At 31.8% G+C, this 63,223-nt stretch overlaps 8 protein-coding genes across 12 annotated transcripts; 3 read left to right on the top strand and 5 right to left on the bottom strand.

Annotated features, from left to right (window-relative positions):
- Positions 1-2,651: 2,651 nt before the first annotated feature.
- Positions 2,652-6,287, bottom strand: LOC121206182 (uncharacterized). Its single transcript, XM_041076687.1, has 5 exons — positions 6,026-6,287; positions 4,754-5,916; positions 4,343-4,637; positions 3,934-4,237; positions 2,652-3,839 (listed from the first exon to the last, which is right to left on the bottom strand). The coding sequence occupies exons 1-4, from the start codon at positions 6,231-6,233 to the stop codon at positions 4,074-4,076; spliced, it is 1,830 nt and encodes a 609-aa protein (XP_040932621.1). The 5' UTR covers positions 6,234-6,287; the 3' UTR covers positions 2,652-3,839; positions 3,934-4,073.
- Positions 2,773-3,651, bottom strand: LOC107895650 (cleavage and polyadenylation specificity factor subunit 6-like). The gene has a single exon (XM_041076212.1). It carries the CDS (start codon positions 3,649-3,651, stop codon positions 2,773-2,775), a length of 879 nt encoding a protein of 292 aa, XP_040932146.1.
- A 9,231-nt stretch (positions 6,288-15,518) lies between the features above and the next one.
- On the bottom strand, positions 15,519-17,329 carry LOC107896348 (uncharacterized protein At3g28850). Its single transcript, XM_016821504.2, has one exon. It carries the CDS (start codon positions 17,077-17,079, stop codon positions 15,907-15,909), a length of 1,173 nt encoding a protein of 390 aa, XP_016676993.2. The 5' UTR covers positions 17,080-17,329; the 3' UTR covers positions 15,519-15,906.
- Positions 17,330-27,774: 10,445 nt separating this feature from the next.
- LOC107896347 (uncharacterized) lies at positions 27,775-30,229 on the top strand. The gene is made up of 2 exons (XM_016821503.2): positions 27,775-29,026; positions 29,641-30,229. The coding sequence occupies exon 1, from the start codon at positions 28,115-28,117 to the stop codon at positions 28,952-28,954; it is 840 nt and encodes a 279-aa protein (XP_016676992.1). The 5' UTR covers positions 27,775-28,114; the 3' UTR covers positions 28,955-29,026; positions 29,641-30,229.
- A 6,620-nt stretch (positions 30,230-36,849) lies between these two features.
- Positions 36,850-37,215, top strand: LOC107895418 (uncharacterized). Its single transcript, XM_016820702.2, has one exon. It carries the CDS (start codon positions 36,850-36,852, stop codon positions 37,213-37,215), a length of 366 nt encoding a protein of 121 aa, XP_016676191.2.
- Positions 37,216-41,540: 4,325 nt separating this feature from the next.
- On the bottom strand, positions 41,541-43,454 carry LOC107896351 (cytochrome b-c1 complex subunit 9, mitochondrial). Its single transcript, XM_016821507.2, has 3 exons — positions 43,170-43,454; positions 42,799-42,846; positions 41,541-41,912 (listed from the first exon to the last, which is right to left on the bottom strand). The coding sequence occupies exons 1-3, from the start codon at positions 43,290-43,292 to the stop codon at positions 41,862-41,864; spliced, it is 222 nt and encodes a 73-aa protein (XP_016676996.1). The 5' UTR covers positions 43,293-43,454; the 3' UTR covers positions 41,541-41,861.
- Positions 43,455-49,103: 5,649 nt separating this feature from the next.
- LOC107896354 (uncharacterized) lies at positions 49,104-51,945 on the top strand. 4 transcript variants are annotated; one of them, XR_005901203.1, is made up of 6 exons: positions 49,104-49,282; positions 49,416-49,480; positions 49,832-49,900; positions 50,471-50,533; positions 51,165-51,232; positions 51,474-51,945. XR_005901203.1 is itself a non-coding variant. In XM_041076689.1 (5 exons), exons 1-5 carry the CDS (start codon positions 49,220-49,222, stop codon positions 51,591-51,593), a joined length of 366 nt encoding a protein of 121 aa, XP_040932623.1. In that variant the 5' UTR covers positions 49,106-49,219; the 3' UTR covers positions 51,594-51,945. The 4 variants fall into 4 exon arrangements, 1 of the variants encoding a protein (XP_040932623.1); XR_001683707.2 differs by lacking the exon at positions 49,832-49,900; XM_041076689.1 differs by lacking the exon at positions 49,832-49,900 and having other exon boundaries at positions 49,106-49,282; positions 49,416-49,467.
- A 321-nt stretch (positions 51,946-52,266) lies between these two features.
- On the bottom strand, positions 52,267-59,448 carry LOC107896355 (cell division protein FtsZ homolog 2-1, chloroplastic). 2 transcript variants are annotated; one of them, XM_016821510.2, is made up of 8 exons: positions 59,251-59,448; positions 58,206-58,962; positions 57,140-57,439; positions 56,019-56,109; positions 55,454-55,578; positions 53,977-54,069; positions 52,673-52,738; positions 52,267-52,588 (listed from the first exon to the last, which is right to left on the bottom strand). In XM_016821510.2, exons 2-8 carry the CDS (start codon positions 58,851-58,853, stop codon positions 52,469-52,471), a joined length of 1,443 nt encoding a protein of 480 aa, XP_016676999.2. In that variant the 5' UTR covers positions 58,854-58,962; positions 59,251-59,448; the 3' UTR covers positions 52,267-52,468. The 2 variants fall into 2 exon arrangements, with proteins under 2 accessions (XP_016676999.2, XP_016676998.2); XM_016821509.2 differs by having other exon boundaries at positions 52,267-52,597; positions 59,251-59,427.
- Positions 59,449-63,223: the final 3,775 nt, after the last annotated feature.

Here is a 63,223-nt window from a genome sequence, read left to right as displayed (position 1 = left end):
TAGATGAAGAACTATGAGGGATTAAATTATAATTTTACCAAATTAAATGATGACTCAATGATGAAATTTTAAAAGATAATGAAGGGAAAAATGGTCAATTGGGAGAGAGAGAAATCTAGAAAGTAATAATGATGCTAGAGATATTTTGATATTTTATAATTATTTAATTAGATAAATATTATTTTATTAATACTTTAATAAGATATTTTATTATTATTTATTAGTATATAAAGAAAGAAAGATGAGAAATTCTCATCCATATTTTCCCATGCACTAACGTGAGAGAAAGAGAGGAAGAAAGAAAGTTTTACTTTTTTTACAATTTGGTCCTTTTACCAAAAATTCACCATTTTCACCCAAAAATCAAATGAATTTCCATAGCTACCAAGAGACAAAAATGTTAAGGAGAGCATGCGGAGTTAGAATATCAAGTTGGATTCAAGAAATAGAAGCTGGAGGAGAGAGAAAATCAAGTTAAAGATTAGTACCAATAGAACAAGGTAAGTATATCAAGATTTCAATATGTTTTTAAGTTTGTTATTATTGACAAAGCATGGAAATAATGTTATAGTAGAGTTTTCTTACATAAGGTCCTATGTTTTTGATATGTTAGTGAAGAGAAAATAAGAGAAAGTGATGAGAAATGGTGTAGAAAAAGAAAATAAGGGTGTTATAACATGGTAATTAATAGCTTGCACAAAAACAGTTTGGACAGCAGCAGTAGACTAACTTTTAAAAATCACCATAAATTGTAGAAATCGAATTAGAAGATGAAAAAAAATATATAATTAAAGCTTATTGAGTATAGTTTCTCATAGAAGAAATAGTAAGCAATGGATTTGTAAATTTTGAGATATAATGAATTTTGTGAGACAAGGTCAAAATGAATTCGGGTTCCCCTGTTCTGACTTTGAAAAATCATAAAAAATTGAATAAAAATAATTAGGGTCTTAAATTTATATTTCTAAAATCCTGAATGAGTATGTTTTTAAGAAAAACAAACAAGAACATCATTTGAATCCTATATGAGGAGATAATTAATTTTTTGTGAAGAGGGGTCAAAACTGTCAGACAGCAGAATAGGGGTAACTTTAAAGAATAAACTGTACTTATTGGCTAAACCAAAAATTCTGAAATTTTATGGTAAGAATATATATGAATCTAGATTCAAGGAAAATTATCAGATATTAATTTGGAGTTCTATAGATCCAGATATAAATAATTTAGTGACTATGATGCAGATAGACAGCTTGAATATTCATAAAAGTAAATAATAAAAATTATGGATAATGTTACTTACAAGTGTGTTATCTACATTAAGGATGTGGAATGGAGAGGAGGAGGAGGAAAAATATGTATGAATATTCATCTAGCATGGCTAATTTGCATATTTTAGGCTTAGGGACTAAATTGAATAAAAGTAAAACTTTATGGGCAATTTTGTGAACATGTCAGAAATGACCAAATTGCATGAAATGGATTATTTTATTATTTAAATTACAAAATTGAATGAAATTATTAATTTAGTTCAAGATAGGGGGAAAACATGTTTTAGGGATTAAATTGAAAAGTGTTGAAATTATGAAAAATTCTAATATTTTATAGAATTCATGGATTGTTATCAATATATATGAGAATAATAGCTGGAAATAAGGATTAAATTGCAAGAATTTTATTTTCCTGATCCTAAGGATGAAATCGTCATTAATTAAAAGTTTAGGGGCAAAATGGTAATTTTGCCTAGAGCATTAATTAAATGCATTAGAATATGAAATGAATGAAAATGATGATCAAATTTATTTATAAAGATCCGGACGACTCAAATATGAGACTTGATCGTGGAAAAGAAAAGATATCAGATTAATGAAATTATAAACACAAACAAGCAATGAGGTAAGTTCGTGTAACTTGAATTATATTCTTAAATGCTTGCAATGCATGTTTTTGATATGAATATGATTTGAATGTTCATTATATGGAAATTTATGAAACATTGATATATTTGATAAAATGGGAAGAAATCTCGTTTGAATGAAAGGAAAATTCGATGGATCTCTGAAAAGGAATTGACGGTAAAAAGGATCTAGCCCGGACGGGTGATCCTATCCAGGGATTTAAATTGCGGTCGCGGTCACTGCGGGTATCGCGGTCGTGAATTTTTTTCAAATTCGCATAACTTACTGTAAAACATAGTAATTATAATTATAATTATAAAAAGTCACTTTTAATGATTTTTAGAGTGTTTTCTAACACTTATGAACCTTTATTAATATGACATGAGAACACAACTTTTATAATCATTAATTGTTCTTATATTTATTTACGAATTTTCTAAGAATGTTATATTAACTAATAACAAAGTAAAAAAAAGAAATATTAAACATTTATCATATTTAATAAGTTTGAAAGTTTTTATAAATAAAAGAATTGAGAATTCATACATGAGAGATGTCTTCAATATTTCTTGACAGCTTTGAAGATAGTAAAGATATAAATACGCAGCAAAAGGAAAAAAGGAATAGATAAATTAATGAATAGATTCTCATTAATTATTCCTATTTCCTACCACTTATTCTCATCTCATTCTACTTTCATATATAATTTAACATGCTTCGATTCTTCATTATCTTTTCATAAAATATACTTCATTCATTTATCTAAAGATATATATTATTTTAAATGTTTTAATATCATCAAAATTAAGAACAATAACAAAGGATTTCTTTAAAAAAAACATACCTTACAAATAATGATAGTGGCACGATTTAGTTTTCACCAATTAGTGGAATGACGAGGAAGATCAAATCCTTCACCTTCACTTTGGGAGCGTTCTTGACTTGATTCTCTTGGCCTTTGTCCAAAAATATATCCAAAAAAAGCAACATTTTCACCTTGGTTTTCATTCAATTGATATGGAGGATATATTTGAGGAGGAGGATACATGAAAGGTGGAGGTGGGTGATACATTCGTGGAGGAGGATACATTTGAGGCTGGTATGGCACACCATAATTAGGAAATGGTGGATAATAACCATATGGTTGTGGATAACCATGTGAAGGTTGTTCTGGTGGATAAAAACCTTGAGTGCTAGTAGATGAATCACTATACCCAAGGTTACTAGAACTCGATCTCCTACCACTACCAGATGAAGAGCCTATAGAAGTATGCTTCTTGCCTTTTCCCTTTGATGGAGCTCTAGGTTCACTTCTATCTCTCCTAGGTTCAGGAAACATATTTCCATCAAACTCTGATCTGTCACGAAAATGTCCACCAGTGGTACCACCCCCATATTCTCCTCCATACTGACTAAAAGACCTAATTTCACCTCTATCACCACTATATTCGTCATCCTCATCAATTGGACTTAAACCACCACCATCGGGTCCATCGCCACTCTGACTTGGAGTTGAACTAGAACTTGAATGAGACAAAATTTGTTGTTGCGATTGATTAACATCCATTTCATCATCAGAGGTATCCACAGGCAACACACCGGCATTTTCACCATCTAACAATGGATTCTCTTTCTCATGAAGCCATTCTGATAGTGGATCAACATCTTCAAAGATATAATCAAGGCTGATAGGATTAAAACTAGCATTTATATCATCAGTGCTCATTCTTTGTTGATGCCTCATCTTAAGCCTCATATTATAATAGGTAAACACTAGTTTTTCAAGTTTTTTATACTTTAACCTATTTCTTGCCTTGGTGTGAATATAACTAAATGTGCTCCAATTTCGTTCGCAATTTGATGCTGAAGTTGTTTGACTAAGCACTTTAATTGCTAATTTTTGTAATTCGGGAACACATGTGCCATATATCATCCACCACTCAGCTGCATAATATTATTTAAATTTCAAAATAACTTTAAAATGTACAATATAATTAAATAATATAAATTAAATTAAATAATTTAATTAACTGTTTACCCGGATTCATTTGCTTCCAAGCTCTTTGTGCTTGTGGAGTACCGAATGTCTCATGTTTATCTCTAAATAATAACAACTGCATAAATAAAAGATAGAGTAAAAATAAAAATAAAAATTCTATTTCAAATTATTTAACTAAGTTACAAATAATAGTAGTTGAATCTAACCTGATTAACCATTCTGACTTGAGTATCCATGGAAGGTTCTAATCTTTCAATTACTGATCGTGTACCTTCTAATGTTTCTATTAATACATTCTCAGAATGCTCCACCCCAAATTGAAATTGAGGGTTGAGAAAATAACCTAAGTATAATTTATAAGAATATCATCAAATAATAATAATGATCTAAAGCTTAAAATAATAAAATATAAAAATAGTTCTTAATTATATGAAATATTTTATCTTACCAGCTGAATGCAAGTCGGAATGCATAAAATTCCATCTATTGTCAATAATCTTTTCATACTCTGTGAAATATCGACAATTTTGTTGAATTGCTCGTTTAGCCCTATCAATAGCCTCATAAATAAAGCCCATCGTTGGTTTTTCATCGCTATCCACAAGTCTCAATACTCTTACTAAGGGCTCATAAACTTTTATGAGGTCATTGGTTTTTTTCCAAAAATCTTTTCCCAAAACAATTTTTTTGGCTTCATAAGCAGGCCCTGACTTTTGCTTTCCCCATTTTGATTCTTTAAATTCCTATATATTCATAAGAAAAATTTTAAAATAATATAATTTAAATTATTTGGAACTAATAAAATCACTAAAGGTTACTATATTTAAGTAATTATATTAACTAATTATAAAATACTGACCTTTGAATTAAACATTTCTCTCAAACCTTGCTTTTGTCTTGTTATCTCTTCAAGTTGAATGAAATGAGTTGCAAATCGAGTAAGAGCGGGTCGAAGTATTTGTTTCCCTTGTGTATACTTCTTCATCAAATCAACAGTCCAAATGTGATTGTATATAAAGCAAGTCACTTTCTTTGCCTCATCTAACACTTTTGCTACACTGGGCTTTTTCCCAATATCTTCAAGGCATAAATCTAAACAGTGAGCTGCACATGAGGTCCAATATAGATGTTGTCTTTTCAACATTAACTTTTTTCCAGCAGCTTTCATTGCTGCCTCATTATCAGTCACTATTTGGACAATGTAATTTTCTCCAATTTCTTCTACAACTGAATCTAACAAACGGTAGTAGAATTCAGCATCTCTACTACGGACACTTGAGACATCTACCGATTTCCAAAAAATGGTTCCTTTACTGCAATAAACAAGGAAATTAATGATGTGCATTTGATTCAAACTGTTGGTCCAACCATCACACATTAGAGTTGCACCCAATTCTTTCCAATGAGTCTTTAGTACATTTACCCAATTATGAACTCGTTGATACTCTGACTCCAAATACACATCTGAAACCTCATAAGGTGTTGGGAGCTTTACACCTTGTCCAACTTCTGTTGCCACTTGAATTAAGTTATACAACCATGGAGAGCTTGCTAATTGAAAAGGAAGTCTTTCATATATTATAAATTTAGATACCGCTTCACCTATCTTCCTTCGAAAACTCTTTAAAAAAGAGTCATTGACCTTTGGTTGCTTTGAACTTTTGCTTCTAACCAATTCAGGTATAGCTCCCCTTAAGGTAAACTCAGACTCATCTGGAATAGATTTACTTGTTCTTTCTCGATTATGTTCTCTAGCTGATCCATGAGAAGATCGCCCTTCTTCATAAATGTTATCCCAACCACCAGTACTTCGTCTGAATTCTTCCCTTCTATGCCACTCGTGTTGTGATTGGATACTTTCTCGAGTTGCTTGCCTTATAGCAGAAACCTCATCAATGAATCCCTCATGCTCATCCTCCTCTTCTGTTAATTGAGATAAGAATTCATCTTTTCTCCTCTTTTTGTCTATTTTCTTTGTGTTGCTTTCTTTTAGTACATTCATCATACTTTCTCTAATGACACCTGTTAATAAAATAAAAATAATTCACACTTTATATTATTATCAATTATATATAATCTTTATTGATAAATTTACAATAACATTTAATAATAATAATAAAGTATCACATACCAGTAACATTAGGGCATGGTGCAACATTGCCGGTTTTATGAGCAATGTGCTCTTTAAATCGTGTTATTCCTCCTTTCACAACTTTACCACAAAGTTTACATACGATACTTCCTCTCGCATTTGGCACTAGAGTTCCAAAGCGCCAACCTATATCATTACTTGGTGCACCCTCCAATCCTTTAGTCGGGAACTCTTCACGTGGTGGCATGCTTTATTTTTATTTATATAAGAAACATAAAATTATATTTAGAAATATAAGCAACTCATTATTTATATTATCAACAATATAATACCAAAAAAAGTAAACAAAATTTAAAGCTAAAGTAAAGACCTAATATTATAGAAATAAATAAATAAATATTGTGTAAAACAATTTAATAATAATAATAATAATGATGATGATGATGATGATGATGGTATTAATAATAATAATAACAATAATAAAAATCTTTAAATTAAAAATTATATGAAAGGATATACTATATAGATAAATAAAATGATATAATAAAATAAATGTATTTAAAATATTTAGGTAAATAAATATGAAAAGAAATATAATTGAAATAATAATGCAAAACTAATTAAATTTTAATAATATGGTAATAATAACAAGTAAATAAATAATAAAATAAAAAAAGGAAAAATAATAATAGTAATAGTAATATTAAACTAATTAATTTAATAATAAAATAGCAAAAATAACAAAAAAGGGACTAAATCGAACTTAAAACATAAATTAGCGGCAAATCCGAAATAAATAAAACGAAAAAGGACCAAATTGAATGCACAAATAAAAAAAATGGATCAAATGGGAAATAATCCCCATCCTTCAAAACGCACAGCTTCAAGGTGGACCAAATTGAAATACGAAATAAATTATAGAACAAAATTAAAAAAGAAATAAGCTTGATTGTAAATAATAAAAAATAGGAAGGGCTAAAAGCAAAATTAACCCTTCCATTAAAAACACGTGGATCCTAGGAAACGGGTCGGGTAAGTGCACAGGTTAGGCCGAAACGGCGTCGCTTTGGTGCCAGAGTGGCCTGCCCAAAAAGGCGTCGTTTTGAAGGCCTATTTAAATAAATTTTTTTTCAGAATCTTCACTTTAGCCATTCTTCAAATAATTTTTTTTCCTTTTTCTCTCAATTATCTTTTTTCTCTGCCGTTACCCAGAATCTGGCCATCGACCACCGTGGCAGCCGCCAGTCACCGGCGACGGCGCCACCGTACACGTTGGTCGAAAATCACCGAAAACATTTTAAACCCCCTTTTTTTTTGTGTAGAATATAGATCTAGGGATAAAAATCTCAAAAAATCACTCTATGTTGCAGATTCAAGACATGCAGGTTAGTTTTCTACTTACTTGATCTTGATCTATTGCTTTGCTTGCTGTCCGTGCCTTGTGGTTGTGTTTTTTCACTTGCCGAATTATGGAGAATGAAGAAATATATTTTGCCTTTTCGTCTTTAATCTGACTTTCAGTCTTTTTTACTTTACTTTATTTTACTTTGGTTTGATTGAATGTTTGAAACTTGACCGATTTTGCAGGTTGGGAGGGAATATATTCCCTTGCCTTTTGTTTTATTATAAAGTACATACATTGATTCAGTCTTTTTTTCTCACTTTTCACTATTCACCTCCATCCACAGCACTTGATTTTTTGTTTTTAATTTACGGAAACGGAAAATAACGGGAATAGCGGCCCGTTATTGCCGCAATTGTCCGTTATCAGTTAAATTGCGGCCGCTATCCACCGTTATCGGTGTGAATCCGCTTCCCTCCGTTATTTTCAGCAATAGAGGTTTCGGTTGGCGGCGCTACCGCTATATAACGGCCGCTATTCTGAAAATGTTCCGTTATTTGAATCCCTGATCCTATCCTGATATAGCCCTCCCGAAGAATATGTGTAAAACGAATTTAGCCCAGACGGGTAATCCAAATTAGGGTCTGAATTTAGCCTGGACTGGTAATTCAGATCCAAGCTCATTAGAGTAATTGTCGTTGCAGGGGATTTGGCCTGGACTGGTAATCCCACTGTAAGGATGAGGTTCGCGGGAGTGTGCTCTCTGATATGAAATGTGTAAGACCATGGTTGAAAGATACCATGGCAACCTGATATGAAATGTGTAAGACCATAGTTGAAAGATACCATGGCAACCTGATATGAGATGTGTAAGACCATGGTTGAAAGATACCATGGCAACGTGACATGAAAAGAATAAGACCATGGTTGAAAGATACCATGGCAACATGACAGAAAATGAGTAAGACCATAGTTGAAAGACACTATGGCATCACGTCAAAGATAAATAAGACCGTGGATGGGAGACGCTATAACATCTGTTGAACAATTGATATTCAGGTAAAATGTATCAGATGACGAATGGTTATATGAAATGGTTGTGTGAAATGTTTACAAGAACTGGTCATATGGAAATATATGTACAAAAGCGTTGTATGAAATAATTATGAAAATGGATAAACGAAATAAGTATAAGTACATGGAATATAATTTATGTTAAGTTTGATATAAGCTATTAGCAGAATAAATATACATAAAATATATGGAAATGATGAGGCATAAAATATTGATATAATGAAATGAATGATATATGCTTGTGAAGAAACGGTAAGAGCATGATATGTTTCATGACATGTACATATATGATTATCTTTGATATGTTGATACAAGGAAATTATGTAATTGAGACTATTATTAAACTCAAGTGCGACATGTTGAGAAAATAGATATATCAATGTTGAATTTATATGAGATATGTGCAAGTATACTAACAATGTTGTTGTTTGATGCTTATACAAGTGCCAAACTGTTGATTGAATGGTAATATATTTATTTTATATGATGCATTGAATCGGTAAGTATTTTAATTTTTTTAAGTGATCTGCAAATGGTAGTAATGCTCCGAAACCCTGTTCTGGCAGCGGATACGGGTTAGGGGTGTTACAGAGCCAATTAATCAGGAAGCTCACAAAGAGCCTTTAATCGGGAAGCTCCTTAGAGCCATATATCGGGACGCTCATAAGAGTTGTGGTGTGTCCACAACACATGCAGGATCACAACCAATCAGGATGCTCCGAAGAGCTATTAACGGGAAGCTCGTAAGAACCATATAACGGGAAGCTTATGAGAGCTAATAACGGGACGCTCTTTCAAGCTGTGGTGTGTCCACAGCACATGCAAGACCACAACCAATACGTGAACCCTGTATCCATCGAATTTTATTTATTCAAACGGGTCTTAACACTTGTTAGACATTGTCGGATATGTGATTAATTTCATACATGGTTATTACAAAATTCACATTTCAATCCAAATATATAAATATACAATTTAGTTACATGAACTTACCTCGACAATGTTCGAGAGCTTATAAGCTACTAATTTGTTACTTTTTCTTTACCTCGATCTAGCTCCGTATTTGGTCTATCTGGATCTAATTAGGCCAATTAAGCTTGCTCAAAAACTCAACACCATAGTTAGGGTTTCCATATTTTTTTAATTAGGAAAGATGATGATAAATGATGATATTAGATATTTATTTATTTATCATCTTTTATTTTATTCACTTTCCAATTTCATCATTTTCTTTATTTAATTTTCCATGGATGACTAAGCATACTTATCTACTAACTCCTCTAAATAATCTAGTTGCCATATAAGGACCTCCAATTTTGAATTCCATGGCTATTTGATCCTCTTAGCAATTAGAATCCAACTTTTTCACTTTATGCATTTTGGTCATTTTCATCAAATTAGACATGTAATCGATAAAATTTCTCAACAAAATTTTCATACGATATTTCAATCATAATGCAAACCATAAAATAATATTAAAATAATTTTCCTTCCACACTCGGATTTGTGGTCCCTAAACCACTATTCCAATTTCACTGAAAACGGACTGTTACAAATAACTTGTTCACTATTTTATAGTGATTGACTTTTCATGAAGGAAGAAGTATTGGTTATCATGAGATAAAATATGATCATATTGGGAGAACATATATTATCCCAAATAGATCGAGGATATCCTATGAGGGTATCACACTTATGACAAGGTTATTTGACAAGCACTGAGTAGTTACTTTCATAATGGTATGTCGTTGGGGAAAGCTCAATCACGATACTATGGTGGAATGACTTTATGACTAAATGAATTTTTAATTAATAGGTGAAAAATCAAAACTTAATTATAAATCATTTAAGTCTCAACTACATATGTCTAATCGGTCCCTCCACTAGCTCGTTAAAACTAGAAATGAATTTTATGTTTGAATAGAAATGAACGGAATGAATAGAAAAATAGAAATGAGAAACATTCATGAATGATTATAGTTTTCTCCAAAATGAAGAAATGGAATCATTTGAAAATGAATGTAGGTTTCCAAAAATGGAAATGAAAATGAAAATGAAAATGAAAACTTGCAATCCTATAGAGGATTACTTAAAAAATGATGGAAGAATGAGTTTATGTTTTTAGACTATTTTGAAGGCTAAAAAAGAAAATATATCATTCAGTCATGGTGAACATGTTGAGTTGTGACATATTGAATGAATTTTCTCAAAATTTTATCGAGGGTAAAATCGTTAAAAATTTATCGAGGTAAAATTGAGGTGAGAAAATTATATAATATGTAGATATTAAAGTTTATTTTGAGAAATAGAAATATTGAATTGGGTTGAATTATATTATATAGTATCAAATCAAAAAGGCCTAGGAAGTACTTGTAATTTGACCCGATGTGAGAGAAGCCTAAAACCTCTCATATAACATGAAGGGGGCGGTAACCCTAGTAGAAATATAAGGGTGAGTCGTTCACTCCTCTGCTGCTCTAAGGAGGATGTTGTTTTTCTATTTAAAATAAATATCTACAACTCTACAAGGGTTCTACATTCTCTCCTTATAAATAGATGGCATCGGTAGAACCATAAACACAACTTTTGGGAGATTGTTATTCTACCGAAAAATAAAGAGAATATATTCTCAACTTATAAATATAATTTTCAGAATAACAATTTTATCGGTTTCTATTAAAGAAGAGAGAATTTTTGTTTCCACTCCAAAAGGAAAACTTTTTCTAATTATGTGTTTTGATTCAATTGGTTCGAACCCACACTCGAAGCAATTCAAGGATTCGCTTATCAAAAAACACATGTACGAATTTGGTTAAGGTTTATTACTATAAATATCACAAACCGGGTTGATTTTCAAAATTTTAATTTTTCGCTATGCAAGAAAACCATTTTCAAACTGTGTTTTTTTTAACACTTACTTGCCAGCGTGACTGCTTTGATTTATTTGATGATGCATTATATGTTCCAGTATAATTACTTCAGTTCATCCAATGATGCACCTCATATGTCAGTATGATTGCTTCGGCTTGCCGATGATGCACTATGTGTACCAGTAACTTTTCTTTGGTATATTTGATTATGCACTATGGTGTCAGATTGAAATGCAAGTTGTCTATTCTGTGTATCAGTCTTAAAATTCGAGTTAGGTTAATATGACTCATTAATAATAAGTTTGGAAAATCATATCGAAATGAACTAATATGATGCTTGACATTTTGAATATGTTCATATATGAACTCAAAATGAGAAGTATGTATCTTATTATGTAAAGCAAATGAAATTGAGCCGTAGGGGCTAAAACGAATTTGAATGAGTCAGTAGACTCCAGAAACGAATTGACCAGTAAGTATAAGGTAAGTAATGGAATATGTCATGACAAATTGACTAAAGTAATGCCTATGTTATGTATGAAATTGAAAGGTGAGTAACAAAAATATAGTTTTGATGATAATGTTGAAATGTTAGGCAAATTGGCTTACCTGATGGGATATGGACATTTATATATATATATATGAACTTATAAAAGTTACAATTTGAGTTCACATACTTATTGTCTTGTTTTTATTTTTATACTAATTTATAATAACTTGAACAATAAATGTATCAATGACCTATATTGCTAAGTATACTATTTGTTTTCTCCATGCGTAGGTTCAGTTGATTCTCGAAGCCCTAGAACTTGAAGCCAACATCCAAATTATCATTTTCGACTCAACAATATTTGTATAAAGTGGTTCATTTTGGTTCTTTGGCATATACCTAAGGGTATTTTGGTTTAATGTCTCAAATAGTTAGGTTGACAAGTTGTGATCTTATGTTTGATTATGTCTTCTAAAGTTGATTTGAAGCCTTAGAGTTAAAGGCTATGAAATTTTATGTGTTTGGTTGGTTTTGAGAAATATGAATGGTATAAATTAGATTAATTAATTGATGTTAGAAATTAGTAGTTTGATGGTACTTGGGAAGTACCAATTTTGCACAAATTGTCTTAAATGCTTTGGTAAGTTATTGATATGGTAGTATGTAATGTGTTTAAATATGATTTCAGGTCTTTCAAACTTGTACCAAGTTGGTTCTTATGAAAACAATGAGTCAAACTGTGATGAAAAACTTCTAACGTCGAATGAAAAACAGAGCAAAATTTATGTGGCGATGTCATTGCTTCAAGGTCACGACGAGCAACAAACAAAAAGATGTGTAGTGACAAGGAACCCCCGGCGTCGCGACGTCAACCCAAAATTTTAGAATCCTTACGATTTGGTCTTATTTCGACATTGGCTTAACAAAAGAGCTTTCATAAGCTCGTGTAAGACCCGGAAATGATTATGTATCTTTTTATACACTTACTTTAGTTACATTTGAATGTTTAACGGTTTGTAATTGAATGTCATTTGACCGTAGTTACTTCGATAATGAATGTGACACCTTGTAACTTGGACTCAGTGATTGGGTCAGGTAACAGGGTGTTACAAATGTAATAAAATAATTGTTAATATATGTTCCCATAATGAAGCATTATTATTATTTGATAATTGGGGAGGGGAATAGGGTTGCTTAAGATGAAATCTAAGTTTTCATGCCTAAAGCATTATAATTTTGCCACTAATAAGCATTATTTTAATCCAATATAACTAAACAAAATAGATAGACATTCATTTTCATCTCAGGCCTATGTATATTCTCAATTGGAGGATCCTTAGATGGATAATAAGTCCCTATTTACTTTGTTTGATTCTAAAGGCCAACAACCCACCCTCACCCCCACCTCGACTAGTCGTATTGGCCGGGGATTATGACAAGCTACCTTGGATATGAAAAATTCCTAAAATTTCTATATTTGAAGGTCTTCTTCAAACTCTGATTACTGTATCTTTGAAGATAGGGAACTTGAACAACAGTTTTACCTTCTAACTCGTATGCTTCGATCCATGCAAGCCGTAAGTTATGATCAACCAAAGATTTCTCATAATGCAGGCTTTGTCCCGCGTGAGCAGATCTTTTAAGCCAAACCAAACCTTCCTTCATCTTTTGGGTGGCAAATAGCTTATCAACTAACGTTAGCCGCTCGCACTACCTTCCCTGTCCTTCCAAAGCAACGCATATCATAGCCGAGTATCCCTCTTCGCTACTCTCTGAGGCAGTACTAGGTTCCTACACCAGAAATTTTGAAAGCTAAACAGTAGCACTTGAATAAGTTTAAGTCTCCCTGCAAAGGATAAATTACACCTTTTATCTTTTAGGTTATTTTTCAACCGAAGGATTGCAATCCCTTCCACGGAACCTTGATTTTTTTTTTGTAGGTATCTTACAGGAAGTGATCCTTATCTTAAAACCAGTTTTATCAACTATTTCCTGTAGCAGTTTTTGATTGATCCCAAAACAGAACAACTTACTCTTTGAGGGATTTAATTTCAAGCCAAAGATCCTGAAAAATGTGTCCATGATGCTGGTTCCAATTTTTCTTTGGTAAAAATCAATCAATCATTTGGAAGCATAAATGTGTAAGGTTAAGATTCCTGCACAACGGTATTTGAAAGGCTTGACAGCAAGACCAACATCTAAAACTAAAGAACTTTGGCGGGGTAGCACAACTCTTCATACAATTGACAAAGAGCTTGAGAAATTTCATGACCTGAGGTTCCAATCTAAGAAGTCAAATGCCTTCTTAATCTATCATGATTCATCACCCGGCGCCTTATTGCTATTGACCTTAACTTAGATGATGCAACCAACACATTCTGCAAGTCAGTAGGGAGAACCATTTGCTGCAACTCCTTAATTTGGCAGTCCAGCTTATAATTCTTCCTTTTTTTCCATGGCTCCATCATTCATTAAAGTGGGAAATAACTGTCAAGGATAATCTTATCATTACAGACATCCGGTATCAGTTAATGACTACAAAATGCCAGGGACAGTAGAGAACAAAAATAGAAAGTAGTTTTGACACCCTAAAAAGAACTCATTTTAAGGATCTTGGATATTGTCACTTGTCTTTGATATATTTTTCTATAGATGCTATGAAATTTCATGATCTTGGATATTGTCACTTGTCTTTGATATATCAATCAATTATCAAAAGCATCCAGTTTTCTTTTATTAAAGAAGCAAGAAACCATACATTTGGGGTGAGTAAAACATTATAAATCTAACAAAGGAAGTTAAACAGTATTTTGGAGAATGGCTTTCCAACCATAATAAAAAACATGCCTTTATTTATCTCTTTGAGTTATTACCTTTAGTCAAATTAGTTAGAAATGGACGAAAAAGTTTGTGGTGCGGTTTACTTGTTGACATGCTAAAAAAAAATCAGGTGATAATGTTTTCTTAACTTCAAATATAAAAACATCTTCATATTAATACTTAAAAATAATAAGCTTACGGTAATTTCTTAATTAAGTTAGTATTTAATTAACTTGTGATTAGATCTATTTAAGGATTGAGTTACTTACTCAAACTCGAAAATCACTTTGAAATTTGGGAGAGTTTGGACAAAAATATTAGACTCAAAAGGTGAACTTGCACTATACTCGGATTCAAATATTTAAGGTTTGGACTCAGCCTAACCCGTTTTTTAAACTTATATTATATTATATTATGTATTATGCAATTTATAATACATAAAAAAATAAATTTGCATAATATATAATACTATAATGTAAAAATTAAAAAATTATTAAGTTACTTAAATATATAAAATTTTAATAAATGAAACTATATATAAAGTTATTAAATATTATATTCACAAATACCAAATAATATATATTTAAATATTCAACACCAATTTATAGTAATGGTATAACTTTAATATAATTTTGATTTTACAAATTCAAAAAATTGATTTCCAATTCTAATTTTGAACTATTTAAAATTAAAACTAAAATATTTTTTATTGAAAAAACTAAATGCAGATTTTTAACTCAAATTCAAATTTGTAAATATTATTTTACTGATATTTGTTTCCCCACCATCACAACATTTCCATTTCTAAATTGCTTTCAAGGGGTTTTTAGAGTTGGGCGCGTGTTGTCTTGTGTTATAGCATATCTTTGTGAACAACTTTCTAAAGGAGTTCCATCTCACTTTTCTCGCACTTACATGATGTATATGGGGCTATCCAACTTGTACACACGGTTACTTCAAGCCATTATTCTTTAGTTCACATGATTACAGGACACCTCTTCTGTATCTTTGGAAGTGATAAAGAACCATGCAGATAAAGCATACAATGAGTTGACACAAGAATTGAAAAAGCCATGAATCTGAAGGTCAGGCAAAGCTCACTCATGCCGTGTCAAACGATACAACCAACGTTATACAAAGAAACAATCAAACAAGGCCTAAAACCCACTTTAGAGCCCCACTTCCTAAATGCGATTTAGAAAGAAAAAAGAACCAAGTTCTTCAAGATACCATTGTTACAGCTTGAGAACAGATAAAATACCATTACTTAGTGGAAATCCCAAATCCAAAATGAATAAAAAGAGGGGCAGTTAATTCAACTGTATCAACAACAAATAGGACACTGTATCAATCCATTTTCATTGCACTCACCACACCTTATCTTGTTCAGCTGCTTGTCTAAAATTTTGCAGCTCCCATTACATTGATTGCACATCACAAATCTCACCCCACCACAGCCTTTACACCCGGGAACCGCCATGGGAATCCCTTCAAACAACATTTCAAGCTTCCCTTCCTCTTCTAACTTCACAATCTCTTCAACTCCCCCAATCAACCTTCCTTTAACAAACACTAGTGGAACTTTCACTTCTTTTGAGCCTGTTACCTTCCTTAACTCTTCCTTAAACCCTGAATCCATTGATATGTCGCGCTCAAACATTTGTACACGGTAGGATTCCACGATGGATCTCACTCTGTTGCATTCTTCAAAGGTCTTTCGAATCCCTCTCAATGTTGTTGTGTAAATCACAACTGAATTTTCAGCACCTGCACGGCATTTTGGCTCGAAATCTTGAAGAGTAACCTTTGAGTCCTGAGATTTCTTGGGCTTTCGGGTTTCGAGTTGGGGCGAAATTATCCTCTTGATTTGTTCCTCTTCTTCAGACAACTCTTTCTCGTACAAAGCGACAAGTTCTGGATCAAACAGCGGACTGAAAATCCTTCTCCGCGAAGAAAACCCCAAATCACCACCACCACCTTCAAGCCCCTCGCTTCTCGTGCTTTTCACCGGATAACTCAACTTCAACACTACTTTACAGGACGAGCCATCCATAGAATTGTTCACTCTCAATATCGATTTGGGGCTAAAATCAGACTTCCCATTCCCCAAACCATCTCCATTAACAACGCTTCCCTTGTTCTCTTTCCCACCGCTCTTCTTCACTTTCAATGGGGAACCGATCTGATTCAACAACTTCAGTGGAGTTTTGACACGAGATTTTGGAGTCCTTTTGACAAGAGGATCTTCATCAAGATCTTCCATGAGTTCCCAGGCATTGATTACCTCAGGTTCTTCACGCGGAGGCGACCTCTTAGCTCTTTTAGTCTTTGAAACACCAACTTCTTCTATTTGTTGCTGTTCATCGTTGTCAAGTTTCAGGACCCCGTAAGTGCTTGACTTGAGAGAAACCACGTGATGGGCGAAGTCGCCGCCATTGTTGAGAACCATTTCTCGTTTCATCTCTTTCTTAACCAGTTTTGAAGAAACACAACCCATTTTTTTTTCAGGGAGGAATTTTTCTTTGTTCTGGTTTTTTTTTTCTTAAATGAAAGAGAAAGACAGAGAGAGAGGGAGGAGTTACTAGTTTAAGGTTTTGAATGGTAACGGTTGGTTGTCTGAGAACGGGCCCCAACGGTCGATTTTTTCGAATGTGGATTAGTGGGGCTAGATCATGGGGGATTTTTTGTCGGAAGCCCCTTGTAATTATGTTCTTTATTTTTTGTTTTCCCTTTTAGCCTCTTACTTTTCCCTTAACTCTTTAATGACCTATTGATTTTCGGATTGTTTGCTTCTTCGTCCTTTTTCTTATTCTCTCCCTTCCCATCAATTTCCCACCGTTTTATCATGTTTTCTTAATTTTAAAAGATTTAGTTTATCATAGCTTTACAAATTAGCATGATGTTTTTTCATAAGAATATATTATCATAGAACTTGTATATAAAACATTCTAAAAGAAAGGTTTTTCATTAATAATTTAAATTAAATTTATAATTTTCAGAAATATAATACTGTCAATTTTAATTTTTAATGCAAAGGGATTATAGTTTTGGAAGCATTAAGAAATGTTAAATTTTGAATCTTAAATTTATAAGAATATATTATTTTAGAATTATTATTTTTAAATAAAAATAAGATTATGTAACATCTGTGAAAGAAAAAGAACAGAAAAAACCATATATTTACTTTTAAAATTAAAGATAGTATTTTTTTTAATGCTTAAACATAGCAATTGTTTTTTATAGTTGGAAAGAGGAATGGAGTTATTTGGAACATGCCTACGATATAATATTTTTGTCATTGGGTCAAGATAGCTTTTTGAATGTGATTCTTGTATTATTTTTTGGTCCAATGTGGTTCTTGTATTTGACAAAAGTTGTACATTTTGGTATCAGACGTTAATAATGTTAATTTTTTTAGTATTTAATTCGGCTTTTAAAGTTGACTTGATGACAATTTATAATTAGCTAATATTATTAGCTATTAACTTTCATTAAATCAACTCTAAATCCGAATTAAATCACATCTATTAGACTATATTTGACAAATCAAATGCAAATTAAACAAATTCACATTAGCACTAAATTTATTCTATTAACAAAATTATGAAAATTTCAAACCTAATATTAACAATTAACTTTCATTAAATCAACTTTAAAACTCGAATGAAAATTAAAAAGTTAATATCATTACTTTTGGAGTGCCAAAACATATAACTTTTATCAAATACAAATACTATATTAGACAAAAAATAACATAAATACTACATTAAAAAAATACTAAACTCGAATACAAAATAATATATTGTGATTTTTGTAATACTTAAAAAGATAGTTTTTTAAATGGATATAATAGGGTATTTTAAGGAGTAGTTTTTAATCTAGAAGTATTTTCTTAAACATTTTTTTTATAAAATCTTGTAACTATATTCATTGTTTTTAAATGAAATTTTAGATTTTTTTTCAATTGACTCAATATTAATGAAATAGTTGCATCAAATCAAATTACAAATTTTATTATTATTATAGATAGATATACATGTTTTAATTAATGATATTTGAATTGGATTGAATCGAGAATCATTTGAAGTATCAATCCGAAGAATGATTTTGAATCGGTTAGAGTAGAAATTGATATGAACTAATAAAATCGGTTAAAAAATGGATTGAACCGGATTTTTAAAATTTTTTTGAGTTTTTAATGATTTTTTAATCAAACCAATAGGATATACAAACCGATGACTTTATTAGTTCAACCACCAGTCCGATTTTAAAAATATTAATTATTATCAAATTATTTATCATAATTTAAAACTAAAAGAAAGGTTTTTCATTAAAAACTCAAATAAATTCATATTTAAATATATATATATATATATAATATGGTAACACAAACAAACGTGTTATAATTTGTTAATATTTGAATCTCGTAATATCATACCAGATTACCTTTCCTACACTATGTGGGTGATAATTTTGTTTATGTCAGTGTTTTATCGGAGAATATTGTAAAGAACATGAGCCCAATATATTTGCATTTGTTGAAACAAGATTCAGTGGAGGTAAAGCGGATACTGTTGTTGCGAGATTGGATTTTTTTTTTTTTGGGGGGGGGTTTCAGTCGGCATCTGGGTATGTTAGACTAGTTCAGGTTCTTTACTTTCAGTTCTTTCATTTCATGTTACGGATACTACTACTTCACAACAAATCTGCTTATCTATTGTGTATGGTAGTCCTAATAGGTTGCACAAGAAAACTGTTATGGGACACCCTTGATCTGATTGCTCAGAAATTAGAAGACCGGTGCTAATCGGCAGGCGATTTTAAGTGAAGATGATAAGAAGAGAAGGGTGGTGGCGTGCCAATGAGTCGTGTAGACTGTAGAGGTTGCAATCACTTCCTGTCTTTGTTATTTAACCATTGCCGGTGAGATATGGGTCTTAAAGGGGCTATTGTTGAACCATTTGTAATGGTTGATTGATATTGGGAATGTTAGCAGAGGTCCTTTAATTTTTTTTTTTGCGGGGTGGTTGAGACACGATAATTTCACACACTTTTTAAAGGAAAATTGGAAAGGTCTTGGGGTTTATTTGTGTTCATATCTCAAATTGCAGGGGTTCAAAAGGCACTAGAAGTTACATAAATCCTAAAAGTTAATGACACTTAACAAAGAGTTACATGCTGAGCTTCAAGAAGCTTTGATCCAGGAGGATTTGTTGTGGAATTTGAAGCCTCTCGCGGATTCGTTGGCTAATGGTAACCAGAATACTAAGCAAACCAATTCCCAAATAAATTCGAATTAAAAACAAACACACAAAATGAAACTAAATGGAACAGATGAGTAACCTTTTGTTGGGTCAGTTTCCTATGTCAAGTAAAGAGTAATATAGGCCCAGACTTTGATCTATCACGTATTTGGTTTTCCTCAAATTGAGACTGCTAAAGAATATAAAAACACAATCAACGCATTTAAATCGTAGCTCGATTAATATTAACATTATTATCAGTGCAGAAAGATGTTAGTTTGAACACATTAAAATGTGCTTATCCTCCTATTTAAAAGTTAGAGAAGAGTTATTGGTAGATATAATTTAAACTAAAATAATTTGCATCCACCTATGATTTACATAGGGTGAAACTTGAACATAAATACTCAAAATGCCAGAAATTGAACCTTATGAATTCAACCGAAGTCTCACCAGCAAACTCGAATAATATAAATATTTAATTTGTACAATTAACAAAGTTACATATCTAAATATGTAAATTTATTATTATATTTCAGTTTAAATTAATTAATATTTAAAAAAAAGTTGTCAAAATATTTAAAATTTTTATCACATGCATATAGATATTGAAATCATGCATTTGGAAAATATATAGATATTGAAATCATGCATTTGGAAAATATGTTTGTTAAGGCACTTTATGAGGAGCACCTTTGATGTTTAACACTTCTCAACTCATAAACTTGCCTTTCTAACATTATGGTTGTGTGCAAGCCCATCTATGATACTCCAATTGTTTATAGCAACATTTCTAAAAATTACTTTAGATCGGATTAAGGAAATTGACTTTTTTATTTTGAAGAAATTGGATCGAGTAAACTTGGAAGTAGATCCTAAAGATTCAAGAATTATCCTAAATTCATTGAAGATATATAATATGTTAGCAAGTCTAAATTCCTTATAAATTGAGAAGACTTGTATAGGTGATGTACTAAACTGGGAGCAATTATTTCTGCTCGTTAACAAACATTTCTTTAAAGTGTATTTAGTATAAAATCAAATGTGTTAGTTTTTGTTCCAAGTTTCTAGGAAGAAAACTTAGAAAAGAATTGTTTAGATCTTGGGTGCAAAAGTGAGCTCCTAATCTGGTGAGTATTAGTATATGTAACCACTTGTTGTACACGGTGCTAAGATAGTATATTATCTTTTTGGGTAAGGCCCCGTAAACATAGAGAAATCAAACTATATAAATTATCATATTGTGTTTATTGTTTTTCTGTTTTGTTCATCTCTAGTGCTTGAAGTAGTTGACACTGCTTTTAGCACTACTTAATTTTACTTGCAAACATCGTTTTAAAATCTTTCACATGTAGACATTTAACAAAAACATAAAATAAATAATAAAATGTATAATTTAAAATTAATAATAACACATATACAATATGTATAAATTTATCTGGTGCCTCTAGTTAAACTAATAATAATATATACTTACTTTGAAAAGTTATAAAAAAATTTAATCTTGACGCATTTTATTTGTTGATTTGGGATTATTCTCAAATATTAAATTAATTTTATCTCCGGTTAAAAGAAAAATTAAGTCAATCAATTTAATCTATGATGTAATAATGAAGGAGTTGCATTTTCTACCCTTTATTTTGGTTCTCTAGTTAAAGTCCAAAAAAGTTGAAATTTGTTGTTAGTCCCTACAGTTTTACAAATTTTAAATTTTAATTCTTATACTTTAAAAGTTAAAAATTTAATTTTCTTATATTTTCAATTTAAAGATTCTAGTTCAATCACTATTTTCATCGATAATTTCTATTATTATTTTTTTAATTTAACATGGTTAATGTTGCACCATATGAGAATAGCTGAAGGAAGATGTTAATTTAACAAAGTTTGAAAGAAAACGCTAATAATATTAAGGAAATAAAAGAAATTAGATTTCAACTTTTCTAAATATAGGGAGCAGTAGAGGGCAAATGACATTACGGGTCACTACTATTTCAGTTATTCTCCCATGTCAGTTTTATTAATATTTGTGGGTAAAAGGTTTCCAAATTTAAGCTTCTAGAAAAGTTGGAACAATGGTTTTATTTATTGATTTATTCTCTATCACATCATTCCACGATAATCTTGGGAACTTGTATATTTTATATAACACAGTAACCTATTCGATTTATTTCAAAATTTGAAAACATTGATTCAAATCACATTTTGTTACCCACTTCTTGCAATCTCCTTTTTTTTTTTAAGGATTTAAATATAAAAATCATAATTATAATGGAGTGATGAAAATATAATTTTTTAAAATACAGTAAAAGCATGGAATGGAAGAATAAATTTGGTAGAAGGGTTTGGTAATCTAGAAGCTCAAGTGCGGCTGCTGGGTGGCGGCTTTGCTTCCTTTCTTTCGCCTTTTGGGATGGCGGAGCCCATTCTACATAAACAAAATGAAGGAAGCCTTGTTCTTTTCATTCTTCATATCTTGCCTGCTAAACCCTTCAGATTCATACGAGTTTCTCTTCTTCTTCTTCTTTTTTTTTTTTTGCCAAATAATACAGCTTTTTACCTTATTAATTAATATCCTTTTATGGTTTAAAGAAAAAAACAACCAACATTTCAAACTATATAAAAGATCAAGTATTTATATTAATGAAATTGTTATGTTAGTACTTAGAGGTAAATTTGGTTAAAATGATAAAAATTTCATTTACTTGTTGTTAGTGTAAAAACAACGATAACAATAAAATTAAATATTATAACATAAGATAAAAAAAAATTAAACACATCACATTAAAAATAAATATCCATCTAAAAAGACCCAAAATCTCAACACATTAATATTACATGATTGGATCAAAGAAATTGTATTGAACCAAATATTAGTATGTGATGATGAGAAGTAAGATCCTATAACAGTGAACTCTAAATCACACTATTCTTTGTTTCGTTTAGACATTTTTCTAATAAAAGATCTAATACATTACTTTACACTCTATTAATGTTTAATATATATAGATATAAAGTTTCCAAAAAGGCATAAAAATAAATTTATAAATATATTAGATAATATGCGAAAATTAATGGAAAGAACTAAAGTCGAACTACGCGTAATTGCCAGAGGAACATGATTATATATAAAAGCGCAGTAGCTCATACAGAAAAAATAAAACAAAAATAAAAAGATAACCCTTGGAATCTGCTCATGTCTGACGTTTTCCGTGAGTTTGCATATGATATCATAGGAAATGCCCAAACCATATCATCTCATATATATTTTATATATCATGCCTTCATTATGATACATATATGATAGAGATGAAAAAATAAAAAAGTTTATATAAAAACACATATGATACTTTACTTATGAGAGTAAAAATAATGTACTAATTAATTCTTAATTCGATTGGTATCAGATATTACTATTAGTGTATAAGAATATGAATTCAAGCGCGTTAAAACACTTGTATCTTCATATTTAAGAGATGGAAGATGTTAAAAATTTGAAATAAATATGATAAATTATGATATCTTAAGTTTAAGTTAGAGCTAATTATGAGCTGGGCCATCTGCCCAGATCTGAAAAATCGTTCAAAAATTTAAGGGTTTGGGCAAAAATATAGATCTAAAAAATAGACTTGAATAAAAAATAACATTCGTTTTCTAAACGGGTCAGGCCTCGAGTAAAATTTTATTGGCCCGAATCTAGTTATTGTTTTGCTACCATTTTGCTATTCTATTGTTACGATTGTAGAGACATTTGCTTGCTAAATTATAAATATTTTAGTGTATTTTTAATTTGTTAACAAACATTTATTTTAATATTTTTAGTATATTTGATGTATTATATATATTTTTAAAAGAATCATATAAAAAATTTAATACGAGCGGGTTGGATCGAGCTCAATTTAGCATTTTTATCTGGGTCGAGCTTAAGTAAAAATTTAAGCACATTTTTTAGATCATGCCAAACTCGTTATATGAATAGTAAAAATTTAAGCACATTTTTTAGATCATGCCAAGCTCAATTTAGATCATGCAAATTTAAGTAAAAACTTAAGTTTTATGAATAGTTTTATTTATTTTTTTGAAATTTTATAAAAGAGTAGAAATCTAATTGATTGATAATAACAACACAACAAAAACTTGAATAATAATATAATTAGAAATGATATAAGTAAGAAATGAAAGGATTATTGCATATAGCTAAGATCCAAATAAGAACTACATTATTACTAATTGGTTGTCATTTATATATAAGGCGTTATAACTTAAAAAATAAATTGAGATTGTTGAATATTATATGAATAGAGCATTATTATAGTTTTCTTTTATTATTATCAATCTATCTGTCCTCCAAATAGGAAAGGGTGTGATTATAGACAAAGGGGGCAATGAGCAGAGTTTTGTTAAGAGGGTGTTGTCTCTACTTAGTCGTACCTAATGACCTCCAACTTTCCTCCCACCCCCCAACTATTTCTTTACCTAATCAATCATTTTATCTTTTACTTTTTAAAACCCAAAAGGAAAAAGAATCAAAGTCGGCCATGGAAATCCACAACAAAACTAGATATAACATCTTGGACTTCTAAAAAGGGGGAAAGAATAACTTCTAAATAGCTTAATTTAGGTTTTTTTTAAGTTGATAATATTTAAATATCAAAATGATATTTCGATCACTTTTTATTAAAATGGAGTGAAATAAATAGTGCCGAGGGCCGGAGAGACAAGGGGATGAAGGCGCCACCATTTTTTTATCCACCAACGGTTGCCTATCATTAGGCCATCATTGGATTGAAAAATATATATATTTAAGTGACGAAGGATAGCCATATGGTGGCACTGGTATTTTCTGCTAATATACAGGTAAAAATTGGGTTAAAATACGAGTTGGAGGTTATGTGTCCATAAATGATCTTCGGTACACCTTCACTTAAATTGTTTATGTAGTCTCCAAAATCTGATATTCAGGTTGAGTATATAAACATAAAAAATTAATAATCTAAATAGCATATTAATTAACTATTTAAATTTACATAATTTAATAAATTTTCTTACCAATTGTAATTGAATGTTGAAGATATCATTATCATCCAAACAAATAAGTTGACTTGCCATTTAAATTTATAAGAAAAGAATAAAATCGAAGAGAATAAAATTAAAAAAAAAATTAAGGATTGAGGATTTAAAATTCGAAATTGGAAATTGGGGATTGAAGATTGAGGATTGAGAATTTAGGAAGGAAGAACGAGTATGGAGTATTTGGTTGAAAATAATGGAGTTTGGAGGGGTTTATATAGGAATTTTTATGGCTGTTGGAATAGTTACCGTTGAAAGGAAAATGAGCCTTGTAAGATGAGTTTCTGTTTTCTTTCTTGAAAATATGTCTTATGTGACATGTTTTCACTTATATGGAAGTGAAAACTCGTCCTGTAAGACACATTTTCCTTTCTCTCTCTAAAAAAAATATATAAATCAATAAATTTAATAAAATTTCAACCTAATTTCTCAAATAATTTATTTCCACCGTATTAATATATAAACTAACCCTTAAAACTATGAAGTAATAAGGGCAAAATATTAGAATCCCAGGTTTTAAAATTATAGTTTCAATCATGTTATGTTATAAAAACGAAGTTGGGAGAATCTAATAAAGTTCATAAACCATATGAATTAATAAAATACACGTAACATCTAATTAAGATTACTGTTTTGACAGATGCAATTAGACATTTCCAAAAGTTGGTTGTATCGGATTCACCTATTTCTAAAAAGGAGATGCAACAATCTCTTACTTCATCTAATGAAGTAATAAAACATTCCATTGCATACATCAAAGATTAACTATATTGAATTTGTTTTCCTACATTTTGGACAATTTTACTAATAACAGTTATACAAATATAAACGTAGATAAAAGTTTGATTAATTAGTTACAACATTTTCCTAAAATTACATAATTTTATTAGGAAAGTAATCCACAATAAATTAATAAATATAATTCCTTCAGTAAATTATAATTACACTTTTATACTTTAATCTAGATTATTCTTTCATTAAGGGTGTACTTGATAAAACATTGAAAATTTTCATTTCATTAAAAATATTTAATGATTTTTTTAACATTTAATAATTTAAATGTGTTTAATAATCATTTTAATATTCTACTTAAATAGAGTTTTCAATGAAAATGCGTTGAATAAAATAAGTAGATACTATCACTTAATGTAAAAAAATATTAAATTTATTTTATTTTATTAAAAATTTAAAATATATTAAAAAAGAGATATACAAATTAACATATTTAAATTTTAATTAAAACAATTTAAAATAATATTATAAATGATTATATTACTATAAATTACAAAACATCCTATTCATTTTTTTGGGATAAGTGTTGAAAATTCATTAGGCATAAATCTGGTGCAAAGAAGGTTGTAGAAGAATCAAACAAAAGCAAATCAGCTTATATTTTATACAATGTAATTACTCTTAGATATTTACGACATCAATTTTAACAGACTCGTAAATATATGATCAATGATATTATAATTATTTGATGTTGATCAGACTAGAATAATTAAAATTTCATATAGATCGATGCTTGTTAATCAAGATGCTCGCGTATTTTTTTTTATTTAATTATAGAATTTAATTATTGGAAAAAACCAAGTTAAATGGAATTTGTTGGAAACACCGATAAATCAGAAATTTTCAGATCTGATGTCGGTGCTATTAATTATGCAGTCTTTATAAAAAGGAAAAAAAAACATTAAATTCTATTCAAAATAATCATAATTCTTTTAAGTGTGAAAATTAAATATGCAATATGTATAAAATTATAATAAAATAAATTAATTTAAATTGGGAGTTAAAAGTAATTTAAATAAGTAAATATTAAATGCATTTTAATTACATTTTAGGTCAATTTTTTTTATAAAATATTAAAATATTTTAAAAATACTCTATCATATTGAATTAATAAAGAATAAATATATTAAATACAACAAGGAGATGTTGTATATATACCATATAAAAATTTTAATACAAATTCTTCAAAATCCTTTCAAGATAACTTAATTATTTTTAGTATATTTTATAAATTAAATTTTAATTCACATCCTTAAAATTCACTTGAAACCAGTAACTTGTAAAAATTCTTATTAGATCAGTCAGAACTCTAATTATAGTATTTTAAAAAAATCAACCTCCTTAATCTTATTAAGTATTTACATTTTTTTTAGGTATATTTGAATATTATAGATTAATTGTTAAAAAGGTGTAATTAAAATTTATAATTATAAAAAGTTATTTTCTAGTCGTGCTTGTTTAACAAAATATAATTACACATTAAAAAATAAAAAAAAAGCGAATTTTAAAGTTATACAGGGGCGAAAGGTTCCTCTGCCTCTTAAAAGGAGAAAAATGTGATTTAAGTTTTTTAAAATTTATAAAATTATAAATTAATATATGATAAAATTATAGTTTAATTTTTAAAAATAATAAAATTTTAAAATATATAAAAATATATGTCAATATAATAGTAAAATCATATTTTAACTCTTATAAAAATATATAACTTAAATTTACACTAAAAAATTATCCTACAAAAATTTTCAATCATATATAACCTCGTCAGAATTAAAATAAATAATTAGGTGATCCAATAATAATGATTATTCATACATACAAGCAATTATATGTTAAAAAGGAACGAACCTACCCTTAATTACGCTAAAATAAAAAACACAGTAGGTGAAGACCAAAACTTGCATGTATCGTAAGTTGATATAGTCAATATAACCGGAGAATTTGTAGCAATCAGACCTAATTAAACCTAATCAAACCGCACCAATATAATTGAATAATTAAGGTAACTAATCTTGTAGTAGAGATATGTCGAAATATTCCATCGATCCAAAGCAAATCATCATTACATCGACGTAATTATTCTTTTTCCCTACATACAACAATACAAGGGAAACTCCATTTTCTTGTTGCTAAAAGTTGTACTTTTTGCTTCGGTATTCCTTTTTTTTTAAAACTCAAAAAAGAAAAATACAAATGATAAAATAATAACGTAAAACTGAAAATCCACGAAAGAGAGGAAGCAAGGCACGCAGCAGTCAACAACGTAGAAATTCTCCCTCCAAAACTCATTTTCTGTCTGTTCATCAAATTTCCACAATAAAAAACTTTCTTTTTTTATTTAAAGGCAGCTTCCTTTCTTCAACCTTCCTCTCTCCAACTTTCTCTCTCCTTCTTCGTTTAACTCTTCTTCTTCTTTCGTTTGTTGGTACAATGCCACAGGGCAATTTAGAAACCCTTGTTTCGGCCTGCGCCGGTGCTTCTTGCGATAACAAAATCGTCTGCGAGACTTTAGCTACCACCCAAAACGATCCAGACGACCACCTCCACACGGCCGACACATCTCTCGACGATGAAATCCCGGCCGATTTCCCGCCTGAATCCTTTTGGTTATCCAAAGACTCCGAGTTCGACTGGTTCGATCGCAATGCTTTTTACCAACGGAAAGAGTCGCATAAAGGAAGCTCAGCTCCCAACTCTACTAATCTTAATCCTAATTTGAACCCCGACTCCAATTCTCAACGCTTTTCTGTGAGAAAGCCTAGAGCTTCCATCATCGGATTGCCCAAACCGCAGAAATCTTGCTTTGCTGAGACCAACAACAGGAAGAATACTAAGCCTGCAACTACAAGATTGTTTCCTAAACGATCCGGTTCCGTTAAAACCGATCCTCCAGTTGTTGAACCGTCTTCGCCTAAGGTCTCTTGTATGGGAAGAGTGAAATCGAGGCGAGACCGGAATCGCTCGCTGAGAAAGAACCGCCAAAAATCCGCCGAAGCCGAAACAGTTAAAGAGAAAACGGCAAGAAGAAGCAGAAGCGGTTGCTTTCCAAATTTTTGTGCTATTTTTGGGTCCACTGAAAAAGCACGTGAACCACGCAGTCTGCCTCCAGAAGAGCCTTCGCCGCCGAGGAACAGCGACATTAGGTGTCGCTTGCCGCCAGATGATCGTGAAGCAATATCGATGGAGCCTGAAATTACGGAGACTGAGCCGGTCAGTCTAGGAGGAATGAAGCGGTTCGCATCTGGTAGAAGATCGGAGCCGTTAATCTAAGCAGTGTTGGAAAAGGTTCTGTTAGTGGTGGGGCCATAGCTAAGGCGTGGTCTACGGTGGCAGTTTGGGGAGGTAAAAACAAGCACAATTTTCCAATGTCTACTCTTGTCTTTTTCTTTTTAATTTTAGATGTGGCAACAGTTTGTAAATAACAAGTGATTTAAAATTTTGGAATACACAGTTTGTAAAAGTTTTCGTTTAATAAGAAATTAAAAAATGTAATTTTTTTAAACATAATTATCGTCACAAGTCACATTCAAAATTTACAAAATGGGTACAGTTTTTTTATTATTAAATTACCTATAAATTTAGAACCAAATCATTCAATGCTAAATTTGAGGAGAAAAATGAAGAAAGCAATTTTCTTTCTTTCCAATAAGAAGAAATTTTTTTTGAATAAAACCAGTAAAATCTAGGTGTTGTTAAAGTAGAGAAATATTTTGTATTCCAAAGCTTTCAACCAAAAAGCTCAGCTTTTGTACCATTCAATGGCTGACATGGCCTTGCAGCTATCTGCTCTTTTGAAATCGTTCCAAATGTTCTTATCTGATGTGACTTATATTATTTTAAAGTTAAGAATTTTAATTTACAAAAGATCTTATTCTCTAATCTGATTAAACAAAATGAAAGATTGAATTTGAAGCACTTATATTGAGGGTGAGTTTAAAGTTGAATGAATGAAGCAGGATACATAACATGAAGACAGAGAACGGAAGTGCATTACTGCTGTGAATGAACAAGGTAGGTGCATTTGGTCTAAGTGCGTAGTCATTGCCACAAATGCATGCATGTCAAAGCGCGACTGTAATCAAGCGTGTCGTGAAAGCACTAAAAATTTATTAGCATTCAAATTTCAGTGGGGCCTCATCATTTTAAAGTCGAAACTGCAGAGTAAATATATTGGCATGAGGGTACAACATTCTAGGCATAATTTACGATTCCTGCGTGAGTTGTGGTGCAGCGGAGCGGAGTGGAGGGTGAAGTTGTTTTGAATGTTAATAGGTGAAGTAAACAAGGATCAAGAACCTGAGTAACTGAGCGGCAGACCCAAGGGCCACTAGTGTCACTATGCTCTTAACCTTACTAAATTAATTTCATTAATAGTAATAGTCACTGCGAGTCCAAATTGAAGGACATTCCTTAATGGTTTTCAAAGTGCAACATTAAAACATTATCTGATATTTCGACTTGATTGGGCAGCAACTTATGAAACCTCAGATAATTTGATTTTGATTTTATTATTAACTGCTATGATCCCATTATGTATTACGAATACTTTATTTTCTGATGCAAGCTACTTTCGTACTCTATATTTTCTAGTTTGTTCCTTCTGTTAATAAAAAAAAATGACCCATCATCATTCTTACCGTCACCAGCTGATGCAATGCCAAGGAGCAAAGTCCAAAATGCCAAATTCCAGTACCATCACTATACTAAAATCTTATATATTCAAATTAAATTTTACAATTAATTTATATTATTTGCTTAAAAAATATTTTATATTTCTAAATATTTATAATGAATTACAATATTTTTATTGAAATGTCATAATACTAATAAATTTAAATGCATATTATCACTTTAAAATGTCTAAAAAAAATTAGAATAATCTAAATAATTCTTAAACCAAACTTTTTTATCAGAAATTTTATCAAGTAATGGTCAAATTAACCCAAGTCATACAATTGAAGAGCTAGTGATTAGAGGCAAGAGAGATCTTAAATCAAAGCAAAATTTAGTAGTATTTTTGGGCTTTACAATTGATTTAAAAACACTCTTTAAAAGAGAAAGGATGAAATCCTTTTTAACTTACACAAAAGAAATAATACTCTGTATTATTAGTCTTATGACACATTCGTTTTACGAGTGAAAGAAACAAAAATACTTGGGCTAGGATTTTCTTTTGAAAATATAATAATTATTGTTAAAATAATAATAATAAAAACAATAAAAAGAAATTGTAAATGAGCAAATTGAGACATTTGGTTTTTGAAGGGCAAAAGTTCAAGTGTGATTTTTATTTGTTTAAAAAACCTGCATATTTGTTATATAAATTTGATTTATATTTATATTTTTCTAATTGAGTTGGTATTCGAATTAACCCATGACTCCAATTTATTTTATTTATAGTATAATAGATAATATATATTATTTTTTAACAACAATATATTTAGGGGCATCAAAATTTTTTACCATGATTCCTAAATTCTTCATCGAGGAAAGTATTTGAAAAAGTACTACAGGGAGAGTGACGCATTCATCAAAATCTTTAAGTGAGATTTGAACAAATATTTCCAAAGCATATAAAAAGAAATCTTAAACCTTAGACCATGGATTGCAGAAGACTAAATGCTAAATTTAGAATAAAACTCGTGTGTTGAGCAGTTGGTTTCAGATGATCTAGAGTTCCTATATTACTTGTGCATTCTTCTTAATTTATTGTCTCCGACTGCAGCTTTACTTGTTCTTGCAGGAGTCTGAGTTGAGCTCGTAATTCGAAGTATCACTGGGTTCTACACGATGGGATTTTGTGTTGTTGGTTGGGGTAGGTTGGGATAGCGCTGCTAGTGTTGGGGGTGTTGGTGGATAACCAACAAGGTATGTGCTATTTTGGTTCGTATGGTATGAGTAGATTTGGGTGGCATAGTGATTGGGGTGCGATGTGCACATTAAGTGCCACTTGATGGACAGTTGTGTGAGCCCCTTTTGTGGGCGAGAGGATCGCTCATGTGAAGGTGTTACACATAGCAAGAATGTTTGGGATAGAGAGGAGACACAAATAAAGGTGAAGTATTTCCCATAAATGGAAGATGTGCATCATTGTAATATTGGAAATTAAGCCGAACCAGAACCACAACAAGTTTTAGTAACATATTTGAGCTCTACATGTGCATTAAAAATACAACGTAAATAAATTATTTGAAGTAGAATTAAATTATATTTAATTAATCACAAAATAGAAATAAATTATTACAATATAAACAAATTAAGGGTTAGTTTTTCATTACTTTTGAAAATTGTTTTGAAAAAGTGTTTCTTAAAACTTTTGTTTAATATTTAAATGCATCTTTTGAGAAATAAAATGTCCATTGTAGACATGATGTTTTTAAGTAAAAAATATGCATTCAAATGATGTTAAAGTTCATTTATACTATTATTTAACCTCTTAACTGAGTTGGTGTTACTTTCAACCAAGTCACCCATTTATTTAAGAAATTACGAAAATATCATTCAATAATTAAAATAAGTAATATTATTCGAGAGTATTTTAGTCTTTTCACTTACATAATCAATAAAAATATACATATTGTGAGTGAGATATGAAATCATATCAATTGCATTAGAAAAACCTTTAATTTACTACTCAATTAAAACTTTATTTTGTATTTTTATATATTTTAATTTTATTATGCACATTCTATTACTTCCATCAGTTATATGTGTGTGTGTATATATATATATTAATAATGCATTTGATTGAGTTAGTGTCATAAGTTAACTTGACACCAACTTAAGATTAATGACAACACCATGATAATCAATTTAATCTAATTTTTTCATTTTAATAACATACATATTTTATGTGTTATTATTAATCAGTTTTAAACAATATGTTTCATTATTTATTATTATTTTTTAAGTTGGCATTTGTGGTTTTCACACGTATATGCTGTGATAAGATTTCTAGTTAATATTATGATATTTCAACAAAAATATAAGAAAACAATATTATTAATATTTTGATATATCCAATATAAATTTTAAATACTTTTTAAGCAAACAAAATGAATTGTTATATAAAATTTTATTTGAATATGTAAACTATGTTTTAAATATTAAAAAAATTATTATTATTTTGAAGACAATTTTACATTTTCATATAAAATTTAGGAAATCACTTGCACATTTGAATCCAAACTTTATCCTTTCAATCTATATCATATTTGATTAATTATATCAATCTTTTAAAATCTTGCTACATAATTTTTTATCCAATAATGTAAATATTATTATTATTATTACTACTACAATGATGACATGTTTTTTTTTAAATATTTTTTAACAAATATATATAAATATAATAAATAATTTATGATAAGTCATTGCTAATATTATAATTTATGAAATATAAATTTTAAATATTTTTAATTAATTAATATAAATTATGTGTAAATTTTAATTTGAATATATAAATCATATTTACCTTTTATAGTTATTATAAATGAATGAGAAATTTATAATTTGACACCTGATTTTGAGAACAAAAAATTAATATGTTTTTTTCAACTTTTTTGTTTGGTTTGAAAAATTATCTATTCACCATTACTTTTGACTTTACAAATATTGGTTAAACTTGAAAACTATTTTTGAAATTAAATAGTAAATTGGCACTTAATCTTATTTATGCTCAACGATAGTGTCAACGGTAAATTGATCCTTAATTTTATTTACGTTCAATTATTTTTTTATGTAGATATTTCATGATGACTTGACTACTTGATTAGTTCACGTGTCGGTTAATTTTTTAGTACACGTGGCAATAAAAAAAATGTGCTATCTATACTTTATATCTCTATTGTTAATAAAATAATTGATTGAGTTGATATCACGAGTCAACCGGACATCAATTTGGTTAGAAAATTATGAGAATGTCTTTTCAAAATTAATATAAGTAATATTATTCGAGGGTATTTTTATCTTTTCACTTCAAAAAACAACAAAAATATGCATATGTTGATATTCAAACTCACGCCAATTATAATAGTAAAAATTTTAATTTACCACTCAACTAAACTTTATTTTAATATTTTTATACATTTTAATTTTATTATTCACACTCCATTACCTTCACCAGTTATATATTTATACTATTAATAAAATCCATGATTGGATTGGTGTCACGAGCCAACTGTGTACCAAGTCTATTAAGAAAATTACAAAAATGGCCTTTCGTATTTAAAACAAGTTATTTTATTTAAGGGTACTTTAGTCTTTTTAATTAAAAACAATAAAAATTATGCAAATTATAAACACACATTTAAGTTTTAAATACGTGGTTTCCACACGTATACGCATGTGATAGGATTTCTAAAATTAATAATATTGTTAATTAAGTTTGTGCCATAAATTAACTCAACTCCAACTCAAGATTAATGGCAAGACCATGATAAACAATTATACTCATTAGTATTTATAATACGATGTATTTATGTGTTTAAATTTCATTTTACTTACAATTTAATCTATTTTTTTATTTTAATATCTTACATATTTTATTTATTATTAATTATTTTCAAACCATATATTTTATTATTTATTGTATATTATTTTAAAACACATATCTATATTTTAAATACATGGTTTACACACACCTACATGTGATAAAATTTCTAGTTATATATTAAATTCTTAATTGAGTTAGTTTTAGAGGTCAGCTGGTAACTAAGCTGAATAATTATTGAAATAAAATTGATTTTTAAAATAAATTATATTATTTTCATAATATATTTTTTATAAAAAATAGAAAATATGCTCATAAAGTAGTTAAACTTAAAACACTACGAATTTAAACTTAAAACACTACGAATTTCGATATATTTACCTAATCATTTCAACTTAAAAAAATTTTTATATCAACGTTTTAAGTAATTGTATTTCTCAAAATTTTCACCTACAATGTTGTGGAGGATATATTAAAGTAAATCAATAGTTGAGTCAAGGAAGAGAATTTGAGATGGCGGTGCCGTAGAACCATTGAGAGATAAGCGTCCTAATTCCATGAGCCATGTCAAAACAAAAGTTGCAGACGCGAAGGGAATGTTGTGGGAAAAATCAAAAGTTTCATTTGTATATAAGTTATTTATCAGACAAGGGGAACGAGAAAGGAATATTTTTATTGATATGAAACCATTATAAATTCCATGTAAATAGAACTCATCAACAAAGGAGTATGGATTTTGATTGGGATGATAATGGCATTCATAAGAAAAGTGATTCTGAAATTACAAGTTACGCTTAAATCCTGCCTGCTTTTTCCATGATGGTGAGATCATTTGTATGAAATTTCGGAGCAATGCCTTTACATAGTGGATTCTTTCCCCTTAACCATTCATCAGGCTGACATAATTTTATCTTGTAATGAAATACATCAAGACACAAACCTAAAATTCCATGCCTGGGGCTACTTTACCATCATTATGGGGACTCTTGGAATATAGGGTATCTTCCTGTTTTCATATACCCATAATGTAAAAGTCAACTTCAGAATTCATCAGCCTGACATAATTAATGACACCATTTTAATCCTTAAGATCTTAAATATCCTTAAAGCAACAGGAAAGGGGACAAGATATTTTTATGCTATACTTGAATTGATAGATCTTTTGGTCGCCAAACTGGAACAAGCAACCCAACTTCATAACCACCCAGCAAATGGGGTTCTGGCATTTGTACATATCTTGAGTTTTTCAATTGAAAAAATAATTAAAATCTTGAGTTTTTATGTATTGCCAAAATCACAGCAGTAGTAAAGCCATACTAGTGCTTTCTTTATTGGCTATTTAACTGCAACTGAATAGATAAAGTATCCCACTTTCTAAAAGGGCATCAATATATTTGTACAGCTTTTGGTTTAAATTTAGAGCAACAAAAGAATGTAGGTACCCAATAATTGTTTTCAATTACTCCTTTTTATTATTTTTGGTACAAAAAGAGATGGGTTTTTTAATTTGTTTCTACCATGAACTACTATCTATCCTATCCTGCCCATGATCCATTGGCGAAGCATGCGTGTTGACACCATCACTCACCACTAAATCCAATATTTTTCTTCTATCTTATCACAAGTGGGTCTCCGTCATTTTCATTCATATTCTCTCCAACTAAAGCACCACATGTATTTTCCTTTATACTTCCAATTCTGCCTTTGAAATCCTCTCACCTGTCCTTATTTACTTGGTTTACTGGACCACCTCTTGCCTCGGACAGCCAACTTGGGGGGACTCATTACCTTCAATCAATCATTTGAATCAGTTTGGCCGGCACTTGAATCTTAGCAGATAAGTACAAGTAGTAATGAAAATTGCAGTTTGCATGCTGAATATAAAAAGATGGAATGAATCAGTACAGTGTATAAACAACATTAGTATTCTATATTCTAGACCCAAATTAAGATAAATCCACAACTTAAATTCGAATAAAATATGAATGAGAATCACACTGATGATACTTTAACCTTGGCTTTGCGAAGAGTGTAAGATACGGCAAGCAGGTATTCTGATGAAGAAAGTGGAGCAAGGAAATAGTCAATGTTGCAAACATGGGGTCAACGACAGAGCCGCATCCACGGAGCATAATGGTCAAACACTTTTTTAGTTTTAGCGGTCCAACGGGATCCAAGCTCATCTTACGCTATAAAATTGTGGTCTGCAGATGACACAATTCTATAATGGTCATTTTAACCTCAAAATGATAAAAGAAATGACATGAAAAGACAGGCAAATTAACTGTCATGTTGCAGTACCTAAAAAGGAGAAGATCAAGTTGTATGGCATTGCACAACCAAGTTGATCATGCTTTTCTCCTACTTTACCTTGCCGGGTTTTCTCCATTTAGCTGAAAAGAACTCTCCCTAAGTCAATAAAGTGTTCCTTTTGTTTTTCTTTGAAGCTGTGAAATAGGAATGATTGATTGAGAAATGACGACTTTCAAGTCCAGCTTATATACCTGCAAAAATCAAACAAATGGGGTCCAGTCCAGGATAAGGCAATTTGTGTAATATTTGTAAGTTGTAAGGGCATTGCCATAAACCTTCTCTTTAAATACCAAAATCTATGCACTTCTTCACTCAATTTCAACAATCTTTTCTTTTTCGTCTTATTGTGAGCAACAAAGCCATGGGGAATTGCTTAGTTGTTGAAGAGAAAGTTATAAGAATTATGGAGCCTGATGGCAAAATCCTTGAATATCAAGCCCCCGTCAAAGTTGAACAAGTTTTATCAAACTTCTCCGGTCATGCACTGTCGGATTCATTTTCAGGCTTCCACCATCTTCAACCTGATGCAAAGCTGATTTCAGGACAGTTGTATTACCTTATACCTCTTCCATCACCATCCAAAAAGGGTAAGAAAAAGAAAGTGAGGTTTTCAAATCCAGAAGTGAATGATGACCAAGTAAGGAGTCCCAATGTTGTCAGAATTAAGTTGATAATTAGTAAGCAAGAACTGCAAGAGCTGCTTCAAAATGGAGGAGTTTCAGCTTAGGACATTGCATCTCACAACATACAAAGTAAACAAACCACAAATGGAATCATCACACCTGATGTTGATGATGATAGCTGCAGAGGGTCGAAGCCTGTATTACAAACCATAGCTGAAGTTAACTAGTAACGCAGCATATCATGTAGTAGAAAATATTGTTAGCTAGGATTATCTTACACAAAGAGTAGATATAATTAAGTATACCAAAACAAAATTGCTTGTCACCACAAGATACGATGATGTCTCCTTGATGAAAATGAATTAGTAGATAAACTGGTGTTGAATTCATGTCCTTGTGAACATCCATTAATTTTGCTATCATTTAAAAGGAATCTAATGAACCTTAGCTGCCTAGCTCATACAATCACCTTTGAGAGATCAATGAAGCAAAACAGAGTATCAGTCACTCTAGCACATGCTAAGGTCAATGAAGTAATTAACTTCGGCTTGTAACTGGGTGTAATACAACAGTAACGAGAACAAAAGCCTTTTGTATTTTTTTCTGAATAATGGAAATGCCAATGTATTTTAAAAATTACCAACAAAAGCACAGATCTCTATTTCCTGGTCTGAAACTCAACAGGCAGTGCTTTCGATGCCTCAAAGGCATGGTACAAGCGGCTTTTAGCCAATGACTCATCCAATTAACATTCACCTAACAACATGTAACTTTCAAATCTCAGCACCCTTTTATGCGAGAATAAGAGTAAATTTTGATGGGATATTTTACCGCATTGTAAAGAGCCTAAATGCATCTATATAAGCCAACTTGAGGGTTATGCCTGTCTCTGTCTCACCTGCCAAGTCACTAAAAGGGAGCTTTTCTAATAGCCATCTCAACATAAGGAAGGTTTTGAAAAGGAAAAAGGAATGAAAGCAACTTATGCGCCCCTTAGAGCCTGGCTGATTTTAAACCAAACCACAATCATACCAGAAGCACCTCTAAGCTATATATTCGAATATGAGTTATGATCTTTTAAATATACGAAAGAAATGAGCATATACATGTATCCAACACTCCTACTATTCTGAGTAGCAGTAAGAATATATGATGATGCAGGTGATTATTAGAGTTATGTTGGTGCGTCTACTGCTCCACCCATGATAGTAATGGTGCTATTGCTCATAATTAATAGGCAATTCTTGTATAAACTGATAGGAAAAGTCAACTTTGAACCAGTAAAATTTCCATTATTATATGGTGTGGGAAAAGTTCAAGCGAGTTTTGCTTTGGTGTGTCTCATGGAATGAATCATGATAGTCCCTTTCTTTTTTCTAATACAGAATCATGATACTCTTGAAATGCCAGCACCAATAAAAAAATCTCAATTTACTTTGAACGAAAACAACAAAACCTCAATTTGTTTCTTAGGAAGAAGGTTCATTTTTAAAGATTTACATTAGAATGTAAGCTAGTAGAAAGGGTTTTAAACAATGTACAAAATGTAGTAACGTGGGAAATATTGGAAAACAAGGTATGTGTATTCCATGTAATTGCCTGAAACTTCCTTGAATGAGTGTAGCAGCTCAGGAGGGTGTTCAGATTCTGATGGAACATCCTCCACTATGAGGCCTGGTGGTTGACTGGAATGCTTCCTGCACTTAAGCTACACATTACTACACACTTGGTCTTCCATTACCTAAAAGATTTGATGCTGTGATTTATATGGATATAATATATTATTGAAATTTCTTTTGATGTGCAAGTTCTTTCATTTTTCACTAAAAAGATGAAGAAGCAGAAAATGCAGTTCCTGGATATTCCTTGACAATATTAAAGAAAAGGGTAGTGGGAAAACTGTTTAAAAGCATATTAAGCTTTTAAATGTAGTGGCCAATAATGCACGTAAACGTAAGTTACCTACATCCCAATTTATTGCTTTGCTTTTTTATTTACCAATTCTATAAATGGTTTGAAACATTTCATATTAAATTATTTGGCTGCATTCCAACTTATTGTGCAGTTAACCACGAATCCAAGTGCAGTAGTGGATATTTCAAGTACAACACTTGTTTTTTATTTTAATTTTTTTTTTAAATTCAGAGTAATACATTTTTTTTATTTTATCATTTCACAATTTTTTTGAGTTGAGATAAAAATTGATTGATGTATGTGATGTAATAAATAAACTAAAAATCAATTTGTGAGAAACAAATTTCACTTTTTTTTCTTATAGCATAAGTTAACTTGTAAAATAAATTCAACCATTCGTAGAAATCACCATTTTTACAAAACCCACCACTAATTGTATAATTATTATAGGTACAGTACATCATGGGTTAGGGAAAGATAATTCTTTTGCTACATATTACAAGTTTTTTCTTTTTCTTTTTTTATTACAAATACTCATAAGACAATTTCTTGTATATACTACTTACAACCTTAGATGAACCATGTTTGTGCATAGCAAAGTGGCCGCAGTCCGTGTGGAGCTCCATAAACCTAATTTCGAACGGAATCCAATCCCTTCAAGGGGAGAGTGGCCAAACCGACGCAGCATTTTCCAACTCAAAACCTCATTTCCGCATCTTCCATACTTTGGTCGTCTTCCCAATCCATATCTGATATCACATCATCGTAATCAATACCGACACGCCGGCAACAAAGTCCAAGCTCCCAGTCCAAGTAACCTGTGTGGTAAGAATTATTAAGTTCAAACTTTAAACCAACTACTTATTAAGAGTTCTCACTTTCCCGATTAATGCAATTTGGGAAGCAGGCATACATGAATGTCTATGTCCCACCATCATTTTCTCCTTAAAAACGTTTCAAAAGGACGCTATATCACTCTACTTGACTTTTCCTTGGACAAATGTTGCAATTTCTTGAACTTCTAAGTAACCTAAAAAATAAGATTGTTTGAAACGAATCGGACTGAACAGTAAATTGGACTAAGAATCAATTAAAATATCGATCTAGAGAAGAGATTGAACCAATTAACCTGAGGATTAATATAGATTGAAAACCGATTAAATCAGGCTGAACCAGATTTTTAATAATTTTTTAGTAATTTTTTAATAATTTATTCAATCGAATTGGTTGAGCTAAAGAACTAGTGGCACGACCGATACAACCCCAATCCAGTTTTGAAAATCTTGTTCATAAGCTTAGTAGCCAACTAGCACCGCCTTACACAAAAATATTCTATCAAATATAAAGCATTGTTTAAATGGAGTTATTTAGGGGGAAAAAAATTACAAATCATATGCACACTAACAATACGAGTGAAAAAAATTCTTTGTAAAATATATATGTGCAACCTACGCAAATGATCACGCAACTTTTATAAATTTTTATTTAGGGCACCTAATTTTTTTTCATTTTAAACAGTTTCGTTATCTCATAATAATTTATAATTTATATAATTTACGCATAATATTTTAATTTTCATGTCACGAAGAATTTTCAAAAAGAAAATCTCGGAAAAAGAAATTCTTCACACCTACCATCTTAGCCACCACACTCAGCCAACACTTTGTCCACCATCACTAGCTGAACCACCATTAGACTCCACCATTGCGACCATGCCTCACTATACCATCATCACTTCACGTGTAATAATATTTTTAATATGCATTAAATTCTTTACTGAATTTGATATCACCAATCAACCGAGCATCAACCTAGCTTTGTAACGACAAAAATGCTATTATTTTTAAAAAAAATTATAATTTTAAATTTACTTATAATAGGACACACAACACAGAATAACAATGAAAGGATAAGAGCTCCTAATAAAAGAGCAGAATAACAATGAAAGGATAAGAGCTCCTAATAAAAGAGTAAACACAATTGTAAAGAAAGAACCATTTTTAAAGAAAGAACCATTTTACCGCTTCATCTAACATGATTTACTAAGTAGATCCAAATCCAACTACTGACAAGTTAACATTCTAAATCTGATTCCAAGGTTTCTCTCTGTATTGAAGATTTGATTGGTTCCTTCCCCAACAGTGAATGTTAACAACATTATATGCAAGCAAAATTAATTTCAAATAAATTTATGATCTTTACCCTCTAATATCGGCTGCAACACCCACTTCACCAATAGCACATACGGTTTTCACTGGTATAAATATTTAAATAGATAATGAAAGTAAAATGGCTTAACAATAACATTGCCTTGTAAAGTTGTGCTTTCAAATTGAAAGACGGTTCAAAGTGCATGCTACGCTCTTTTCCCCAGTGCCTGTCAGTGGTACTGATTCACGTTTTTCATGGCATATGAAAGGAGTAGTTTCTGACGTTTCATAGAAACCGAGCACTCAAAAAACAAAGGGCAAAACATCATGTTTCTCTTTCCCTTCCAAAAATGACCAGAGACGAGTTTTTACCCCTCTTATTGTAAACATTGATCTAAATGCAATCAAAGCACAAACTTACAGAACCTAATCCTTTGAAGCAAATGCAACTATGGCGACAAAGTAGGTTCAGTCATTTTGATGCGCTGCAGACCAGCTTACATTATATCCATCCACAAATCAGAATAATCAAAAATCTTAAATGACAAATTCAACCAACTTATGGTCAAGAACCAAAAACAATTAACAGTTTATTGCAACAATGAGCATAGCTACCTAATTAGATATATGCTCTGGCCCAAGCCTCAATGACTTCTTCAAAACATCCAGAAAAGGGCATAATGATTTCATTCCTCTGATTGCCGCTGTCCTAGCACTGGAATGTCTTCATATCGTTTCTGCAGTACAGAAACAAACAAACAAGTTAATACGTGAACCACATAAGCTCTGGATGCAGCTGATCATTGCAGAAAAAGATCAGCAAATATGCAGTTGACAAGGGACTTTGCAAAAAATGATGAGCCAAAATGGATAAGCTGTGTTGTATGATAATTATCAAATTGCAATATTTTACAAGGTTTAGGAAATGAGAGAGACGAGGAAGCAAAGAAGCAAAAACAACTCACTTTCAGCAACACATGTGACATAACCATGCACACAATTGACATCAGATGAAAAAATTTAGAAATGTGACCTAAGAGGTTTAATATGAATAAGGAGCCAGTGGCCTCCACACAGCATATCAATGTAAAGTGCTAGAATTGTTGAACAGGACCTATAGCCTTCTACAAAGATAGTAGCATTTACTCATTAAACAGCCAAATTTCAAAATTCATGATATTTAATTTTGCAAGGAAACAACAATCATTCCAAGATCCTTTCTCCATAAAGCCTACCAATAACAGCCATATTCCCACGGTTTAAAATTCTTCTAAAGACCAGTTTCCCAAGCCAAGCATCTAATAGCACTAACTCAACTATGGAAGAATAAATAGGATAGTTCTTGAATGAAAATTGATAGCCTAAAGACACAGCAACCTCACATAATCACTAAGAAATATACACGATCACGGAAAACCATAAAAAAAGACTGGTACTAGGGTGTTTTGACTAAATTTTATCCTCTCCACGATGCAATCAAATATCAATCCGAGTGTGATTGTGCAACTTAACGTTGAATAGACAACCAAAATTGCGACTGGTACTGCAAACAATCCACACCTGATAAGCTGCCTATGCCTTGAAATACACCACAAATATGATATTAAAATTAGAAAAACTTACCCCAACATTGTTGTATTCCCAGAGCCTATGAACTCCATAATCCACAGCCTGCGAAAGTCGAATGAATTATAATAAGAATATTCGCCCTTCTTTCTCATCAAACTAAAATTCATAAACAAAAATTAACATTTAAAGATTTCTTAGAAACTCATCATTTACAATAAAAACCAAAACCAATAGCAATTATAATCCTCGGACCAAAAAAATCCCAATCAGAAGTCGAAATAAGAGAGATCCAAAGCGAACAAGGGATAAAGTTTAATCCACAATTAAATTGAACCTTCTTTCAAAATCAACAATAAAATTTGATTGAAACAATGGAGCGAAAGTCAAAATAAGTGAGATCAATGCGAAAAAGGGATAAAACTTACGCGTTCTCCGAGAAAAGCGCCGGCGATGACAAAGGTGACGTATACAGAGTTACGTCGCATGATGACTCTGTAGAGACCTTCGAAGAGGCCTCCTTGACTTCTTCTTCGAGTTGCAGAATCCATGGCGATTGGATAAAGGTAAATGGAGTCTCACTTACTGGGGATCTGAGATTAGGGTTTGCAGAAATAGGGATTTCTGTTTAACGGTGAACTTCTTTTGAGGAGGGTTACCTTACCCGGTGGAACCGAATAATATGGATTTACACTAACTGGGCCAACGGCCCAATTGGGTTGGATTTTGATTTTGTTGATTTTCTGTTCCTTTTTTTTTTAATTTAATTAATATACCTCTTTCTTTCTATTTCATTGGCTTTTTTTTTTTTACAAAATAAATATGAAAATAACTCAGTTATGATCAATTAAACCTAATTTAACCATATACTTCTCTTATTGCAAGAATATTCTTGTCCAAAGATTTAACCATCTTAAAATTTTGCAACAAAGCTATGATGTCATACAAGCTTAAGCCTCGAGTTTGCCTCTGATCGACCTGTGATGATGTTGCTTCATTTTTTATCCTTGCTCAAAAGCCTACATTTGTTAATTCTCTATTCATGTATATAAGAGATAATTAGACGTATAATGTATATATTTACTTGTAGTTATGACATTACATAAATTCTTCTACAAATAAGATGCCAACTTATATTTGTTGTTATTAATAGGGTATAGTTGCGCCATTGAAGATGCCAACTCCTCTTCCTTTTCTAATTGCTAGTGATAAGCTCTAATGCATTCTTTAATCTTAGTCCACTCTAAATTCTATCACCCTTGTATTCACCATTCTATATATTATTATTTACAGCCATGATTATACCTTCTCCCACAAAAAATTCAATAATGGAAGAGCTTAAATATATTATAAATCTTGAAATCTTTATTGAGTTGAGGTTTCACCTTCCATATACCCCACAAAATACAAATGAACGAAGTCTAAAACTCTTTAGCGTCTTTAGAGCTAAGATCCTCCATCATAAGCCATTTAGAAATTCATTGAGAAACTGTATTAAGGTTGAAAGCCTGGATTTTGAGAGAAATTGAACTACCAAACCAAATAGCTCTAGTAAACTCATAGTTAACAAAAAGATGTCTTATTGGTTTAAAGAACTTGTGACATGAAAGGCAATTAATTGTGACATTGATTGAACTTTAAGCTAACTCAACTCTAACTGGGATTCTTCTATAACATATTTTCCATAGGAATATAATACGCATAAGAGGGAGTTTGAGTTTCCAAAATTTGGGGCACTTTATACCAATAAGGCCTCCTCTTATATCTTTTTCGTTGTTATAGTTCTAATATGTTGATCTCATAGAAAACTCTCCATTAATGTTGAATTTCCATATGAGTATGTTTTCCCTTCTTAAGATGGAAAAGTGTTAGTTTTGGTTGATCAAATTTTACTAAGATAGTGGTGAATCTAAAAAGTATTTCTTTTTTGCTAAAGCTAGAAAAGATGAAAAAATATTGGCACTTTCTAAATTATAAGTCTCTCTCTCTCCATTCTTTTCCTTCATATCTTTTTCATTTAAATAATATTAGATTACAGATTATTCACTCATTACTTTAGTTTTTTTCTTCTTTAAATCATTTCTTTTTGTTTTTAAGCATTCACAATTTTCTCTCTCTCTAATAATAATAATAATAATAATCAAAATAAAAGGCAATGTCTCGATACCTGATCTATAGGTATCGATTCATACCTTTCATGTATCAATACTTGGCCTTTAACAGCTATAAATGACTACTTTTATGAGGGGTATAGATACCCTTTTGGTAAGTATTGATGCCTAGGTTAAGGCAAGTTTAATGCTTGCAATGACTCTATGTCACCCTCAATAGCTTCAAACATCTACAAACTCATTTATTGATATAAATACAAGCCAAAGACACTACAAGATATAGGAGATGTACATCTAAGCAACAAAGCAAGCTAATGTACTTTTATTTTGTCATTCTTTCTTTATTCTTTTTATACATATCTCTAGAGAACTTATTGTTAAATCTTTTACAAGTCTCTTTCATTCTTCAAATAACTTAATTTCTATAAACACTTGTCTTGTAGAGGCTTATTTGTATGCTTTTTATTTTCACCAATTGTAATTGGTAGAGTTACTAGTTCAGCCACAAAAACTAAAAAGGTTTTTAATTGAACATTTGTAAAAGTTAGAGAATTCTAGTTATACCATAAAAGTTAGAGGAAAGTTCTATCTAAGCCTTTGAAAAGATAGAGATTGTAAATGTTATACATTTTCATTTAAAGATAACAATTCTTATATGAAGTGGTGAAATTTTTTGTAACGACCCATATTTAACGGGCACCGGAAAAGTGAGTTTAGGGCTTTCGTCTTAAGAAAATGAGTTCGTAAATATTTATAAAAAATATTTACGAAGTTAGTTGTGAGTTGAATTAGATTTTAATTACGTGAATTTATTTTTTTAATTACGTGAATTTATTTTTAATTAGAAGTAATTAGTAGAAAGGATTAAATTGAATAGAGCATAAAAGCTTAATCATAGAATAGAGAAAGGATAAAGGATTAAATTAGTAATTAAACTAAATTAGTGACATGTGTAAGTTAGAAAATAAATACATGTGTATTTAAATTATTAGAACAAGTGTATATAATATATAAATATACTTATAAATTAAGTAAAAGATATTTACTCATTATTATTATTATTATTATTATTATTATTATCAATTAATTGAGATAATGACAAATGTATGGTGATGAAATATTACATGTGTACATGTGTGTATGAATACCCATGTAGTATTTTTATTTGTATTAATTAGATATTTTATAATTAATTATTAATTAAGTAAATGAAAGAAATAAAATGAAATAAAGAATAAATAAAAGAAAGAAAAACAAGAAAAAGAAACAGAGAAGAAACGAAATAGAAAGAAAGAAGAAAAGAAAAGAAAAAGGAGAAATTAGGGTTTGAAAGCTTGGAAGTTAAATTGGTAAATCAATTAAGTCCCTTTCGTAGTGATTTTGATGTTTTTGAAGTTCTAAAGTTGAATACTTTTGATTTTGTGTGAAAATATTGAAAGATGATATACTTTTAAGTAGGATTTATGTTGAACTAATGATGAAATTAGGAGTTTAATTGATAGAAATTTTGATTTAAATTGATTAAAGGATTGAATTGTAAACAAGGTCATAAGTTTTGTATTGTAGGGACTAAATTGATAGAAATTCAAAATTATGGAAAAATGATAAAAGTTTGACGGTTATATTAAAGTTTTGATGGAAATTGAATAAGGAAATAATATGAATTATAAAAAGGAAGAAGATGAAAAATAGTTAGGACAAATTTGGAATTTAGGTTAAAGTTGCATGGAAAGTTATTATTTTCTATAAAATAAGGAAACCGAGACGTTGAATGCGAAGGGAAAGGAAAAAGTGATCAAGGATTAGCTTGGGAAAATATCGTTTTGTATTACCTTAATTCAAGTTATTTATTATTAAATGTTTAATTTCAATATATGTGCATGAAAAATGAAATTGAGGTAAGTAGTGATATTTGAATTGAATGAGAATTGGATTTGATTGATGAACGTATACATGTGTGAAATTGAACTGTATAATGATTTGTGGTGAATTTGAAATTGTGATTGAATTATTATTGCGATGGATTTGAATTCGAATGATTATGATCAACTGAAAGTGAAAGTGATATGAATATGTGATTTCAATACCCTATTAACTAGTCGGGCTAGGGTGGATATAGTTGGCATGCCATAGGATAGGAAGAGTTTAGAGATTCTTCGACCTCGAGTCGATGAGACACTTGGTGTGTCATATTTGCTTCAGATAGATTCGATGAGGCGTTAGTCGCCACTTTGCTTTGGCTTAACCGATGAGACGTTGGTCGTCATTTATTGCTTCGAACTATCCGATGAGGCGTTGGCCGCCACTTTGGTTTGTTTGGTTGGATTCGTGTATCCTCCAAAGTCTGAGTTATGTTAATAGGAGAAATATATGTGAAGAGAAAAATCAAATGAATTTGATAAATTGAATTATTGAATGAAATGAGAAAGTGATATTGTAAGATGAATTGAGAAATGCAATTTTTGCTATGAGATTGAAGGCATAAAACCAAGGTTCATGAATTATTCATATTTGAATGTGAATTGGATATTTATATGTGATTGAGAGATGAACCAAAGGTTCATGAATAGTTGGTAATCTTATTGATGAAATATTGAATCAAATAATGAAAATGATACAATGGAAATTTGATAACTTGGTATGAATTATATGTATGATTTGTTAATTATCTATGCATGTTTATGATATTTTATATTTGCTTTAATTTGAATTATGGTAATACCACTAAGTATTTCCAATACTCAACGTACGGTTTGTTTCCGTGCGCAGGCTAGGTAAAGTTGAAGTTTGGTGCAGCATCCGAGTCAATCCCGACCTCAACTTAGTTTCTGGTGATGAATCTATTTTTTGGAAATGTGGCATGTATTAGGTTTTATTTTAGTCACTTTAATATATTTATGTTTTGAGTGTAAGTAATTTGTAACATTTAAGAAGTATTTGAAATGAATAGATGAATGTTATTTGATCAAGATTTATAAGTCAATGTATTGGGCATGAATTAGGTGTGTTTGATATGTGAAAATAGCTTTAAAATGGCGAAAAATCATGTTTTCACACGGCCAAGTCACATGGGCATGTGCCCAGACCGTGTGGTAAAGTCAGAATTGCCCACAAGTTAGTTCTACGGCTATGTGAGCAAGTCAGATCTACCCACAGACTGGCCCCACGACTATGGGAGCCCCATGGGCAGGCCACACGGGCGTGTGTCCTTATTCTCAAGGAAAAGTTTCCAAAGTTTCTGGTCTAGTTCCAAATCACTTACTAAGCATATTTTGGGCATCGTAGGTCCATATAAGGGACTTAAAGGTGGGATTTGAGAAATTTTAAATTGAAATACAGAATTATGACTACGGTATTGTTCGTTTATTAATGTTTAATTTCGGTAATGCCTCTCTATTTTGGCGACGGGTTGGGGTTAAAGGGTGTTACATTTTTAGTTGAGCTATACTAAAATAATGGAGATAGGCAAATTGAATTTAAACTTTATTAAATCGTAGTATCCAAAGTTCCAAACTTTTTCCTCTTTTAATTTTTATTTAGAAAAAAAGTTGGTAGAAATTTTCAAAAACTCAATTCATCTCTCTTGGTATTTTCCAATCTAACCATTATCATAGATTTGCCCCAAGTTTATTGAGATTGGTAAGATATTTTGAGTTAAAAATTTGGTATGAGAAAAAAATTGAGGTATATTGTTATTATTTTGATAAAATCAAGATAGTATTTATGTTTGTTTTACCATAAATAAATTAAAGTTTATTTGATAGAATCAATATTTTTGAGTTATGTTAGGGTGGTATGTCTTGTGTTTGATAATTACTCTTTTAAGGTAGACATCTATACTATTTATAAAGCCCTTCACTAAGTTGGTATCATGATCATCAACTAAGTCTCAATTCAGAATAATATTTTAATGTCTCTTCACATTTAAAATAAATTATATTATTTGAAGATACTTTAATATTTTAATATATACATATGATGAGATTTAAACCCACACTAATTAAGTTAGTAAAATATTAAATTTATTATTTAACTAAAGTTTTATTTTAGTATTTTTATACATTCTAATTTGACTATACTTACTTTATTAATTTAAATTTCATTTCACTTATAATAGAATCTAATTTTTTATTTTAATATAGTCCATATTTAATGTGATATTATTAATTAGTTTAAACGCAAAAATATATTTTAAATAAGGTGCAATAATATGCAATTTAAAATGAAGTGAAAAGTGTATCTTGGAATGCATCAGGTTCTCTTCTTGCGACATGTGGGCGAAATAAAACTGTTTGGATTTGGGAAATCCTACCAGGGAATGAATTTGAGTGTATTCAGGTTTTCAAGGTCATACTCAGGATGTGAAAATGGTTCGGTGGCATCCCACAATGGATATTTTGTTTTCCTGTAGCTACGATAACACTGCAAAGGTACTGTATAAGCTAGATGGATCTCCCTCTTTAACAACACCATATAAATCTTGGTTGTTTTTGCAAATTTCATTATATGCCAACAAGATTGAGAAATGAGATCAAATTGTGATACATTCACTTTTCCTTGTAGGTTTGGTGGTCAGAGGATGCTGATGGTGGTTGGGACTGTGTGCAAACTTTAGGTGAATCTAGCAAGTACTAAGCCTAGAACTCTTTCTATCTGTTCTGTTTCAGTTCATTTTCTTGTTCATTGTATTGCCTGACATGTACTTTTATATGTACCTATTAAGTATTGTGGTGATGTCTTTGAACTTTTATTATACCTTAAAGATTTTTGTCTACTAGTTTATGGTCAGTGGTCACTCTTCCACCGTTTGGTCGCTTGCTTTTAATGCTAAGGGAGACAAATTGGTAACTTGTGGGTATTTATAACAACTTTTTCTATCTGCAGTAATTAGAACTTCTGTATCTGCTGATCGCATCAGAAAAAGTTAAATAAATAATCAGTTGTAAGAAGTGCTAAAATGAATTGAACTGATTTTGCAGTGATGACCTTACCCTGAAATTATGGGAAGCAGACATCATAAGGATGCAATCTGGAGAGGGTTATGCCTGGTTAGAAACATGCCATTTAAAAAAAAGATGGAAAATTTCACCTTTGTTAATTCTTGGTTGTTTATTGAATCATAACCTAGGCCGTTAGCAGCTATTAGGACTTAGATGTTTGTTGATTTCCTCGAGTCTTGTTTCCATTTGTGTAGAACTTTCTCTGGCTACCTGCAATAAGTTTGCTTGCACCACGAAAACTCAGGATCAATGATAAACTAATGGCTCTGGTCTTCATTTGAAAGCTATTAATGCTCACATTTTAATGTCAAGGAGTTCATTTTTGCTGTTTGAAACTTTGAAACATCAGGTCTTAGCCTGGGAGTTGTAGCATTCCTAGCAAACAGTAAACATAATTATTCTGATAAACATGTTTGTTCAATACGTGTATATATACTGAGCAATGAATATATAAGATCTAGTCTAATCATTAATTTTTTTAAGCATTGCATTGCATGTATCTTGAAGGGATCAAAACTAATTTAGCCGGCATTGATATATTGTATTTCCTTTCTTTTATTCTCATTTAAGACCTTGTAATACATAAAGATTATATTTTTCACTTTAATGGTTGTCCAGGAATCATCTGTGCATTCTCTCAGGTTTTCATGATCGAACAATCTTTTCAGTTCACTGGTCAAGGTATTGACACCATTTCATTGTTTGGACTGCATTTATGTTTATTTTGAGAACAAAAAAGGATAATAACCCATTTTTTCTACATTCTTCGAGATTGAAGATGAAGGGCTCAATTCAATGTTAAAAGTAAATTTTTTTGAGGAAGCATTTGATTTTAGTCGATAAATAAAAACTTGTTTGAGTAGCAATTTGTAGTTTCAAAAAGAATATAATTTATTGTATCATTTATTTAATTTGTCCTACTTTTAATCTATTTATTATCTGAGTAACATAGTTTTCTCTTAAGTTTTAATCTGAAACCTATTGTGTATGGGTTACGACCATTACAAGAGGGAATTATTGACAGTGGAGCTGCTGATGATGCTGTACGGTTGTTTGTAGAAAGCAAAGATGGTTTGGTGGGTGATTCTTTTAGCCTCTCATTCGTTCCACATGTGAATTAAAACATGCTTCGGTGTCGGTGGATTGGTTCTTTGGTTGCTGAATACCAGCCAAAAAAATTGGGCAAATTGTCCTGTTGTGCACATTAAGAGTTCTTGGCTGGATAACCGTCTCTGCCCCTTACACCTCTATACTTGTTAAGTTTTAAAAGTGGCAATTCAGCAGGTTAATCTATTTTTTGGTTTTATTTCAGATGAATGGACCACCTTCATATCAATTGCCATTGAAGAAGGAGAAGGCCCAAGACAATGGTGCCCTGGGGTAAGATCTTCTTTCCTATATATGTTGAGTTAGAACTTTCTTATAAATTCAACATTCTTCTCTTTAATTACAGCATTTCTCTTTGTTTGTTTTCTGGAGAATATTGCTTTCAGAACTGGTATTTAAGGCTTATTGAAAGAATCATGTTGACAAACAGAAAGCTTATACTAACCATGTGGTATTTGTCTAGAGCTTCAACTTTAGCTAACAATTTTGTTCTTGCTATCATTGAAAATAACAGGAAAAACGTCTACTTGCTTCTGCAAGAACAAGGTGTGAGAGCTGGCAACTTTGTCCTGATCAGGATTCCTTGATTTTTTTTTTTCTTACCTTTGGGATTTTAGAAATATGTACGGTTTGAGAAATTTGTATAAGTGAGATTGTAATGGTTGTGGTTTTGGGAAGAAATAGTATATAAAGCAGAATTGCTGTGTAGAATTTATGATTGATTCTACTCCCCTTCCTTTATAGACTTAGCCATCTTGTCTCCTCAAATCTGCTTGTTTGGGCAAGCCAGCTGATTCATGGTAGATACCTACCAGCTGTTTTAGTTTTTTCCTGGAACATGAATTTTCATTTGCATAAAGAAGAGCTAGCTTTAAGTTAGGGGAAGGGTCACAAATGTTGGACTGTTGTATAAGGTTTGGTTTTGAAAGTATGAATTCCATTTTAAAAGTTATATTCATATGAATAAAATCTGAAATTTCTTAAAATAGAATCCACCAAAATGGATAGCATTTCACCTGTAAAACTTTCCGTTACAATTGAATGGGCGGTAAGCATTTATAGACAGTAATGAACTTCACATAACATGATTTCAAATTATAATTGATTAAATGAATTGCGGTATTTGTGAATGACATGGTTTAGTTGCATTCCTTGGCAATAGTAGGGTGTTTGTAATTTGCTACTTCTAAGCTTTTTATTATGCATTTGTGAAATTGGTGTGACAACATGTATAGGTCATGCGTTGTTATCGTGTTGCATTTCGCTGCATTATTATACTAAAATCTGACGACCATTATAGGATCATATTGACAAAATTAACTTCACCATTGGATAAAAAGAAAACACTGAATAATCTCATCTTTACTTTCTCACCAAAGGCACTATGTACAAGCTACTCAAGTTTACTCAACACAAGCAACTTCTGCTCTAACCTAATCAGAAATATACTCTACTTATCAAGGAGAGCAGGAATCTCAGATTGAGTTGAGACATTATGCAAAAGAACCATCAAGCTCTCGGATGGCGTGACCGTCCTTTCTTCTTCAGGAACTCCGGGACATCAACAGAACTGCCTTCACCAAAAGACAGCCACCGGTTAGTTCCAAGACCAGTATCTCCCTGTGCTACCTGACTCGCCTGCATTTTAATGAGAATCCTGTATGAATTGGCCAATGCGAGACAGTGAGAGAGGGGGGTAGGGGAGAGCAGTACCTGAGGGGGCCTCTCTTCGCTTTCTTCTTGACGTTTAAATCCCGTGGCGATTAGAGTTATACTTACCTAAATAAAGACCCAAAACGATGTTTTCCATCAAATTAATGATTCATATTGACGACAATGAATGTTGCAGGTCTTGCTAGTCTGTGCAAACATGCAAAAATGTGTCTTTTTTTTTTTTTGCCATCAACATGCTTCATTTAATTATCCTAATGAGGAACCAACAGAGGTGACCAGCCTAATATGGCTTTCATCATCAATGAACAGTCTGCTTTGAAGTCCATGTGTATTCTTAAGCTGATTTTGAACTTATTCTACATAACTTCGAATATTCACTTAACTTATTCTTCATTGCTTTTGAAAAGTATTGCAAAGAAGTGCTTTTAAAAAATTTCGTATTGCTTTTGAAGTGTTTAGTATTGTTGTCAAAAAATGTTTTCCATAAATAAAATGTCTATTTTAAACATGATGTTGTAAAGTAAAAAAATATGTATTTAAATGATGTTAAATTTCATTAATTTTATGATATTTCAATAAAAATATAAGAAATAATATGAGGGAAAATATTTTGTACACTGCCAGTGTACCAAATACTCACTCTATGAAATATAAATTTTAAATATTCTTTAAGCAATTAATACAAATTGTTTTTAAAATTTTAATTTAAATGCTAAAAATAATTATTACAAATTCAAACATATGACGTTATATATTTGAAATGCATTTCAATAGGAAAATAATTGTGTACTTAATATAAATATTACAAGATATGTTGGATTATAAATGAGGATTGAAAATGTTATTCGAATCTAAAAGTGCATTTTCCAGACGCAAATTTAGCTTTTGTCTTTGAGTTCAAAAGTACTTTTCAAAAACACATTATTCTTTATTTATTGCATGCCAAAAGTGCTTTTAGCTCTAAAAAAGCACTTTTGAAACACAATGAAGAACTCACCCTAAATAAACTTCCAGGAAGCTAAGATGAGATCCTATGGTCTCATTGTTAGAGATGCTTGGGATACTTTGCTGGTATTGATATGGACAAGCACAAAAGCAAGGAATCAATTATCCTAACAACATGTAGCCTAAACAGTAAGATCATCCATAAAGTCCTCTTGCCAGGTTTTAATCCTACCTTTCAGAATGCTTAATTCATTGAATCACTGTTAATTAGCACACATGCTTGACTAAGAACTACAATTAGTAAGCCTATTCTAAGCATGGTGATCATAATACAGACAAGCTGTTGACTGTTTCTGAGTCTTGAATTTTGGAATAAGTTAAAATAAGCATGAACTTACTTGGCCACTAATTGATGGATCTATCACTGCTCCAAATATTAAATTGGCAGCTGGATCCACAAGATCATATATTACCTCAGCGGCAGCATTAACCTACAGAAAATTATCAGATGTCACATGACGCATATGAGAAGAGAAATGAAACATGAAGGCGAAATCTAGAACAAGAGGAACATTCAAGATAACCAAGGTCTATGCAGTATAATATTTCAATCACTTTGAAGACTATTCTGGTTATTGGTGCGGAGTGTGATGATTAAAGTTGCTGTGAGCAATTGCTAAATGTCTTAAAATATTTTACATATGATGTAGATAGCAATAATGTAATCTTAATATTTGAAAGATTCAAATAATCTATTCTAAACGTAATAATCAGTTTTTACCTCTATAAATAGAGGTTTCTATTAACAAATTAAGTGGAGCCATTTCATAAGCCTCTCTTTACTTCGGTATGGTATTAGAGTCTTTTGTCCAGCGACATGATTCTTAATCCTGGCCTATAGGGTTTTTCTACCCTTTCGCTCAAATGAGCATAATCCTTGGCTGGAACAATGCCAACTCTCGTTCACTAAAGCCAAGTGATCAGCTTTCTTTATCAACAACCAATCATCGGCTCCTGTGTACTAGTTCAAAGTTGTGAGGTTCATGCCCCGACTATATTGGTAGACGGTTGATGGACCTTGCCTAATGGATGTCAAACCACATCTTGGATACACCAACCACAACTCACAATACTACATCACAATGCAGTCTCCAAAATCACAATAGTCTCGATTCAGTTAGCTGCCATAACTCACAAGAGCCCGCCATCACAGCTCTCTCAGTGACAAAATCCACCTTTTTTCCCATCAGCTGTCCACATTCTTTTTGTCATCATCAATCCTAGATTGTAGCTCTATTGACCATCAATCTTACGGGGCATAATAACATAACCTTAGGATTTGAAATATTCAAATGAATTTGTTTTATCTTTATCCTTGTTTTAAATTATTATTTTACCTTATTTCTATTTTAAATGTAATCATCTATTTTTACCTCTATAAATAAATGTTTCTATTAATAAATCAAGTGGGAGCCCTTTCATAAGCCTCCCTTTACTTCAATAGATAGCACTTGGATAACACATCGCTTTTACATGTTATCATCGAGAAATACTAGCAGCTCAAGGGCCAGTCATGAAAACACAAGGCCACAATGAACTCAAGCGTTAATTCAAACATATTTCTGAAGCAATCAGAGGCTGAAGGTGCGACATTTCCAACAATTGCTTCTCCCTATAAAGGAGTAGCCCATTATCATAGAGGGTGGGACTGCTCAGGCTTCAATAACTCCTCTTACCTGCAAGGGCTCCACTCACATATAACCAGCAATTTTGGGCACAAAATATAGAAAAAAAATAGATAGGTAGTAGGTTCAGTGTCCAATTAGCCACCCAGCCACCACTGCTACACTGAAGGAGTTAGAGACAGAGGGTTACCTCAAACAAGGTTAAATCACTTCCACCAGTTATGTTCCAGACAATTCCAGTAGCCCTTTCTATGCCAATATCTAACAAAGGTGATTGGATGGCATTGAGTGCAGCATCTCTTGCCCTTGTTTTACCTACAAAGCAGACAAAGTGACTTGTCAATAGAAGACAATTTAAAATTCTGCATTACCAATTAATAAACTAAAGCATCATGAAGAGAAGAGATAAAAGTCCATCTGCCATGTAAAAATTAGTTTCTTTCACAATAAAAGGTAAAAGGAAAGAAAATGGACAAGCTACCATCACTTCTATTTTTGTCAGAGAGCAAAAGAAAAGAAGAGGTAAAAACTTCATGCATTCAAAGTGACACATTGTCTTCGGAGAAAAATATTGTCCAATATGTGCCATCTTTGGCATTTCCAAAACATAGGTGAGGAAAATGTAACAGGATGGTCGTTCAGGTTCTTGCATCAAGGTATGCTCTTTTTCCCCACTTCATGCTTATATCATTTTGCTCAGAAAGGAGTAGGAGCATATGTGTGATACGACAAACAAGCTGAAATCTTTGAATTACCAGTTGCAGTTCCTATTCCCATCAGTGAAGAACCAGCATTTGCCATTATAGTTCTCACATCAGCAAAATCCACATTCACTAGCCCTGGAATCTGCAATCAGGAAACTCAAAATCAATTAGACTGCAGAGGTACAGTCCAAAGCTCATAATACTTCTATGTTTATGCAGCCCAAACATTACACATACGAATAGTAGTTGTGAAAATATACTGATTTTTACAGGCTCCAAGGTTCCATCCAGAACCCTGATATCAGTAGATTTAGCAGATCAATGACCAAAGGTATCTGGACTCTCTAATATACAGAGACACTTGCTACAACTTTGTCTGATATCATATGAACGTTGGAAAATGCAGGTATATTTAGCATAAAGATCATGCTCGTTATTGAATAATAGATGTTATTTACCAGAGCAAAGGCTCAAGATATTTCAACGAAAAGTGCACCCATCAAGTATCATATGGATAAAGGGTATAAAAGGACCACACCAGTTTAACCACCCAAAGCCTATGAACCAGAAACTTCATATTGGAAGGGGGGAAATGAGATAGAAAAGCATCACCAAACTATATTAGTTTATCCTTGCCATCTAATAAATGAGGCAAATTTAAGATGCGCAACATAGTTGTTTGAACTGGACTGGACTGGACCGGACCGGCCGATCGAAGTGGTTGATCGAGGTATCAGTCTGGAGAAAGGCATTCGACCAGTTGACCCAAGAATTAGTAGGGACCGGTTGAACCGGGCAAAAAACTCGGTTGAACCAGATTTTTTTTTATTTTTAAATATTAATTTATTTTTTATGAATTTTTAATGATTTATTTAATCAAACTAGACGGACTGGTTGGACCGGCGAACCAATGGCTTGACCAATTTGACCACCAGTTTGGTTCTGAAAACCTTGCAAATCCTATCACTAGTTGTTTGTAGTATATCACAACAAATTCCCATAAGATCATCAATAAAATTGGAAGGGCAGTATCAATTTTCAAGGACCATGCAAGGAGAAAGAAAGGAAATGACATTACAGTTATGTTTCTTTCGTCTAAATATTTGGATATTAAGACAATTATGAAACTCGGATTAGAGGGTTTTGTGATAGTTTCTGGAAGAATCCCATACCGTAATTATATCAGAGATACCACGAACACCTTGTCGAAGAATATCATCAGCCAGATTAAATGCTTCTGTTACTGGAGTAGACGAGGAAACTGCAGTCAACAACTTGTCATTTGGAATAACAATTAATGTGTCAACATTTTCTCTTAGAGCTGCAATTCCTTCCTGTGCTTGAACAACTCTCCTTCTTCCCTCAAAAGAAAAAGGGGTAGTGACGATACCAACAGTCAATATACCCATTGACTTTGCAACCCCTGCAATTACAGGAGCTCCACCAGTTCCAGTTCCACCGCCCATTCCGGCCTGCAAATGCAAACTTGAAGTCCTAGGTAAAATGTTAAAGGAAGATAGCAGAAGATAAAAGAAAACCATGATTCAATGATCTGATCCTATTTCTAACTTGCTAAATATCAATATATCAAACACCAAGCGCAACAGTACCAGCACAAAAACATTTTGCCACTGGCAATTTAATGAACAAAAGTATCAATGGCAAAGATGAATCAAGAAGTAAAATAGTTCATGAATCATCAATTAAAAGATTAATCAAACTCCAGGAAACAGTATGATCAAATATAAAGAAAAAGAACTATGGATTTTTAACTTAAATGACTATTAATACATATCTGATGCTTAGCGCATAGTAACAAGATGAGCTCCTTGTTGCAGAAATAGTACATAAATTTTACCATTTCTGGACACAAAGACTTTGTATATAACTCTGAAACCATTCAATTTGATGGGAAGGGATATACAATAAACCATGTATAGGTAGCCAGATGAGTTGTGTTTATCATAAGATCAATGAATATTAACTATAAATAGGAAAATTGAAATATTTACCTTGACAACATTCTTTAACTAATCTAGTTAATAATAGTAAACAGAACATAACTATTTTTCTTGTATGGTATATTTTGCTCAACTTTCTGTTACTAATTGTAATACATTTTTTCATAAAATAAACAGTTTACACCTAAGACACTCGTTAAATCAGATTAGTAAGTGTAAAACGTAATAACCTCAATTCTACTGGAATGATTAAAATTGTAGATGGAGGCATACTTACAGTAACAAATACCATATCAGAACCATAAAGGGCCTCTTCTATTGACTCCTTGCTTTCTTTGGCAGCATTCATACCAATCTCTGGGTTCCCACCAGCACCAAGACCCCTAGTTAGCTCCAGACCAATTTGCAAGCGGTGCTTAGGAAAGACAGGTGACATTTTCATGGCTTGAACATCAGTGTTAACAATCCAGAACTCTACACCCTTCATTGCGCTCTCAATCATGCGATTAACCGCATTTGAACCACCGCCTCCAACACCGATGACTTTGATCTTAGCTTCATTATAGTTACTTGAACCAGACATGTCTCCTACGCTTTCAATAACACTTCCACTAGAGCTATCCTTTCTTGGGTTGGTTACTGTATTGTTCCCTTCACCTCTAAGCATTGAAACTTCAGGATGCAGATTCAGAAAAGGATCTTTATTTTGGTAGTGACTGATACTGCGAGCGTCGGCAGAACATCTAAAACTTGGCATGGTAGACTTTTGGCTGGCACTAGAAAACCAACTTTTTCCCTCATATATTTTAAGGCAGCTAAATCTCCCTAAAGGATTCTCCATTAACACTCTCCCTCCTAGAACATTAAGTACCCCCATTGACCTACTATCCGAAGGTGTAAAATAAGGAAATGTAGCAGTCGCCATTTTAAGGGCAGCACTAGAAAATCAAACTTACTTAAGCTACGAGAGACAACGCAAAAAGTTTAGTGTCCTAAATAGCTTAAATTTCAAGTAGCACAGTCATTTTTTATATCTGCACAAAACACATAATAAAATCAAAATCATATTAAAAAAAATTAGGGAGTAAAAAAGCAAAACATAATCCTTTAGCTAAAGCAGAATATAATTGGCGGAGTCAATGCCAACTTAAAATCGAAGTTAAAAATAAACCTCAAAACGCAGAATAAATGCACAAAGACCGTCTAAAATGTGAAGTCTAACATCAAATAGTTGCCGAAACAAATTCAAATAATGATAATAAAAAAAGGAAAGAGGAAATGGCATACGGGTGATAAAGAGAGAGGAAATGAAAAGACCTCACCTGGATGACATGCAGAAACGGCAAGGTTCCCTGAAGGCATTTGGGTGCCAAGCAGAAAAGGGAGTTGAAATGGGGAGAAGGTGCGTTGATTTACAACGCTTGAAACTGTTTTTGGCTTTAGCTATGTGATTTCCTTGTCAGGTTGTTTTGTTTGTCTATCAAAATAAAAATGGAAATTATCTAATTGACGGTTAGGTTAGGAGTGCTTTTAGATTCTCCAAGTATATTTAAGATTAAGATTTTTTTTAATTACTCTTAATATTCAAGATAATAGAATTTAAAAAAAAAACAGCCCTTAAAATTTAAATGATAAAGAAACGGGTATTTTACCAATAAAGGCCCATTTCCAACTTTTTTTACGGAAATGGGCCGATTTTTTAATTATTTACCGAAATAGGTCGAAAACGGGGAAATCGCGTCCACATCAGCGCGAAGTCAGGGTATGTGCCAGCAAAACACGTCCCTGAGGAAACGCTTTGTCTACATCAACAGAAAACGTTTCCCTGAGGATGTGATTTGTGCTGATGTGGACAAAGCGCTTCCTCAGGGACGCGTTTTGCCCGTGTTTTTCATCTGTTGGAATTAGGGTTTTTTAGGGTTAGGGTTAGGGTGGGTTAGGGTGGGTTAAGGTTAAGGTTAGGGTTAGGTTTTTTTAAGGTTTATGATTTTTGTAAGGGTTTAATTAATTAAATTAGGGTGTAAAATTAATTAATTAAATTAAATATTAATAAAAAAATCAATTAAATTCGAGTTTAGGGTTAAGTAGTTAAATTTGTGTTTAGGGTTTTGGAAAAAAATATATGCAATATAAATTATGTATTAGTGTATTTAAAATAAATTTTTGGTTTTTTTTTCTTCAGTAGTATTTGGAAAAAAAATTTTAAGAAGAAGTTTCTGAAGAAATAGTATCCAAAACGCTTCAAGCAGGATGCACTGTCAGCAAAATTACTGAAAAATGCTCCCACGTGGACGTTTTTTTTCTATAGTGGTATCTGAAAAATAATTTTGAGAAGACGTTTCTGAAAAAGTAGTGTAAAAAATATTTTAAGCAGGATACACTGTCAGCAAAAGTACTGAAAAAAGCTCCCACGTAGACGCTCTTTTGATACAGTGGTATCTGAAAAAATAATTGTGAGATGACTTTTCTGAACAAATAATGTCAAAAACGCTTCATGCAGTATGCACTTTCACAAAAATTACTGAGAAAAGCTCCCACGTGGACGCTCTTTTTCTACAGTAGTTCCTATTTAGCTTTAGATTATAAATGAGCCAAATTTCATTCTCAGGCTGCATAAGTTACAGCAAGAGAAACTGAGGTTAAAATAGAATAAAAACTAAAGATGAGTGAACGTATTAGTGCTGTTATTTACTATGATGGCGAGGTCCATGACACCGAGAACAGTGTTGTTTTTTAATCGGAGAACACAGCGCGACTAGTTTTTATCAGAACATAGATTTGACAGAACTTCAAAAAAGAATTAGGCGTAAAATCTTCGAAATGACTCCAATAAAAGTTTTGTCTATTAAGTATCGATTTTGTGCTTCGGTTGATCCCGTGAGATATGACTCATTCGACATCAAAGGTCTTTTAGCTTGGAGGCAATGGTGGAGACTCATATTGTTAATGGATCACTCAACCTCGAGTTATATGTACAATTTGTATCGCCAAATGATGTATTTGCGAGTTCAACATCTACTGTTTTTCAAGAGAAATACACAACCTCTGCCAGAGACTCTGTTAGTAGGTGGCAAAACACGGAAGCGTCCGTGTTTTGTAACAATATGGAATACACAACCCCTGGCCAAGACTCCGTTAGTGTATGGGACATGCACCTCGGTAGGTTGACATTTGATACTGGAAATACATACTGGGGAACGACATCAACTACTAATAATTGGCAATCAACATCTGATTGGGGACATTATGAAACGTCCACAAGAAGGGACTATTTACTCCCAACGACGTCTACCAGCAAGGGAACTTCGTTCATTACAGATGATGGTGGGTCGGATGGTGAGTCCGATGTGGATCCACCTCGAGAGCCCGAGCCCAATGGTGCAGAAGTTGCATTATTTTTTGAACCGGAGCCTACTCCAACCGTACCTGAAAATGTTGAAGGTGGTTCAGATGAAGAAGAAGAAGATCCACGATTCAGGGCGTACTCGCCTCCAGCCCACATGCATAATGTCGAACTATCTCAAGATGATGCGTTGGAGTTTACAGATGTACCACACAGAAGGCGTGACCGTACAAGTTCATTTTTGGATTTGGGTAAACTGGAAGTTGGTAAGGTATTTTCTAATAAAGATAGTTTTCTTGGTGCATTGAAACAACATAGCATCATGGACGGGGTTAACTACAACGTGGTTAAATCCAAAACTGATAAGTTTGAGGCCAAGTGTGTAGTGAAAGACAATACATGTTCATGGAAAATTATGGCCTCGTTGAGGAAAAAGACAAGATTGTAGGAGATTAAAAAGTACAAAGGTCCCACATACATGTGTTGGCGGTATAGTTTCACTAAACTTTTAGGGTTTCTGAATAATATTGTTATTACGTAATGTTGCATTATTTAACGTACTTTGTTTACAGGTGTTTCATAAGATCATCCAAAGATGGATTCAGATATGTTAGCTGACTTAATACTACCGACGGTGAAGGCAGATCCCAAGACTTCAGTGCCGGTCTTAATTGCCAATATTCGTAGCCAATTGACGTACACGTCCTCTTACCGCAAGGCTTGGATAGCTAAGAAAAAGGCATTGGAAAAGATGCATGGTGGGTGGGATCCTTCATATAATGAAGTGTGGCAGTGGTGTCAGGTGCTGGAGAGATATGTCCCAGGTTGCATAACAGACCTTAAAACGGCACCTGCTACTATAACGACTGATTACTCCGTGGATGCCAAGTGTTCAAGCGTCTGTTTTGGAGCTTTAAGCAATGTCGAGACGTATTTCTATACTGCAAGGCGTTGATACAAATTGACAGTACATTTATGTATGGTAGATATACCCATCGACTACTGCTAGCTGTGGTACAATATGGCAATCGGAGAACCCTTCCAATTGCATTTGCAATAACACCGGGAGAGTCAGCTGATGACTGGGAATTTTTTCTTTCTAGGATAAGGAGGCATGTCTGCCCCCAACTTGATATCTGCATTATATCGGATCGGGGCACCGAAATACTAGCCTCAATTGAGCGTCAGGGTACCTTATGGCATCGCACACACCATCGATATTGCCTAAGGCACGTTGCATCAAACTATTACGGAAAATTTCGATCTACAAGTGAACGACAACAAGTGACCAACATGGGTATTTAATCTTTACTAATATAATTTCTTTTGTAATATTCAATTTATTCTGAATGGAAAAGTGGTATGTAATTTTTACTATCATCTTATATTCACATGGTATGAGATAAATAATTACCGTTTTCATGAGATGTTGACGGTTTTGCATTCAGTTAATGAAGAAGGCCATGACTACCTCTGTAACATACCTTTCGAACAGTGGACACAAGCATACGACGGTGACCTACGATATGGTCAAATGACCTCGAGCTTGGCTGAATGTATGAATTTTGTTCTAAAAGGAACGCATTATTTGCTGATAACATCGATTGTGCGAGAGACGTATTTTCGTTTAGCAGTACTATTTCTGAAGCGAACAGCGAGGTATAAAGGCGAAATGCAAGGAGGCCAAGTATGGTACGCGAAGGTATTGTAAGAAATTAACAAGGTGAAGGTACGAGCCAACACCATGCACACAGTGTGTCACGATCGCGACAACCTATGGTTTCGTATGATGGAGTTTGACAGACTGAACTAAGGTCTTGTTGGCGGGCAATATCGTTTACACTTGACAAATAGGACCTGCGACTGTGGGAGGTTTGACGCACTTCGTTATCCATGCGTTCATGTAATTGTAGCTTGTCAGAATCTCCGTCTGGATCTCATGAGCTATGTCG

The sequence above is a fragment of the Gossypium hirsutum genome, chromosome A09 (genome assembly GCF_007990345.1).
Source record: "Gossypium hirsutum isolate 1008001.06 chromosome A09, Gossypium_hirsutum_v2.1, whole genome shotgun sequence".
NCBI classification, from domain to species: Eukaryota; Viridiplantae; Streptophyta; class Magnoliopsida; order Malvales; family Malvaceae; genus Gossypium; species Gossypium hirsutum.
The sequence above is the reverse complement of the archived record's forward strand: the minus strand, read 5'-3'. Positions and strand labels throughout refer to the sequence as shown.

What these genes read in the sequence shown, in the direction of transcription:
- LOC107895650 (XM_041076212.1), bottom strand. Translation starts at nt 3,651, where the DNA reads ATGAGGCTTAAGATGAGGCATCAACAAAGAATGAGCACTGATGATATA.
- LOC121206182 (XM_041076687.1), bottom strand. Translation starts at nt 6,233, where the DNA reads ATGCCACCACGTGAAGAGTTCCCGACTAAAGGATTGGAGGGTGCACCA. An exon ending in GAGAAATGTTTAATTCAAAG is followed by an intron (nt 4,638 to 4,753) that starts GTCAGTATTTTA and finishes ATGAATATATAG; the next exon opens with GAATTTAAAGAATCAAAATG. An exon ending in TTCCGACTTGCATTCAGCTG is followed by an intron (nt 4,238 to 4,342) that starts GTAAGATAAAAT and finishes AATTATACTTAG; the next exon opens with GTTATTTTCTCAACCCTCAA.
- LOC107896348 (XM_016821504.2), bottom strand. Translation starts at nt 17,079, where the DNA reads ATGGGTTGTGTTTCTTCAAAACTGGTTAAGAAAGAGATGAAACGAGAA.
- LOC107896347 (XM_016821503.2), top strand. Translation starts at nt 28,115, where the DNA reads ATGCCACAGGGCAATTTAGAAACCCTTGTTTCGGCCTGCGCCGGTGCT.
- LOC107895418 (XM_016820702.2), top strand. Translation starts at nt 36,850, where the DNA reads ATGGGGAATTGCTTAGTTGTTGAAGAGAAAGTTATAAGAATTATGGAG.
- LOC107896351 (XM_016821507.2), bottom strand. Translation starts at nt 43,292, where the DNA reads ATGGATTCTGCAACTCGAAGAAGAAGTCAAGGAGGCCTCTTCGAAGGT. An exon ending in GCGCTTTTCTCGGAGAACGC is followed by an intron (nt 42,847 to 43,169) that starts GTAAGTTTTATC and finishes CGACTTTCGCAG; the next exon opens with GCTGTGGATTATGGAGTTCA. An exon ending in GGGAATACAACAATGTTGGG is followed by an intron (nt 41,913 to 42,798) that starts GTAAGTTTTTCT and finishes TCTGTACTGCAG; the next exon opens with AAACGATATGAAGACATTCC.
- LOC107896354 (XM_041076689.1), top strand. Translation starts at nt 49,220, where the DNA reads ATGGTTCGGTGGCATCCCACAATGGATATTTTGTTTTCCTGTAGCTAC. An exon ending in TTTTCAGTTCACTGGTCAAG is followed by an intron (nt 50,534 to 51,164) that starts GTATTGACACCA and finishes GTTTTATTTCAG; the next exon opens with ATGAATGGACCACCTTCATA. An exon ending in CAAGACAATGGTGCCCTGGG is followed by an intron (nt 51,233 to 51,473) that starts GTAAGATCTTCT and finishes TGAAAATAACAG; the next exon opens with GAAAAACGTCTACTTGCTTC.
- LOC107896355 (XM_016821509.2), bottom strand. Translation starts at nt 58,853, where the DNA reads ATGGCGACTGCTACATTTCCTTATTTTACACCTTCGGATAGTAGGTCA. An exon ending in CTGATATGGTATTTGTTACT is followed by an intron (nt 57,440 to 58,205) that starts GTAAGTATGCCT and finishes TTGCATTTGCAG; the next exon opens with GCCGGAATGGGCGGTGGAAC. An exon ending in ATCCATCAATTAGTGGCCAA is followed by an intron (nt 52,739 to 53,976) that starts GTAAGTTCATGC and finishes GTCTTTATTTAG; the next exon opens with GTAAGTATAACTCTAATCGC.